This window comes from Salminus brasiliensis, chromosome 13 (assembly GCF_030463535.1).
Source record: "Salminus brasiliensis chromosome 13, fSalBra1.hap2, whole genome shotgun sequence".
Lineage (NCBI taxonomy): Eukaryota > Metazoa > Chordata > Actinopteri > Characiformes > Bryconidae > Salminus > Salminus brasiliensis.
Window position 1 is genome coordinate 33,186,163 of NC_132890.1, and position 71,943 is coordinate 33,258,105.

General features: G+C 43.0%; 2 protein-coding genes across 3 annotated transcripts; one reads left to right on the top strand and one right to left on the bottom strand.

Moving 5' to 3' along the window:
* The first annotated feature begins 4,998 nt into the window (after positions 1–4,998).
* Positions 4,999–54,315, top strand: kcnab1a (potassium voltage-gated channel subfamily A regulatory beta subunit 1a). 2 transcript variants are annotated; one of them, XM_072695512.1, is made up of 13 exons: positions 4,999–5,038; positions 17,311–17,348; positions 22,417–22,496; positions 22,874–22,918; positions 27,707–27,751; positions 32,753–32,796; positions 38,222–38,308; positions 45,620–45,705; positions 48,220–48,340; positions 48,796–48,890; positions 48,982–49,102; positions 50,807–50,895; positions 51,484–54,315. In XM_072695512.1, exons 3-13 carry the CDS (start codon positions 22,432–22,434, stop codon positions 51,571–51,573), a joined length of 888 nt encoding a protein of 295 aa, XP_072551613.1. In that variant the 5' UTR covers positions 4,999–5,038; positions 17,311–17,348; positions 22,417–22,431; the 3' UTR covers positions 51,574–54,315. The 2 variants fall into 2 exon arrangements, with proteins under 2 accessions (XP_072551613.1, XP_072551614.1); XM_072695513.1 differs by lacking the exon at positions 4,999–5,038 and adding an exon at positions 16,134–16,196.
* Positions 54,316–55,511: 1,196 nt separating this feature from the next.
* ssr3 (signal sequence receptor, gamma) lies at positions 55,512–60,094 on the bottom strand. Its single transcript, XM_072695551.1, has 5 exons — positions 59,848–60,094; positions 57,676–57,802; positions 57,458–57,556; positions 56,492–56,623; positions 55,512–55,802 (listed from the first exon to the last, which is right to left on the bottom strand). The coding sequence occupies exons 1-5, from the start codon at positions 59,981–59,983 to the stop codon at positions 55,736–55,738; spliced, it is 561 nt and encodes a 186-aa protein (XP_072551652.1). The 5' UTR covers positions 59,984–60,094; the 3' UTR covers positions 55,512–55,735.
* Between the last annotated feature and the right edge of the window lie 11,849 nt (positions 60,095–71,943).

Consider the following 71,943-nt stretch of genomic DNA (forward strand, 5'->3'; position numbering starts at 1 on the left):
TCCACCACACAGGGAATTAGCAAGGACTATGTTTGGAACAAGTGGGGGAAAATATGGGTTTTTGAAATTTATTTATAGGTGGTTCTACCTGATTGGAATTTATTCAGTAGCCTCCACATCACACTCCGCCTCATCCTCATTCTCCACGTGTAGTTTTCTGTGCGTCCTTGTCTGTACCGAGGCGCTCCCCACTCCATCCTTATCTGCTTCTTGATTTGATCTGTTTCATTTCTCCTCTCTCTCTCTCTACAGAGATTTTCTCTCCAAATTAAGTCAAATGGGCTACAGAAGTGCAAACGAAGGCACACACACTCACTTACTCACACACTGCTGACTATTTACAGCAGAAATGTCAAAGACAGCGGAGATAAATTTGCTTTCCTGTCAGATCTCACGCTCCCTCCTCATTTCACCATTCTCGCTCCTTTCATCTCACCCGTGGCAGTGGTAGGTTTGTGGTTCACAGGCTTCTATATAGTGGAGGCCAGTGTGGTCTATGGTCACAAAGTAAGTATTTGATTGCTTTGATTGCTACCAAACAAGGTAGGTAAAAAAGGCAAAAAAAAAATAGGCAGGTAAACCCTGGATCGGCCCATATGCTGTTTTTTAAATGGTCCTCAGCAAACATGGACAGTCAGGTCAGGTCAGTCAGCTTCTAATTTGACCAAAGGTGTGTTTATAAGTGTAGTTTGGTCCTCATTCGCCGGACCAAGCTTAAAAATGATACACTGTTAGATTTAAGTCCTGGTTTGCTTTGCGTTCATACTGACAAATCTGCAATTGAACTGAATTAGGGGAAGAATGATGCTTATATGACAGAAGACTGCAAGTAGACGTCTGCACAAAGCAAGTGTGTCCGCTGGTCCTGCATGATCCACGCAAAAACGGGAAGAAAAGTAAAAAAAATAGCATTTTAATCGAACCCCTATACCCTTAAACCCAGTTTATTAAATCACATTGTCTTTGTATCAGTATTAAACCACATTTCTGACAATGTACACATGCTCATTTATAACTTTTTCGTTAAAAAATGTTTTGTTATTGTGGCTCACACACGTCTTTACTCTACTGAGGCAGATACTCCACTGAATGCAATGCTAATGGTGGCTAGTCTGAGACACTGGGCCCTATCTACACCCTGCACAATGCGCTTGGCAATGCTTGTTATTGTCTTCCACCCCGTCAGCAGTCTATTTTCAATAGTGTGGTTCAAATAGCAATGCTGCTTATGAATATATCTACACCGATGGGCGCGGTGGTCTCGAAATGAGGGGTGTTCAGGTCAATTTCTGTCGTATTTCTGTGTATGTTAGCAAGGGAAAACACAGGAGGTGCTCCACTGACAGCCTAGGCAGACGTTTGTCCACAGTCAGACGTTCGTTGCTATCTTGGCAGTGAATTGTCAACACAGGCGCGTGCAGCCCGACGCTCGTACACCCCCCTACGCTCTACACCACTGAAATAGCAACCCGCCAAGGTCAGTCAGACCGCACCCGGCTCTTAAAGGGAACGGCGAGAGACGTGCTGATTGGTTTATTACTGCACATTATGCCAAAAAAACACTCCCATGACTAATTAAGAGACTCAGTACATGACTTTTGCGTGTTTCGCCTAAAGACCGCTAAAATAGGGCCGCTAGTGTTGTGTGATGGTGTGTGGTTTGGGACACAGCCCTGCTAAACTAAAGCATCAGGCAGAAGAAGCTGAAGCACAGAAACCTGGGCAGCTAGTCTCTAGCTGCAAAAACGCCTATAACACTATCAGCCTGGGACAACATGTCCTGCGTTTGGGTCGTTTGGATGCCTTTGGTCCAGATTGTGTTCATTCATAAGGAACCGCACCAGAGTTGATTGGTGTGCCCCTGAGTTCGAAAGACAGCGTTCACACTCAAATAAACCTGACCAAAAAAAACAGGGTTCATTTTAATCCGACCACAGCGGACAAGTATGAACACACCCTCAGTTTGGCCAAGCTGCTAAAAAGATCTATTGTAGGAGAATTTACTCAATATCAGGCAACATTGTGGTGCTAATGTTATGGCTGATCGGTGTTTAAAGTTGCAGGTTTCTATAAAGCTAGGCTGTAGGTCCTCTAAACTGTGACCTCGATATAGAAGAATTGGTGTGAGTTGGTAGTAGCAATGAGGTCTAAACCTTTACTGCAGACCTACCTCTCTCTCTCTCTCTCTCTCTCTCTCTCTCTCTCTCCGGTCCTGTAACTCTGTTTCTCTCCCGGTCAGCAGTTTCTTGCAGTCAGCTCTTCCTGCAGGCTCCTCTGGCTGCTACAGAAACCGCTCCACTTTTACCACTAATACATCAGCGCTAAATAAATCTCAGTGACATGTTACAAGTTTGCTGTTTCTGCTAATAACTCAGGATTGCTGGAAAATGTGCTGCAGCGCTGTGTAAGAAACAATAAAGAGTAGAGATGTCAACTGTGTTTACTGCACCACACTAACCGCGGACAGCTTTCAGTAAACGGATCATGCCTCTTGTGCTGGGAAGGTTTTTCAGGGACGGGGCAGAGTCAGATCTCTCTGTATATTTTTCTCAATCCAGTTTGGTTTAGCTCAGGCTCAGCTGAACTTTAGGTGTCTAGTAATATTAGGTAATATACAGTATTCATTCTAAAGCACACTGTAAAATCTCAAATCGCACTGGCCATTTATCCCACCCACCCTTCTGGCACTAACCCCCGGAATTTGAGTTTTTGGTGATCGGATTGCGCTCAGATTTCGATTGACCGCATGAAAAAAGCCAGGTGTAAACACCTCCAAAAGGCATCGTGATCAGATTATGATTTTCTTTCATTTGCATGCGCAGTGATTCATAAACCACTTTATCATGCAAACAAATCCAGCATGGATGAGTCTGGCGGTGAATATCTGAAATATCCAACTGTGGTCTTTTCTATACGTTTATAAACACGAATGGGCCCACAGGCGAGCCTTGATGCACGCACACACTCACCCACTTCTTTAAAGAGGTGGTCAGAGACGAATCTCGTCCACTTTTAATGCGTAAATTGAAAATGCAGTGTTTTTTTACAGACCTGAATACGGCCAGGCAAGCTGAAAACATTATTACTAAAAGTCTTGGCTTCTCTCTCTCTCTCTCTCTTATTCTTTCTATATCTCTCGCTCGCTCTCTCGCGTTACAGGAATGTGGGAAGCTTCTATTGTTCTACCGCATTGTGGAACCACCACCGTTTCTTTAAACTGCGTCCGGATTTTAATGATGAGTGTAAAAAGTCTGCCAGCCTAGGCATTAGTCGCAAGCCATGGTGATGAGGTCCTGGGCCCTTCACATCCAAAAACTAGCCAATATGTGGTCAACATCTTAAGGCTTTGAGAGTGAGGCTTGAGTCCTTTAATTGAAATGCTTGAAATGCTTAGGGTGAGGCTCAGATAATCACTCTACAGAAAGGCAGCATAATATATATATATTATATATATATTATATATATATATATATATATATATAATATATATATATATACTATATATATATAGTAAAAACAAAAATAAACAAAATAACAAAATAAAATGTGTAAAAATAAAATAAAATAATTTATATATACATATTCTACAAAATTCTGAAATATGATACCATATAGGAATATACACACAATATACAGGAGGGACTTATTGTTTGGTATAGGCAGGTTCATCTAAGTATATATATATATATAATGTGACTGAGTCAGAATCAGACTTTATTGGCCAAGTATGCTTACACATACAAGGAATTTGTTTTTGGTTACAGTAGCTCACAGTGCACGATAACTGACATTACAGAAGTATCAAACACACCCATCCTGCACACACACACTCACACACACACACTCACACACAATGACATACACGCACAGACACACCTGTAAACTTAACGTGCAGAGTTGTATATTTAAAGTAAAGTGCTAAGTGCAGCAGTAAAGAACAGTGCAGACTGAATTAAATAGATATAAAAATGGAGAACAGAGGAGTCACTGGTTGAGACGGTAGTACAGATTGTTCTGAGACACTATCAGAAAACAAAAGTACAGAGAAAGAAGAGTGAGAGAACATCTGGATAGGATGTATGTATGTAATAGACTGTATTCAGAATGTAGTGTTGTAATGTTCAGCTGTTCATGAGTGTGATGGCGTGTGGGAAGAAGCTTCTCTGTAGTCTGGAGCTCTTGATCCTCAACTGGCTGAAACGAAGATACTGGAACAGGTGATGTCCAGGGTGTGACGGATCACGGACAATGTTCTCTACACACTTCCTGGTTCTGGCCATGTGCAGGTCCGGTAGGGAGGGTAACTTCACACCGATGGTTCTCTCTGCAGACCTGATTATGCACTGCAGTCTGTGGGTGTCATGTTTGGTGGCTGAGCTGCCCCACACTGTGATGGATGCGGTGAGGAAAGATTCTATGGTGATATTAACCGTAGCAGTGATATATAAATAAATAATATTATTGGAAAGTGGCCGAGTGAAATGGTATTGGGGTCTTTCAGCTTCACAGTTTTTTCCTCTGGCAGCAGGACTGATAGATGTCCTGTAAGGCCGGTAGTTTGTTGTCTACGATGTTTTCTGCTGTCCTCACCACCCTTTAAGGGCCTTGCAGGGTCACATGAAATGGTACGTAAAACATAAAAGAGGTCATTTAAGACTCCCTGTTGTTGAAATGCCGTTGACCATTCTCTGCAGTCACTGGCGGTCCAGCAAAGCTAGGCTTGCTTGGTTTTTCTGATTAAACTCAATTTGATTCTTTTCCCATCCTTTTAGGTTGTAAACACTCAGCTACAGTGGAAATAAGGGTCTCCTCAGTGTATTTCTGTGTAAAGAATAAATAATGATTATTAATTCTCTCTCTCTCTTTCTCTCTGTCTCTTTTTCTCTCGCTCAGTCTAGTTAAGGTTGTCTGATCAGTCTGTTTTGTAGGTGTGGCAGAAATATTGAACCATATATATTATAACCATATGTATTTTGTTTTCTCTCTTCCTTCAGGAATCTTGGGAAGTCTGGGTTGAGAGTATCTTGTCTAGGACTTGGTGAGTCAGTTTCTTCTCCCTCATTTCTCATTTCAGCTCTCGTTCAGCCTCGACAAATCAATCCATACAAGCAGTCCTTTGTTGTTTTGTGTAGTATTGTGACTAAAGTAGTGAAAGACTCTCTCTCCCTCTCTCTCTCTCAACCTCTCTCTCTCTCTCGTTTCTTGTTGACTGTGTGTTTACCCCGGTGCAGGCTTTTGTGAAGCTTGTTTTATTCAGTCTCTGTGTAATAACCTGCCTAGAAGTTCCATCACATAAAGCCTCCAGCCTGCAGGCTTACACATCCACACACACACACACACTAAGCCAGGGGCTGTGATTGTAACGGATCAGTTGTTTCCTTTTTTTTTGTCATTTTTCAAATGTTAGGAAACCAGGGAACACACATGCACACACACCTGGTCTTTCACAGATAATTAATGGGAGGAGGGAGCACAGGAGTACACTAGAGCTGGCTGCAGAGACTGCACAGGTATTGCAGCAATAGTGTTGGGAGTATGTGTCTGTGTGTGTGTGTGTGTGTGTGTGTGTGTGTGTGTGTGTGTGTGTGTGTGATCATATCTGGATTAAACTTGCTGTAAAAACTTTTTTTGAAAGAACTGCTGTGCCCACAGTAGCTTGGACAGTCCAGAGCTGTGTCCAGAACTGGGCCCTATTCACTATATAGTGCACTAGTTTGGGGTTCAACTATTTTGTACACAGTAACAATCCCACAATGCACTATCCTATAAATGGATATGGAATACCCACAATTCATTGCATCTTTGGTTTAAAGTTTCACACACAGATTCTCTGAGGGAGGTCACACACACATAACAAGGTGTCTGAAGTCATTCACTACCTTCTGGAATTCTGTTCCCTGTGACGGTGCTCTATACAGTGGTCTGGATTTGCACATGATGGTGGGGGGGATGGTGAAGAGATGGTGAAGGGATGGTGAAGAGAGGCACAGCTAAGATCTTTTCTGGTTTGGTGTATCATGCTGAAAGCAGCATTAATGTAAGTATTGGTATTTCCCACTACTGGGCTCCCCCTACAGTCGGGAAGTGGAATTTGCGCTTTACGCCATCACTGAACGACACGCTTTTCACACACATTTTTCGGCAAGCTGCTCGAGTTAAGCAGCTTTACACCGTTTTTTTTTTTTAATATTCCCTTTTTCAATTAACCCGGTCGTTCATAGCTCCCCGTAACACTAGCAATTCTCCCGACACTAGGAGAGAAAGCATTTCCACAGGTTTGATACATGCAAAGCCAGACACCGCCTCTTTTCGAACTGTCGCTGAGGAAAGCAATGGGTTCCCAGCATGAGCTAACAAATGCCTGTGCTGGCCAACATCACTTAAAAGTGACAAGGCGAGAGAGTGCCATCTACCCACCGGGACACATCAGGCCAGTTGTGCTCTCTCAGACTCCAGTCACTGATGGCAAAGCAGCCTTGCTTGGGATTTGAACTTGTGACCCATAGGCTATAGTAGTAATGCATTAGACTGCTGAGCCTCTCAGATGCACCCTTGTCCTGCCCTCTTCACCAGGCTTACGTAGTGCAATTAGCAGTGTTCCTAGCCGGGAGTAGCAACGATAGTGGCGCTACGCTCCTTTATACAGGTCAGCGGAGAATCACAGTTATTTTGAAGCTGCTGTTTTAAGGTGAAAATGCTACATAGTGTTGCTTTAAATCAATCAGATGTCATTAAAATAATTGGAATATCGTTATGCAGTGGATTTGTCCTGTGTGAGTGAGTGTGTTGTGTTTGCGTGACCTGAGCTGACTGAGCTTTTGTTCCTTTTGGCTGTAATGAGTGCATTTACCTCAGAGAGTGTGGGACAGTGATGGAGGAGGGGGGGGGTCTGTCTGATAAACTGCCATAACATCAGCACAACACAAGCACCACTTATTTAACCCCTAAACCCACAGAACCGCCCCAGAAAGATGGATACGGATAGAGAGCGAGAAAAACGATGAGCGAGAGAGAGTTAATTGCACCAATCAGCCATAACATTAAAACCGGTGACAGGTGAAGTGAAAAACATTGATTATCTTCAGCTGCAGTGGCTTCATCTGTCAAGGAGTGGGTATATTAGGCAGCAAGTGAACAGTCAGTTCACCCACAAGAAATGGGTGAGCGTAAGAATCTGAGACACTTTGACAAGAACCAGATTGTGAGGTTCTAGACGACGGTCAGGTAGTTCTTGTAGGGTTTTTCAGGTATACAGTGCGGAAACTGGTGAGCAAGCGACAGGATCATGGGCAATTAAGACTCATTGATGTGATCCATGGAGGCCTCACCTACCTCACAACTTACAGGACTCCCAACTTACAGTGATAATCAATGATCGCTTAATTATCCTTTATCATTTTACAGACTACTGAAAGCTAAAGAGAAAGGAAGCTAATGGATTGCTGCAATTTGCAGAAACAACTGGAATCCAGGCACTGAAACGTGTGGGAGCTCACTGTAGCTCAGTGTGGTCGCGAATTTAGCGACATGCTAAGTTCAAGTAAGTGGGAAACCTAGCAAACCTGGATGAGCCAGTCTACTAGTAGTGCCTGAGGACAGTGGAAAACCCTCTTAAGACCATTCCCTCGACTTTGTGCTCTCAGATATATGGTTTTATCCTCTAAACAGGTGTGGTTTGAGCCTCAGTTGGCTAGACGTTCCTAGCTACTCATCGCTGACCATGGACCACTGGTTCATTGGTAATGTGGATGGATTGCTGTCGAGTCCAACTGCCTTTAACTCGAGCAGATACTCTCCATTCATAATGTTATGCCATTCAGTCCGACTGAAAGGGGCGTGTTCTAGCGGGACCGTGATGTCAATGCATACCCTCTATTAAAAATAATGTTGTCAGCATGTATACATAGTTTTTCTTTCCTCAGATCCAAACCGTGGTCTGTTAATCACAGCTTAGTATCTGCACTGGCTCGGACAGATGAGCTAAAATGATGGAACAGTCAATAAAAGGCCTTGCAGTGTGAGCTGATGGGTGGGGTTTCGGCTTTGTTAGTTGAAACCTTGCTATTGATATTGATTTCTGACTTGAAGAAACCGCAAGTGAAACTTCAGAGAATTCCCAGAGAGGATTTATTAGCATTCCGAGCGAGCTGAGAAGTCCATCACTTGCTTGCGGCCCGAGGCAGCTGTAAAGATAGCATCATTACTGATGATTTGATCCATGAGGCTGTTATCAGTGGGAACAGCTGTGCCAGGTGGCAGAGGGGCAGTGCAGTTTAGCTGAGGAAACGAGTAGGGGTGTGTGTGTGTGACAGAGAGAGAAAGAAAAAGTTTGAGTCCCGGAGCAGAGAGACTTGTGAGAGTTTGTGGGATTGTGCCACACTGCTGTAGAAGGGGGATATCAATGATTATCGAATGTCTAATATCCAATAATAGCCCCAATAGTTTTAAAGGGTCACTCCAACCATTTTCAAAATGTCAGCAAAATGAAATGGTAACAATGTAAACAAACTCATCCACATCTGAAGACATCTGAAGCCTCCAAAAGCTACGACACAGGAAGTTCGTACACCAAATGGCTCTGAAAACACTGCCTGGCTCATGTAGGTTCACTGGTGGTTCTGGATACTAAATAGAAAGGTTATATGTGTATTGTAGTCAAGGTAACACCTTTCACCACTACTGTAAAGAAATCTAAAGCCCTACTGGGACAGGATTAGTTCTACATGGGGAGGTGGGGTAAAGCAGGTATTACCAGAGTGCCTCTGTGATTTTAGTCCCGTCTGAATGCACCATGACATTCACTTGTATTGACTGGGTGGGTAAAAAGACTGGATACTGGATAATACTTTATCAGTGGTTATAGGACGGGACAGTTTTTGTCCCAGCCTTGCTCTCTCTGGCTGGGAAGATGGCTCTCTCTCTGTCTCCCCCTATCACTTTAGTGTCATGCTGGCCGGCACGGGCGTCTGCGAGCCGGTGCATCAGCGCTCGGTAGACACTGCTTTCCTCAGAGCGCGTTGGTTGCCTGATGGCTTTGCATTGGCAGCAATACAAAAAGAGGAAGTGGCTGGTTAAGTATGTGTGAGAGGACACATGTTCCAGTCCTCACCCTCCCAGTGTAAGAAGTACCTGTGATTTCTGCCGATTTTCATTTTTTGACATAATGCAAATCTGGCATCTGTTCTTTACATCCTGTCAGGACAGCATGATGAACTGACCAATAGAAATGCTCCAAAATGACTAGGAGTCAAATGCTTTTCACACTGCTGTTTGTTTTGATGTTCAGGCCGAGCTGACCTTTATGTTGAAGTGGGCATGTCTGAGTTTACCTCCAGTCCAGCCTGGCTGCAGCAGTAGGGAATCGCACACATTCACTGTCCCTCTCTCTCTTTCCCCGAGTCTCTGTCCCTCTCTTTCTGTCTAGCTCGCACAAACACACACACAGAGCCTCTGGGGCATGTGTACAAAGCAGCACGATGGAGGGTTTAGTTGCGGAGATCCCACTGCGCCCTGAGTCGGGCATCATTGTCCTCATTGTCCTGCTGCTGGGCCCCACATTCAGTGGCCTACTGGAGTAGCCGTAGGATCCTGTAGTACAGGTGGGCAAAATAAGGCCAAATATGTGTCACAGTATTTTCCAGTTTCCAGACAATAACAATGTGACACCATGGTATATTTACTTACTAGCTAATTAATTAATTAATTGATTAATTAATCAATACATAAATTCAACTAAACATGGTACTGGTTCTGATTCTTCAGGGTTGTGGTCCTATATGAAACCATAAGAAGAGGAACCACTCACTCTATTTGAGCTGCACACATATAAATATGTCCTCTGCATGTAACCCACTCAGGCAGTGAACACACACATACACACAGTGAGCACAGAAACAGTGAGCATGTGCCCAGAGTGGTGGGCAGCACTAGCTAAGGTGCCCAGGGAGCAGTCGGGGGTTAGGTGCCTTACTCAAGGGCACTGGCAGTCCTGTCAGATCAAAGGCTCACACCTTCCGGGCGCAAGGCCACTTCTCTAACCTTCAGGCCGCGGCTGCCCACTGCCCCTTAAAGAACCACCTGGATGCATTAATAGTTGTTCGCTCAGTTAAATGGCTCTTTGCATTGATGTGTGTGTGTGGGGGGGGGGGGACATTTGCAGATGGTTCTTTAAAGAACCTTTTAAAAAAAAGTGGTCCTATGAAGCACAGCACGAGTGACTTCAGCCTCCCCTGCTGATATCAGCCAGACTCCAATACCTCTTGATATGGATATGCCATCTCTAATATGAATCATTTCTCACTTTAGCTCGCTGAAACCAGCTGAGACATTGCTAAAAGTGTGGATTTTCAATCCAAGTAGAGGAGGAGATATCACAAAGTCAGTTATACCAGCATTTCTTCCACTATTTTTTTTTTAATTATGGTAAATAAGGGTAAACAAGCGGAGTAAATGATGGTATAAATGACTTTATTCAAATATTGTATATAATATATAATAATATAAGGTTTTTTTATAATTAATAATTTAACTCATTGAGTTGGTTCTCCACACAAACTGTATTCTAAATGGAAATTCTCCATTGAAGTGAATATGTAGCCCAGAACTAGGCTTATTCACTGTCCAGGAAACCGACCCATAATGGGTAGGGTCGCAAAACAAATGTACACAACTCTGGACTTCAAAGGGTTCAATCGCAATGAACCCTGTCATGCTAGGGCTGCATGTAGGGCTGAGCAATATGACGATATTTTATTGTATTGTGATAAATTTTGTTAGCGTAAAACACATTATGCATTTCTAAGCATATTGAGGATAAGTAACTCTGATCAACTGCATATTTCATTACCAACAGTGTAATTAGACTGGTTTAACTGGATGAAATTCAGCATATGTTGAATATAAATCACTGTATGCAGCACAGGAGAGTCTCTGAATAGTAGTTTTTAAGACTTCTGATGTATTTAGATTTGTATTATGATTACATATAAATATTGTTTATAGTGAAGATATCTTAGGTAAGTATTGTAGTGTAGTATGTTTACCATATCGCCCAGCCCTACTAGCATGTAAAACTATTCAAGGCTCATGAATCAGCCCACATACTTCTATGTCTCCTTTACATCAGCATGGATATAAAGCAATCCATCCACTAGAGAGCAGTTCAGAGTCAAAATCTTCTAACAACAAACAAGGCTATGTCGGATGAGGTCATGATCATGTAGTATCTGTAAACAGTTTAAAAACGTTCTGCCATGAGTTTGTTTTCGGCCGGAGTTCCTTCTTCGCCATGTCCATGCGGCAGTGGTCATGTTTTGCCACCCCCCCCCCCCCCCCCCCCCCAAGCTTTCAGAGAACATGCACAAATACGGAGAAAATGAATGCAGAATACGGAAAGAAGGCTTCATCCATATCTGTATTTAACGTTGAGCATAAATCAACCTCTCAAGCCGTTTGTTGATTAGTGGGAAAATATAAGTGAATGATGCCCTGGGGGTGGATAGAGGGATGAAACACATAAGACAGTATAGGCAGACTTGCACCATGTGTGTTCATTTCTTGATTCCCCAAGAGAGAAGCTTTTGCCATTTCTTTGATGTTCTTTGAAGGCTCTCCAATGTGGAGAAGGAGAAGCCCCAGGAGAAGCCTCTCTTGCTGGCTCGGACTGGACTAAACTGGAGAGCTGTGCTCAACAAAACTTTGGGGACACGATGTCTACTGTAATGCATTCTTTTCAGATCTTCTGAGTAACTTTCAACTCAGCTTCATCATCAACTCAGCTTCGTCTTCCTTGATACAAAGAGCAGGTTTTGCCTAAATATTGATTTGGGACTCTAGGTGTTCTCAAAGGTGTTCAGACAGGCTGTTTAGGTAGGGTTTAGTGCTCCCTGACTCCGGCAGAGTGGATTGCAGGATGCCATTGATTGGGTTTGTACGTAGGGGCTGTACATAAGCCTATTTTACCTGACACTACAGAATACTCTACTGGCTACGGTAGCAACTCCCCACTGCTCTCAGCGGTACAGCCAAATCGATGCCGATGACATATGACCGTAGGAGGAGAGTATATCCCTATAATTCACCCTATCTACTCCCTCCTATTCCCTTGTTTCTCTCTTTCCCATTGCTCTTTCCTTCAGGGTCACTCCCTCTCTCAATTGCTTTCTCCTCAACTCACTTGTGGGTGTGACAATTAGCACTAATTCAGCTCAGTTAGGAAATCATTCAGTGCATCATAGAATGTCAGATTGGACAACAATCCGGGGGGGGGGGGGGGGGGGGGTGTCGCTTCAGTCGGTGTAGCACGTAGGTTACAACATTGCCCTTTCCATTATAAATTAGGGTGTATTTCTTGGCTGGACAACCACACCAACCAGGGTCCCTGGGGAAGACACCTGACGCTACATTTGCCTACCTGTGATTCAAATGTCAGTCGATCTGGATTAAAGCTCCTTTCTTCTCCCTTTGGGTAAGAAAATCGATATGGCTTCAGACGATATCGCTGCCACTGACCACATACCGTTATGCCTCCTATATGTTGACATGGATGTTAAGCAATATATCCACTAGAGGGCAGTTCAGAGTGAACCGTTTCTGACAACAACAAACATGGCAATGGTGGAGGAGGTCATGATAATCTACTTACCATAAATAAGACATATGAGAGGTGTAAAAGTTTCTTCTCCATCATGTCCATATGGCAGTGGGCGTGTTTCACATTGACTATTGGCTACACTGCCCCCACAGTTTCCAGGGGTACTGCTCCATTAAGCTTTCACAGATTGTGCTCATATCTGGATGAAATGAACGAAAAGTATGGACAGAAGGCTCCATCCACATCCGTATCCATATTTAACTCTGAGCACTAATGAGCCTTGATGAGCAATGGCCACAAACTGTCCACAAAAGTGACCATCATTTTTTACATTGTTGTGTAACGCTAGAATTACAGGCCAGGCGCCGGCGAATGAAAAAAGCAAGAACAGGTTTCGTAACAAGGAGCTTGTGATAGTAAACAGGGCAAGATACAAGTGAGAGCATAAATTTGAGGGCAACCAAAGCAGACATGGGCAGGACTAGAGGCAGAAACGAGAAACAGTAGAAGTAGTCAAAACCATGAAATGAGCAAATAACCAAGGAGCCAAAAGAAAAGGACAAACAACTAGGAGAAACCCAAACAACAAGCCAAGATCAGATTCACAATGAGAGCAACTACAAACACAGGTGAAGAACATTAGTACCCTGGAGATGATGAACAGGAAAACCTGATGATTGGATAAGGGCTGACATGTGAGTCAGCAAGTTGATGGGAGTTGTAGTTGTTAGACTCTGAGGCAGGAGGAATTGTGTGGCTAAATCATCACACTTACATCAAACTGCGGCAATCTGGTAACAAAACTTTTTCCAGCAAAGTTTTTGAGTTTTTACTGAAGGTTTTTGAGTTTTTACAGAACGTTTTTGAGTTTTACTGAAAGTTTTTGAGTTTTACTGAAAGTTTTTGAGTTTTTACTGAACGTTTTTGAGTTTTACTGAAAGTTTTTGAGTTTTTACTGAACGTTTTTGAGTTTTTACTGAAGGTTTTTGAGTTTTACTGAAATTTTTTGAGTTTTACTGAAAGTTTTTGAGTTTTTACTGAACGTTTTTGAGTTTTACTGAAAGTTTTTGAGTTTTACTGAAAGTTTTTGAGTTTTTACTGAACGTTTTTGAGTTTTTACTGAACGTTTTTGAGTTTTTACTGAAGGTTTTTGAGTTTTTACAGAACGTTTTTGAGTTTTACTGAAAGTTTTTGAGTTTTACTGAAAGTTTTTGAGTTTTTACTGAACGTTTTTGAGTTTTACTGAAAGTTTTTGAGTTTTACTGAAAGTTTTCAAGTTTTTACTGAAAGTTTTTGATTTTTTACTGAACGTTTTTGAGTTTTTACTGAACGTTTTCAAGTTTTTACTGAAAGTTTCGAGTTTTACTGAAAGTTTTCAAGTTTTAACTGAAAGTTCCCTGCGTTTCGACTCACAGTGGGTCAGAGTCATTGTGCTCTGGCTCAGTTTCAGTCGCTGTAATTGGCTCTCAGAGAACACCGACAGGTCTGCAGAATCAGGAAGACAACCAGATCAATATGTTTAATTTTTGCAATCAGCATTTTTTTAACAAAATGCATTAATCTGTTGACCTGAACTGACCAGAAGAACTGAAAGGATGGGGAATAAGGGGTAAAACTGAGACGTTCAGCTCCAGTGGGCCTGAAAACGACTGTTCTGTCTTCTGCAGTGATGTGTTAATCAGAAATACTGCTGTTAGCTTAGTAGCTTCACGCTCAAAAGCCAGTACACTACTGCTAATGTTCAAGCTTTCTGTCATTCACACCTTCATTCAATACACTTTATGTCAGAAAGTATGTGGACACCTGTATGAGCTTCTGGGACACCTGTATGAGCTTCTGGGATATCCTTCTCCATCAATACAGGACTGCTCCTTCAGCAATATGTGCCTGTGTGTCTTAAGTACTGTCATGCTATTGCCCACCATGCTATTGTGCCTACTGGTCTTACTTGTACTTTCCTCCCCTTGTCTACATGACCTCCCCCCGGCTGACTTCTTCCTTGTTCTTTTGCTCTTTGTGTAATTACTTTAGAGTCAGCTGAGGCCGCTATAGCAGAAACTAACATTACGCTTGTAGCAGTGCTTTTTACTCCTAGTCAGGCAGGCAGGTCAACTGCAGTTCGGTGTTTCCTACTCTGGAACCTTTATGGTGTTTGGATGGTGTTTTTTGTGCAGTGTAATGTAGCCTGGACTGCCAGCCGACATGTGTTTACCTACATTTTACACCAATTATTGACTTTTTTCAATTGTGCATCATTTCAAATAGCTATTCATTATTCATGCCACTGATTCGGCCAATGCTGTTACACACGGACCACACTATATTAGATATTATTGGTTCCGAGAATTCTTATTGTATAACCTAACATTGAGGACACATGAACAGAAATGCAATTATGCAGTGTGCTGCAGAATTGGGCATCATCTCCTACAGTGTAGCCTGCAGAAAAACTAAGACTGCCGTTATCGGCCACTTTGCAGAAGGCTTTCGCCAAAGAAAGGTTCAGGGACTGACCGTTTTAACAGTCTTAAATCCTTCAACTAAGACTTTGAAAAGAGAAAAAAAGCTTATTTGCTGAGTCCAGCGGTTCTCGAAGGTCTTGTTGTGATGTAACCCATTTTTCAGTGCTTTATGCCACCTCACAGCAGCAGTGAACTGCAGTACGGGGAGGATTATGGTAATAAGCGCTACCAGCGCTAGGCTATGCACATCCCTCAAGGCGTTTCTGCAGTAACCCCCACCGCAAGAGCCAGTTTGGCAGAAAAACTCTCCCCTGTCCCCACCACTTAATGAGTACTGAGCGGTAAATTCAGGCCCTTGTGTGTCAGGACGAATCTGCAATCGAGGCTCGGTGTCAAACAGTTGCCGCTATTTATAAACTCTTTCCCTCCAGCCGGGCAGGTTGAGTAGATTTAAGGCAGACGCATGTCATTCCTCAGGCTCTCTTTCCCTCTCTTGTCCATCCGCGGGCACTACAAGGCACCTGAGGTAAACGCTAAGTGCTTCTGCAGTGTGGTTTTCCATTTGGGACTCTGTCAGCTATAGATTTGTATTGCTTACATGGTTACTAGTGTAAGTTGTTTTGTTGCTTCTAATTTGAGTCATCCGTTTTCCCACTCATACACATCCATCCACATTATTTCACAGTCTTGTTTTGGTGTACCAGTGGTCCATAAGTGAGTTGCATGAGGAATAGCTTCCCTGTGGTGCCATCACCTCCATCTCTTGGCCTGTCCAGCCATTCTGAACCGATGCATTATTTAGCCGAGATGGCAGGATTATCACAACAGGCACTTCTGTATGCAGTGTCCATCACCGGCATCTTTTATTTTGGAGGGAAGGGGGCTCTCTGGGGAGCCATTCATGGGAAACGAGCCAGGGCGATTCTTCAGTGCAGATGACAGGCAGAGGCGAGAAGTTGCGAATTCGTAAATACCCAAAGATGGCTATGACTAGCCGTTAAAAAGATCACTGATATCACCAGTATTAGGAAAAGCATATTAATGTTCCACTGAATATTGAAACATACTCCTTAAAGAATGATGCCACAAAAGGTTCTTGGGGTGATGCCGTAGGACGGATAACTGCAAGTTCCCTTGGAAAGGTCAGTGTTGATGCACTGTTACAGAGATGTGCTTGCATGTTGTGGGAAAGCCGGTCAGCAGCTGGATTTGATGAACCAGCAGAATTAAAGATGGTTGTTGCATCACATTCAAAGCTCTCTATTGATCATTCGAATCCACTGGTGGCAGTGTCAGCATTTTTCTTTTAACCTCCTGTTTTTCCACTGAATTTACATCCAAATTTACATCAATTTACATGGACAAAACCAGCTTTTGGCCACTGCTATGCACCATATTCAGTCTCAGAGCATATATATCCGAGATCCTCCAGTAGATTAACCTCTTAAATGGCCAATGGCCTATTGGTTACACACTTCTATTACCAAAGAATAGCCCTACTGCCTAATACTGAGTAACACACCTTAGAGTGTGATAAACCTTGAAGTGTTAAGGGGTTAAATACTTTCCGAAGTGAAAACTTTCTAAAAGGAGAGACGACAATGCAATCAAACTGCTGTTGGTACTTTGCTTTGTCCCAAACTGAGATACACAAGAAACAGTATCTCTGCAATTGTTTGGACACAACTGTTGTGAATGTGATCATGTGACAATGTGATGCAAAGGCCTTAAAAAGTTTGGCCTATGGTTATATTATTGCCCCTGCTAAACTAATGCAATCTAAGCAGGGCATTTACATCATCAAATTGACCCTGTAGAAAAAGCTCCTGTCCATAGATCTCTTTCACCCTTGAGGAAATGAGTGCCCTAATGTCGCAAATACAAGTGCAATAGAATTGTATCATTTTTAGGTTTATTATTTTTTTAGAAATCCATACCAACAGGGGTTTGGCTGAACGATGCAGAGAATAACAACAAGGCGATTATCATAACCTCCTGATCCTCAGAAATGTGTCAGAGCTATTGTACTAGGCCGAGTGCAGTAACACAAGATGTGTTAGATGGGGCAATCCAGAGGTGTCTTACTCTTCCCCTTTCCGTATGAAAGGATTTGTGTGTGTGGTTTAGTAAATGGAACAGCTGACTATTCAGACTTTTTTGAATTGTGCTGAATACTGTATCTTCTGTAAAATGCCTTTAGCAGAGAAGCCTTGGAGCTCGTATTAATGATCTTCTCCTTTCTACTTACTTCTCCAGGTACTTGGGTGACGTTTGGAGGTCAGATTTCTGATGAGGTAAGACAAAGCCCTTTTTTGGCACCACTGTTTTTCGCTGATGAATCAAAACTGGATGCATTTCCCAAGAGGTGAAATGATCCTCGCTGTTTGCGAGTCATTTTTGCTTTTCACCGGAATCGTCATCATTATGCTAAAGCGCTTTAGGGGAACCGAGGCCTGACATAGAATCTCAAGCTTTCAGAGGTGTCTCACTCACTTTGGGGAAACACAGCTGACAGCTTAGCAAAGTCCCTGAGAGGTTCCTGTAAGTGATTTGCTTGTTGTTTGTAGTCTTTGCTCACTTCCCCAGGGCTTCAGCTTTGAGTTCAGATCTTACAGTGCAGCCAGCAGGATTAGCTCAGTATGAGCGAGGAGGAGAAATTGAAGGAGAAAAAAAAATCTTTTTTAATCTTGCTGTGGGAGTATGAGGGAGCTCGACCCATAAAACACTATTGTCTGCCATTTCTCAAATGATGTACTGCAATTAAATACTAAAAAAACCTCGGAAGAGGGCTAAATTGCCCCCCAGTTGTGGAATCACCCTTCAAGACCTTTATCAAGGGTTTGACTTCTGAGCTCCACCATAGCAGTGCTTAGAATAATCAAATACCCAAATAAGTGGTCAGAGTCTGAGCGGTTCCTGTGCTACACAGCTCCAGAGGCTTGGGGTTGTAGGTTTGACCTTTGCCCGTCTCCCAAAAACACATGGTGGGTGAATTGGCAAGGCTTAATTTCTCCTACGTGTGAATGAGTGTGTGTGGTACCCCTGGATAGTCGCCCCCCTGTTCAGGGGGTATTTCTGCCTTGCGTCCAATAATTCCAAGAAGGCACTGGATCCACTGAGACTCTGACAAGGAAGAAGCAGATAAGAAGATGGATGGATGGATGTTATCCACCATAGCACACAGGGCCACCACAAAGCTGGAGATCATAAACTGGCCATTGAGTGCATCTCTAATAAGGTGCTCGATGATTGTAAATACACAAGATTGACGTCCTTAATTTGGACACGTGATGTGGGATGCCAGTCTTGTCTGTCCTCGAAGGACAAACATGTCCTAGCAACAGCGCTAATGTTTATTTATCTGTGCGGGCGTATGAGGTAGCTGGTTAACAGCCTCTTTGCTGGCAGTGTCCTGCTCTTTCTCCCTGGGGAGGTCATGGAAGCCAAGGCCTTGAGGTCAAAGCCCTCTCTTTCTCTGCCGGAGAGGCCAGTCCCCTGGTTGGTTGAGTGCTTGGGAAAGACATGCTGTCATGGTCGTCATCCTCTACATCCTCTACACACACACCCGGGGGAGGTGGTGGATGACTCAGCGCTCTGTTCCGGGGCGAGACAGACTTCGGGCCGCTTTGTTTACAAAGTGACAGTGTAGTTTGTGCCGCGGCTGTCATCATGAGTTTACTAACTGTAGGGAGGGACGCGAGACGTCAGGAGGCAAGGGACAGTGGCAAGGGCCGCAGTTAATGCTGGCAGGCGGATTAACATGTATGAGAATGCGTGAGTGCATTTGTATGAGCCTGAGTGTGTGTGTGTGTGTGTGTGTGTGTGTGGCAGCAGAGTTGTCAGCTCTGTGAGACTAACTGGGCTTGACTCTGGATGAAATTTAGGAATTAGCCATTATTGGTCAGTTAATCTCGAGACCACGCTGCCTGAGAAGGACGGGACATCTGCCATCGCTTGTATCTCGGATTTCCAGTCAATTCCACTGCCATTAAGAGTAAGTTTGCTAACTAGGACCATGCCTTCAGCTTATGATGATTTGAGAGAAGACTGTAAGACATGGGGGAGAACCTCTCTCTGATCTGTGGAACCAGGAATGATAGATGACAGGGTTAAAAGCTGGGGTGACGGGGTGGTGGAGGGTTGCCCAAACTTGTCATAGATGGAATTTATAGGATCTTAGATTAGGGAGGAGGAGCTTTAGGCATGTTCCTCCTCTCAAAAATGGAGTAGTTTCATAACTCCACTTGTCCAAACCTCCAATGTACAGTTCTAGAAGTAGAAGAACATTTTCTGCTTCTCACCATCCAAGGCATCCCAAACACACTCAACAGTGTTGAGGTCTGGACTCTCAGGTGGTCAGTCCAATGCTCTGAGAACAGCAGCAAAGAAGGCAGCAGGTCTTTAAAGGAGTAATCTATCTTATTAACATCACCAAAATACTAATAAGAATCAGGCAATTCTGTGTGTAATTAGGTTTTAGTTCCATAAATTAGAACTTTCTTCGACGGACGCTGAAGCACTCCAGAGCAGCCTTCTTTATATTTCGGTCCCTGCCAGGGACGGGAACTTCTCAGCGCTGGTAAATCAGCTCTGCAGTCTATATATCCTGTGGATGACTAGACATTTATGAGGTACCAAACACACAGGATTATCAGTCAGAAGTAAACCAAACCACTTTACACACATCTAGCACTGCCCGCCAACTGCACCAGACACATCATTCATTTGGGAGATTTCATGGAAAAGGACACACCACCACCACCATCAGAGCGACCACAACACCCCTACTGCACTGCACCCCTTCACCAGCTGCTCCTCACCTTCTAGAAGGACTTCCACATACAGTATGAGTACCCTCAGAGTGGGGCTGCTGTTCAGCCCCCATTTATCCATTAATCATGTTCGTCAGTGTCGCAGAGGCCCCACCTGACTGAGCCTTCCTTAGAGCTCATCCTACTTATGCTGAATCTTTCTTTTTGCCTTCATCTCCCATATTACTGTCTCCTAACTTTATCTCCTCAGCACCCCTTTGACAGTTTTTGGCTCTTTTCCAGCACCCTCTCTCTCTCTCTCTCACGCTCTCTCTCTCTCTTGCATGGTTGCTCTCGCTCTCTCTGGCTGGAAGGGTCACCTTCGTTTTGCTGAGTCGCTCTTTGCGTGACGCTAGAAACCGTGTTCAGGCTAACAAGTGATGACAGGAAAGTTTTTTGGCCTCAGCTGCAGAGAGGGGGGAGGAGCTTCGGGTTTAAATGGCCAATGAGGTCAGACAAGCCAGACAAGCTGGACACGTCCAGCACCTTTAAAGGCTTTTATGGCAGGGGTCTCAGCCAGAGGGGGTCGCATTACCTTAAACAGCTAATGTTTTAATAGCGCTCTCTCTCTCTCCCTCTCACGCTCTCTCGCTCTCTCTCGCTTACTCACACACACTCACTCTCTCTTAAACTCTTTCTCCTTCAGTCCATTTTCTTTATTTCTCTCTTTTAATCCATTTATTTCGTCTCTGTCTTTTTCTATCCTTCCTTTTTTCTTTTCATTGCTGCCTTTCACTGTTTCAGCCCTTTTATCTGTTTTTCTTTGAGTTTTTTATTTTCTGTCTTTCTTTTAATCTTTTTTCTTTATTATTTCTTTTTTTGTCTTTTCTTTCTCTTCTTTTTGACTTTTTTCTTTATTTTTCTTTGCTTTCTTATTTCCTTTTTTCTGTTTATTTTCTATTTTTCTTTTTTCTTTTCTTCTTTTTTCTTTTCTTTTTTTCTTTAATTCTTTTGTTTCTTTTCTTTTTGGTTTATTTTCTTCTTTTCTTCTTGTTTCTTTCTTTACTTTTTTCTATTCTTCTATTATTTATTTTCTTTTTTCTTTTCTTCTTTTTTCTTTTTTTTTTTTTTCAATTCTTCTTTTATTTCTTTTATTATTTTATTATTTTTTTATATATTTTTCCTTATTCCTTTATTTCTACTTTTATTTTTTTTTCATTTCTTTAAAGTTGTTTGTTTCTTTTTCTGCTCTCCTCTCTCTTACATTTCTTCTTCTTGTCTTCTCTCCTGTCTTTTTCTTTCCATCTCTCTTTTCAGTCTCTTATTTCTCTCATTTTAGTTTCTTTTCACTCTTTATTCTCTCTCTCTTTCTCTCTCTCTCTCTCTCTCTCTCCTCCCTCTCCCCCCCCCCCCCCCCCCCCCCCCACACTGTCAGTCTCTCTCACTCTTTCTCTTCCTCTGACTCTCTCTTCCTGTTCTGCGTGTCACTTGACTGTGGGATGTGTCGGCTGGTGTGACGGTTGAATATTTGGGCAGAGCTGTTTATCCTCAGAGCCCTGGAGAAGAAGAGTTATATTAGATTAGTCGTCTGTGGTTTGAGAGGTGCCTCCAAAGCAATCTTTGTCATAGAATAGAATGAGCACACACACACACACACACACACACACACACACACACTGTGCTGCTGGCAGAAACTGTGGCTGATTCACTTAGTGCCCACTCCTCAGCGTCAGCAGGTGATTTATTCCCCTCAGTCTGTGAGTGATGGAGGGATGCACTGCTTTGACCTTTCTGTCTGTCCTAAAGGGGAGACCCTCAAACACACAGAGGCATGCCTCACACACCTCAGCAAATGAGCCATACACAGCTCTGAGCAAGAAACTGCTGACCAAAAATGCAGTGAGGGTCTGTAGGACTCACTGGAGTTTGGGGGGGTGCTCTTGTAGGGGTGCCTTTAAAAAGCTATTACTGAATAAAAACATCAAAGCATATCTGTGACCATTTATAGCTACTTTATACAATATATGTCCAAATGTTTGTGGACACCCCTTCTAATGAATGCATTCAGCTAATTTAGCTGCACCCATTACTGCTAATGTGCAAATGCACACCAGCACACACACAGCTAGTGACTAGGTCCTGTAGAGACGTACTGCCAATAGAATAGGACTCTCTGAATTAAATAAACATGAACCTAATGCCAGGCGTGGGCTAGAGGGGTATAAAGCCCCTCAGCATTGAGCTGTGGGAGAACTGTGTTCTCTGGAATGATGGATGGTGGTGGCTCCATCCTGTACTTTTGTGATCATCCAATGTCCTGATTTCAATTCTCAACAACAGAGCTCCAGGATCTACTATAAAGGCAGTGACAATAAAGGCAGAGACAGTTACTCCAACAAAAGCAGGATAAAACCCTTTTATTAACACACTTGATTTCAGACAAAGCAATGACTGAGCAGGTGTCCCAATACTTTTGTCCACATAGCCATATAACGGTTCTGCTTGTCCTAAAGGCCTGAATACTTCAATTCTGTCAAATACTGATGTTGGATATAGTTATAAGTGATTTCCAAAAGAATATGACTAACAGCTCTCTGTCTGTGTGTCCCAGGTGGCTGAGCAGCTGATGACCATCGCCTACGAGAGTGGCGTGAACCTGTTCGACACAGCGGAGGTGTACGCTGCGGGAAAGTAAGTGAAACTTGCCTTAAAACAATAGAAAATTGCCCAGGCAGGGCGGAAATATGGGGGGAATGTGAAAACTAATCACACTGGAGACGCATTTTAATAACCGTGTAAAGAGAATCCGGTTAAAGTAGATCCAGAGACTGATCCGGATAAGAAAATGCTTGTTAATGGCAGGTGTAAACAGGTTCACAGTGCCAGAAACCCCCACATAAGCAAGCAGGTCAAATAGAGGCTAGTCCACCAAATGCCACAGTTTGAAGGACACAGTGGGAGGAGTGAGGAGGCAGTTTGTAGGAAGTTTGGATGGAGTTTAAGTTAAAGTTTGACATTAAGCATCTGCAAGAACCTGACTAATCCCAACTGTCCTCGGTTTCTCACAGAGCTGAGATCATCCTGGGGAACATCATCAAGAAGAAATGCTGGAGGTATGGGTCATGTATGGCTCACTTTAGAAAATGAAGGAGCTACAAATGGTACAAATGGCTACAATTACTCTTTTCTTTTTTCTTTATTTTTCTTTACTTTCTTATTTCATTTTCTTTTCTTTATTTTCTCTCTTTCTTATCTTCTTTTTCTTTCTTAAATTCTTTTGTTTCTTTTCTTTTTTTATTTTTTTCCTTATTTTATTTTATTTCTATTTTTATTTTTTATTCATTTTATTTTATTTATTTTCTTCTTTTCTTCTTGTTTCTTTCTTTACTTCTTTCTTTTCTTCTTTTGTTTATTTTCCCCTCTTTCTTTTCTTCTTTTTCTTCTTACTTTTTTCTTTTTATCTCTCTTTTCTTCTTTTTTTTCTTTTCTTCCTTTTTTTTCTTCCTTTTTTTCTTTTCTTCTTTTTCCTTATTTTTTTTCTTTATTTTTGTTTTATTTCTATTTTCCTTTCTATTTTTATTTTTTATTTTTTATTTATTATTATTCTTTTCTTTTTTCTTTTTTTCCTTCTTCCTTTATTTCTACATTAATTTCTTTAAAGCTGTTCTTTTTTTTCTGCTCTCCTCTCTCTTACATTTCTTCTTCTTGTCTTCTCTCCTGTCTTTTTCTTTCCATCTCTCTTTTTAGTTTCTTTTCACTCGTCATATTCTCTCTCTTTATCTCTCTCTCTCTCTCTCTCTCTCTCTCTCTCTCTCTCTCTCTCTATCTCTCTCTTGTCTTGTGGAGTCCATGCCTTGAATGGTCAGATATGTTGGGCCAGCACAAGGGGGACCTGCTCACTATTAGGCAGGTGGTGCTAATGTTATGGCTGGTCATTGTACATCTCAGAGCAGTAGGGGCATGTAGATGTGGGGTTGTGTATTCGGGTTTGTGCTGTTGCTCTGTTGTGGGGTCTTTGTCTCACACATCCTCTTTATCTGTCCACAGAGGATTACAGTGTCAGCAGCCAGAGTTACTAAAGACACTACAGCTCTCTCTCTCTCTCTCTAGTTCCCTCTGTCTCTCGCTCTCTCATTCTCTCTCTCAGTCGCTCTCTCGCAGTCACAATTCTCTCTCTCTCTTGTCTCACACACACTTACAGAACTCTCATATGCATGTATACATGTATTCCTGCATGCGCACACACTCACACACTCACACACTCACACACAAGGCATGCATCTATGCATCTACACCTACACACAAAGACAGCCTACACACAACTGTGTGTTCTCTCTCTCTCTCTCTCTCTCTCTCTCTCTCTCTCTCTCTCTGTCTCTCTCTCTCTCTCTCTCTTTATCTGTGTGTGTTGCCAATGGCAGTAAATCAAAGTGCATATTAGAGGCATTTGGTGTGTTACATGTTTGATGTGTGTGTGTGTGGTGTGTGTGTATGTGTGTTAGCATGTACTTGAAACTGAGTGTGAGTGAGTGGGGAGTGTTTCTGCCGGGAATGACGTACAAATGACATATCACAACCGGGGGGGGGGGGCTTCTGTCAGGCTTTTCATCTTTTCATCCTCTCTCTCTCTCTCTCTCTCTCTCTCTCTCCCTCTCTCTCTCTCTCTCCCTCTCCCTCTCTCTCTCTCATCTTTATTTCTATCTCTAATCTATAAGTTAACTCGCTCTCTGTTCTCTTCCCAGTAGCCCACTTCTCTCTCTCTCTCTCTCTCTCTCTCTCTCTCTCTCTCTCCCTCTCTCTCTCTCTCTCTCCCTCTCCCTCTCTCTCTCTCATCTTTATTTCTATCTCTAATCTATACGTTAACTCGCTCTCTGTTCTCTTCCCAGTAGCCCACTTCTCTCTCTCTCTCTCTCTCTCTCTCTCGCCTCTCTCTCTCTCTGTAAACAGAATTAGATGTGGTCTAAATACAGTATTATTTGTTAGCAGATCTTCAAAAATTAACAAAACCTCCTATCTATAAGTACTACTTCCATAAGTATTTAGACAAGCACTTTGTAGAACTATGCAATAGGTCCATATGTTTGTGGACACCCCCTTCTGATGAATGCATTTAGCTACTGTATGCTTCACCCATTGATGACACAGATATGTAAATGCACACATACAGCTTGTCAAGTCCCTGTAGAGAAGTACTGCCAATAGAATAGGACTCTCTGGAGCAGATAAGCATGAACCTATTGTCACTGAGCTGCTGCCTAATGCCGGGCATGGGCTAGTAGAGGGGTATAAAGCCCCCAGAATTGAGCTGAGGAGCAGTAGAAGAACTGTTATCTGGAATGATAGATGGAGCTCCATCCAATACTTCTGGGATGAGTTATGGATGAGGTGAGGTGGTGATCCAACACCAATATCTTGACCTCACTAATGCTCTTGTCACTGAATGCAATCAAATCCTCAACAGCAATGCTCCAGAATCTAGTAGAAAGCCTATGCATAGAGAGCTGATATCATTGACTTGTGTATTTCTTCAGTTCAATCTTAGCCACTGAACTCTGTAGCTCCTTCAAAGTGATTGTTGGCCTCCTGGAGCCCATTAGAGTCTGTCTGGTAAGGTGCGTTTTTGGTGATCGGGTCACGATCGGACTTCACTTGTTCGCATGGAGAGTGTAACAAGTGTAAACAGAATTCGGTCAAAGTAGATCTAGATCCTAATCCAGATACAAACCACATGTTAGTGTCAGGTGTAAACAGGCCCTTTGTGTATTCTCCTACTGGCCCTCTTCTTGTTCTGTCACCAAATTTGAGATATGGCCTTGTCTCTTCCTGTCTCTTTCTCTATCACCACTTTCTGTTTGTGTGTGTGTGTGTGTGTGTGTGTGTGTTCACGAATCTACAGCTGGCTGTTCTTTTGCATACCAAAAGAGACTGTGCTGCTCAGCCGCTGTCACTGAGTCACTCACAGTCCATTACTCTACTGCCTCCATCTGTTACTGTGCAAACCGTGTGTGTGTGTGTGTGTGTGTGTGTGTGTGTGTGTGCACATTGATGTAAGCCTGACTGTGTGTTTTTTTGCACATACTCCATAAGTCAGTGATAGAGAGTGTATCAGTAAACAGTGCTCCACATGCCCTGCTTCTCTTCAGAATGGGTGTCTGAGTGGATGGTTGTGTTGTTGTGTGATTGTGTATCACTGTGAATCAGTAATATCTGTCCTAGTAGTGTGTATGCGCATATATCAGAAAATGAGAGTTAATGAGTGTGTGTGTGTGTGTGTGTGTGTGTGTGTTTGAGAGAGAGAGAGAGATCTCTGCAGATTTGAATATGCTCTAATCACTGTTGCGTGGACTGAAAGAGAATCAGCAGCAGCTCTAATTTTCTGCAGTTTCCTGCCAAAACAGCTACACAAGACAGTTTAGCACAGATTAGTCCACTGCAGCTCCCGCATCTGCTTCCCCAGTTACACCGCAGCAGCCGATTCGAGAGATTTAACCACCATTTAACCCAGTTTAACCACTGCCGTGTAGTATCTGTCCTACTGATTAAAGGTAATCATTCTGTGAAACACTCAAGTGTATCAAACAGTTTACACACACGCCTGTAGCAGGCAGGAGCCTGGGGCACTAAAGTGTGGTCAGGTTTCTTTTGCCATTTCCAGAAATCATAACCACAGTGCATGGCAGAGGCTAAGGTACAGTCCGTTTGTACAGAAGGTTTGTAACACATAGTAAATATATAAAGAGAAAAAAATAGTGTAGTTTCTGCAGAGTGTGACTGCAGTTCAGCAGTGTTGCTGTGACATAAGTGTCGCTAGGATGAGGTAGACATGTGTCCACAAAGTTTTGGCTAAAAAGTTGGGTGCCAAAATATTTGCCCAAAAGAAATTTGGGGCAAAAGCACATCCAATACATTTGGCTAATAAAGCGGTATCCACAAACTTTTGGCTAAAATGTAGGGTACCTAAACCAAGCAGCTAACTTTCCTAAGTTATATGTCTTAGCATTACAGGAACATTAGCTTCTAAAAGACATGAAAAAACAGCTGACAGATGTTTGCTAGGTCATGTTTGGTTTATTTATGGACGTTAGGGTATGTTAGGGTGTGTTAGGGTGTGTTAGGGTGCGTAAGGGTATGTTAGGGTATGTTAGGGTGCATTAAGGTGCGTCCTATAGGGTATGTTAGCGTGTGTTAGGGTGCGTAAGGGTATGTTAGGGTATGTTAGGGTGCATTAGGGTGCGTCCTATAGGGTATGTTAGGGTGTGTTAGGGTGCGTCCTATAGGGTGTGTTAGGGTGCGTAAGGGTATGTTAGGGTGTGTTAGGATGCATTAGGGTGCATTAGGGTGCGTTAGGGTGCGTCCTATAGGGCATGTTAGGGTGTGTTAGGGTGCATTAGGGTGTGTTAGGGTGCGTCCTATAGGGTGTGTTAGGGTGCGTAAGGGTATGTTAGGGTGTGTTAGGGTGCATTAGGGTGCATTAGGGTGCGTTAGGGTGCGTCCTATAGGGCATGTTAGGGTGTGTTAGGGTGCATTAGGGTGTGTTAGGGTGCATCGTATAGGGTGTGTTAGGGTGCGTAAGGGTATGTTAGGGTGTGTTAGGGTGTGTTAGGGTGCGTTAGGGTGCGTCCTATCGGGCATGTTAGGGTGTGTTAGGGTGCGTATGTCAGCCTTGTGCTATTTTACTGGCTAGCAGTTTAGCTTGTGTTTACAGCAGGCCGCCAGTCCAGCAGGGCTATGAAGGTCATTTTTGCTGGTGCACCATAAAATGCAAGATAAAGGAGGTTGCAGCCAAAATAGTCTGAATGTAAGGAACTAGTCCTTACCTGAAGACAGGAATACAGTGACATTTTATCATTTTAATGCTGTTATACAACGTTCATATTCTCTCATTCTCTCTGTTTTTCCAGGAGATCCAGTTTAGTGATTACCACCAAGCTCTACTGGGGAGGAAAGTAAGTGAAATCCGTACCATCCTGAGCCAGTAAAATGAGATCTGCTGCAGGTGTGTCCTGACCAAGCCTGGCTGTATAATGAATGATAGTGTTGTCTTATGCCACAAACCGCTCATTTATTTCCTTCCCTTCCTGATCGAGGTTTAAATCAGAGCGCTTCTGGCTCTCTGATGCCTCTGAGGAATGGTTGAGGAAAACATCAGCCTCCCAGTCCCTGTCTCTCCTGCAGCAACCTGATCAGCTTGCAAATCACATGCAGCATTATTATGCAGTCCAATTTGGCCAGCATTCAGATATTCAAACACAGTGATCATTTAAACTAACCCATGGCTGCCTGTGAAGGCTTTCAGCCCATCCAGGTCATTAAATTGTGTAGTAGTACGGTGAGGTCAATGCAACTGGATAATGACCATCTATCAGCTACTTAGAATGCCATTAGATCATCCTTACGTCAGCAGTTCTGCAGCAATCTAAACACCCATGCCTCAGAAACCGCCATGTGAACCTGAGGAGACGTGCTGTGTAAAAGAGCGAGTGTGAGTTCTATGACATCATCATAGGCGGACGAATTATGACATCACGTTCGAGAGGATTAGGGTGACACATGTGATTTAACACCTCACAAGTGTGAGGTTTCATGACATTGTGACATCACAACATTGCATGACATTATGACATCACAGGTGTGACATTTCACGACATCACATGTGTGGCTTTTATGACATCACATGTGAGGTTTATGACCTCTCATTTATATGTTTGAAAACAATATGCGTGAGATTCATTATATTGAAGTTGTGGAGTGTTTTACGACATCACAGGTATGAGGTTTATGACATCACACATTTGCCTCACAACAGCACTTGGGAGTTTTATGACATCGCATTTGAGGTTGGCAATGTAACACCTTAGATTTATGACATCACCTGAGCTTCTGAGGTCACAGGTGTGAGGTTTGTAACACCACTAATGAGTTCTATGGCATCACAGATTTAGGTCTTACAACACCCCTTGTGAGATTTATGGCATCACACATTTGTCTCACAACAGCACTTGGGAGTTTTATGACATCACATTTGAGGTTTACAGTGTCACGCCTTAGGTTTATGACATCTCCTGACCTTCTAGGGTCACAGGGGTTAAGTTTCTAAGACCACTTATAAGTTCTATGACATCACAGATTTGCGTCTCACAACACCACTTGTGAGATTTATGACATCACCTGAGCTAATGAGATCACAGATGTCTTTAAGGACAGAGACTTATGCAGTCACGTGAGGTTTACAATGTCACACATGAGATTTGACATTGAGCGTCTGACATCACAGGTGTGTTTTAAGTTGATAAGACGAATGTGAGGCTTATAGTATGACATATGTATTTCATGAAATCACAGTATGATTTTTATGACATCATAGGTGTGAGCTTTTTGACATCACAAAAAAAAAGATTTGAACTGCAGTTGATTAAATGCTGGAGTTTTTTTCCCGGAGAAGTCTTTTGAAAGCATGGCAAAACACCTTCATATAAGCCCAGTCGCCTGAATGACCACTACTAGATAACTCATGATAGGTTGAGGATTAGTCTCAAGTTGAGCAGGTTTGAGTTAAACATTCATTAAATTTGAGAGCGTCTGGAATGCCGGGATGATGAATGGTCAGAGGCAATGATGCACAGTGTTTATATGATAATAAGGCCCTTGCCTGGTTTCAATTTTGATTTATCTTCTTTATTCTTAAGTAAATTGCTTTGGGTGCCTGCAGGTAAAAAGCGAACCTCAGCCCACACATCACCACTGCTTTACCCAACGCCAATGAAACGTTTTCAACCCCCATCACTGAGTAATCACAGAACACCGCTCACGGCAGTGTTTGAAGCTCTGTCTTTGTAAACTCTGTTGGAGGTACTCCTCAAATTCCCCAACACCATACTTTAAAGGGCCCGTATCCTAACTTTTACTTGTATTTTATGAAAATTGGTTGGTTTTATGCACCAAATACAATCATAAATTTTTTTACATGCCCATATTTCAACTTATTTTTATCCTTTATCCTAGAATTACTCTAACTGCCCAGTCCGATTCCTTCCTCCCATAAACAGTATTGTCATTCTACATCTAGGCCTGTCATGATAATATTGTTTTTGGAAGATATACTGTCCCAGAAGTAACTGTGTTAAATGATAATATGAGCAATTTTAACACCAATTTATACCGCTAAAATGATACTAATATAATAGCATAATGATTCAATGTTTGTACCCTTTTAAAAAGCAGTGAACGTTTAATAGTTACAATATTTAAACACTGAAATTAAAATATATTAAATATCAGATATTGTATATTGTAAATAAATAAAACATGAATACAATAAAAAAAACAAGGTAGACACAGCGGCTTGTTCACTTTAATGGGCTCTCCTTGTCCATTCAGATCAAAGCTAAATTGCTCCCACACCGGAGCTGCAGAATGCAGCTTTGAAACTAAGCCCATTTGGCCTAATTTTTCCAAACTTTCTGGCTGGATTTCTGCAGTTATTAACTGTAAAATACATTACATTACCTGTCGCAGTCCACTCTGTGTGTATTGAGGCTGTTATTGACACATTGGTAAGAAGCGTTCCTAGTTGAGCTACTCATACAGGCCCCACATGGGCGTGATACCTGGGTATTAGTGAGATAATTTTCTTTAATAAAAGTAGAGGTTTACTGTAAAATGGTACCTTTTAGTATTGAAAACCTGCATCATCCCACACTCAAACCATGTTCAGTTGCTATGCAGTGTGTAGTAAACTTGCTTATCGTCGCTGTCACAGAAAAACCTTGTACATTGTGTCAATCTCATAATGTAAATCTTACTGTTGTTCTTTACATTGTGTCCAAATTTCGTGATAGGCCAATAGAAATGCTCTAAAATGACTGGGATTTGGATTGACCTTTGACTTTTTTGTGACTTTGCATTTTACAAAATGCTTAAACTTATGGACGATATTCAGGCTTTAAGATCTCGCTTCTTGTTGTGACAACATTTGGATTTAGGGCAAATTTGACATCAAAGATAAATTATTTTTTAATTTCAGATTTGTATCCATTTTCTCCCTAATTTGGATCACCAGTTACCCAACCCATGCATACTCTCCATCTGTCGCATGCAATGCTCCCTACACTGGGAGGGTGAATGTCGACACACGCCTCCTTCCACACATGCAGTCAGCCACCGCCTCCTTTTTCCGAAATGCCAGCCATCGCCTCTTTTTTGCCGAACTGTGTACCCGGCTGTGATGCCCTGGCCAGTAGACACCAGTGCTGGTCAGCACCGCACTGAAGTGATGTGGGAAGAAAGTGCCATCTACCCACCCTGCATAAAGCAAGGCTAATGGTGCTCTCTCGGGACCCCGGCCGCCAATGGCTAGCAGCATGACAAGGATAGCGAACCAGCGGCACGGCCATAGTGGCGGTGCTTTGCTGAGACATCATTTCCAGCAGTGGAATTCACCAGAAGGGCTTAGAGTCTCGGTCACTAAGACATGCCCGGGCAGACTTTACGGCCGTCGTCTATTGTACGGGTTGAATGCAAGCAATCAGACACGCTCCACTCAGAGCCTAAGTGAGATTTTACTGAATCCAAACATCAAGGCAAACTCTGGACTGCTCAGGGTTCACTGAGACCCAATCCCCCATCACACACCCCAATGATGACTCAGCGCAGCGGTTTCTATCAGCACGGCCTGTGGAGGGCTTGAGATAGTCCCCCAGCTCGTTGTGGAGAAAGGGAGCGCTGATAAGGTTAAAGAAAGAGGAGGCTTTTTTTTTTTCATTTCTCTCAGAATCCTGTCTCATGAATAATAATCAGAGTGTTGGTATGCAGTCATGCAGTCAGTGGGGATTTGGGTAATAGGAAAGGACTGAGTGATCTGCAGCCTGAGGGAGGAATCCTCAAGGGCAGACACGCAGACAGATAAATGGACGGACAGATAAATGTGTGTGGGCACCCCTTCTGATGAATGCATTCAGCTCCTTTAGGTTGCTCCTATTGCTGACACAGATGTGCAAATGCGCACACACACATACACAGCTGGTCTAGTACCTGTACAGAAATACTGCCAATAGAATAGGTCAATTTGGAGCAGATAAACATTATATTTCTTATGCCAGTCATCGGCTTGGGGGGCATAAAGACCCCCAGCATTGAGCTTTGGAGCAGTGGAAGAACTCTGGAATGATGGTGGTGGAGCTCCATCCAGTACTTTTGAGATGAGTTGGGGAGTTGGGGTTGATGAGGTGTGGTAGTGATCATCCAACATCCTGACCTCACTAACGCTCTTGTTGCTGAATGCAATCAAATTCTCACAGCAATGCTCCTCCAAAATATAGTAGAAAGCCTTCTGCTCTGGACAGTAGGGACAGTTTTTCCACCAAAGCAGGATCAACTCTTTTTAATACGCTTGATTTCAGAAGAAACAATGAATGAGCAGGTGTCCCAATACTTTTGTCAATATAGTGTATATATGCACGTACACATGCAGAGGGAGAGGAATGCAGAGAAACAGATAATAAACTGTCTGCATGTTTATTATGAACACAGATGGGAAGACAGACAGATAATTCAGACATGGAGACAGACATATAGACAGACCGACAGACAGACAGACAGACAGGTAAATGGATGGTCCTGCAGATAAATACATACACAGACAGACCGACAGACCAACAGACAGACAGACAGACAGACATGTAAATGGATGGTCCTGCAGATAAATACATACACAGATAGACAGACAGACAGACAGACAGACAGACTGACAGACAGACAGGTAAATGGATAGTCCTGCAGATAAACAGACAGACAGACAGACAGACTGATAAACAGTCAGACAGGCAGATTGGAGTTGTGGGGCGCAGATGCTGAAGCTGAATGAGTTTGCCTCAAGCTTATTTTGTGTGTGTGTGTTGTGTGTGTGTGTGTGTGTGTGTGTGTGTGTGTGTGTGTGTGTGTCTCCACAGAGCTGAAACAGAGAGAGGCCTTTCCAGAAAACATATAATAGAAGGTAAAGTATGTCTAAATTAAATACTCACACACACATACACACACACTTTTGCTCAATGCTGTGCAAGTATCAGAGTTAGTGTATGTGTGTGTGTGTGTGTGTGTGTGTGTGTGTGTGTGATAGCAGTGCTTCACTGCAGGAAAATCAGTGAGTGAGTGTCACTTTTCTCAGCAGAACAAACGCACTAACACACCCCGTACACCCTGTCTCTTGAGTATTTCTCTGAATTGGCAAAAACAAATCATACACATACACACACACACACACACACACACACACAACTGCACAAACACATACACAGCCTGAACCAGGTCTGTTCCTCTGTGCTTGCTGAATGCACACTCACTTACTACTGTTCAAAAGTTTGGAATCAATCAAAGAAATCCCATTAGGATGCATCTAAACTATACATTAATCTTTAGTAAATCTTAGGGACCAGGGGGAGGGGGGGGGGCATGGGGGGCAATTCAGTGGATCAGGATCAGGGCCTATCCAGGCATATTCAAATGGATCGGGTATTGGATATTTTAATCCCAATACAGTTCAGAGTAATTATTTTAACCACAGTGTTTCGAGCGCCATCTGGTGTCCTCAAGGCATCAGTAACGGACATTATCCCCAGCTGGCTGCAGCAGCAGTGCGGACGTTCTCAGAAGCTAAATACAAGAATTGAGAGTCAGTCAGAGCAGTGAGGAGCTACTTTACAGTGGAACCTGAAAACAGACCATAATATCTGGTCCTTTATTAAACTCGCTTATGAAACGCTCTGTTTTTCATCTTATCTAAGCTGTAGGGCTGTATTTATGTGTACTTGTGCAGCGAAGATGGCAAACAAGGCTAACGATGCACTATGGTGTTGCTGAGTGGTTGCCAAGTGGTTGCATAGTGGTTGCTAGATGGCTGCTATAGTGTTGCTAAGTGGTTTCCATGGTATACCAGGTTGATTCTGTGGTATTGCAAAGTGGTTGTTGGGTGGTTGCTATGATCTTGATAGGTGATTACTATGGTATTCCAACAATGATGTTGCTGAATGGTTGCTATGCCAATGCTAAGTGCTTTCTAGATGAGTGTTTTGCAATGTGCAATGTTGCTATGTTATTCCAGGTGGTTGCTCAGATGCTTGCTATGGTACCCCATGTGATTGGTTGGGTGTTAATTGTTCATTTGTATCATTGTGTCATTTAAAGGGTGCACAAGCTTTTGCATCCCATTCATTTCTATAGGAACTTTTTATTGCAAAAATATTGCTACATAAAAACCATATGTCCGATCAAAACGCTGTGTACAAGCTCCAATCACATAATCAGGCCGAACAATCTGGAGTTGAAACCCTGTCGATATCTCAAAAACTGCAGGCTGAGAAGCGCAGCATAATATATATATATATATATATATATATATATATATATATATTTAAAAAAATAAGGTGCACAGCCATAATTAATATTTAATATTTAATAATTAATATCCAGAATCTGGAAAGTGGTGATAAAATAAAGAGCTAGAGAAAATGACTTGACCTGAAGTGATTATGAATTGATTATAAATTATAAACTCATGATTATATCATTTCTAATTGTTTACTTTATGCCGAGGTTATTATTGAGCACATTATTACGCTAGCAATTAATTCCAAACTTGGGCTGAGTCACTTTCTCAAACTTTCATTATGCAGAACGAGAACACAGAAAAGAGGGCATGAAGTTGGACACACACACACACACACACACACACACACACACTGCTCTCTCCCTGTGCAGTGTTTGAAAGCCTGATTACTCATCACCATTATGATGAGAAGGCACAGCCTTTAGTACAGTAGATGGTCATTTGGGACCGCCCACCACACCTGCATGCTCATTAAACGGATAGCCTGCACCCTCGGAGCGGTGGAGCTTGAGGGAACACATGGCGGATGAGCACAGTTCAGTATGTGTGCTGCTTAGGGACAGAGGGCTGGTCTCAGTGCAGCGCTAACACATACACACACACACACACACACACACACACACACACACAGCTCTGGCCTAGATATCAGAGAGAGAGAGAGAGAGAGAGAGAGAGAGAGAGAGAATAAATGAGCACATGTGTTTGCCGGTCTTGCCTCTGGCCTGCAGTTTGTTCTGTGTCAGAGAGAGTTAGACCTGGAAGAGCTGCTAAGCTTTCTCTCTTTCAGTGTTTCTCACTCTCTCTCTCTCTCTCTCTCTCTCTCTCTCTCTCTCTCTCACTCACTCACTCACTCCTTCACCCTCGCTCTTTTACCATCTCTCTCTCTTTCTCACACATGTGACTCCTCTCTCCATCTGGTTCATGTCAGAGGCGGCTTGTTATGTCTTCACCGCTGAGCTGGGATCAAATGTTTGTCTGGTCAGGGCTTGAGGCACATACACACACACACACACACACATACACACACACATACATACACACACACACACACACACACACACACACTGCATTGTGTAGCTAGAGATTCATTAGCTCCAACATTCTGTGTTTGAGTAGCACAGATTCCCTCGTCCTCCAGGATTCTCCAGAAATGCTGCATGCCCATATGCTGTGCCGACTGTGGTGTCTGCACAAACTCCCAGTGCATAACTGCCAGCAGCAGAGAAGGGGCTATCGCACCAGGGGGGGGTCCGTAGAGTAGCGTTCCTGCCGGACCCTTTTTATCTCACTGCTTATGGACTTTTACGCTCACGACCTGCAGAATACTTAACAGTTGTAGTCCAGACTAAGACCTGGACACAATGAGTGTAAATGTAGGCCGAGACTCTGTACTTGTCAAGTCCAAGTGAAGACCAAGACTTTATGTTAGTCAAGTCCAAGTCCAGACCAAAACTTTATATTAGTCAAGTCCAAGTCAAGACCAAGACTTTATACTAGTCAAGTCCAAGTCAAGACCAAGACCTTATATTTGTCAAGTCCAAGTCCAAGTCCAGACTGAGACTTCATATTGGTCCAGTCCAAGTCTAGACCAAGACTTTATACTAGTCAAGTCCAAGTCAAGACCAAGACCTTATATTTATCAAGTCCAAGTCCAGGCCGAGACTTTATATTAGTCAATTCCAAGTCAAGTCTGGGTCTTTATACTAGTCAAGTCTAAATCCAGTTTGAGACCTTATATTAGTCAAGTTCAAGTCAAGACCAAGACCTTATATTTGTCAAGTCCAAGTCCAGTTTGAGACCTTATATTAGTCAAGTCCAAGTGAAGACCAAGACTTTATATTAGTCAAGTCCAAGTCCAGACCAAAACTTTATATTAGTCAAGTCCAAGTCCAGACCAACACTTTATATTAGTCCACTCCAAGTCAAGACCAAGACTTTATACTAGTCAAGTCCAAGTCAAGACCAAGACCTTATATTTGTCAAGTCCAAGTCCAGACTGAGACTTCATATTGGTCCAGTCCAAGTCTAGACCAAGACTTTATACTAGTCAAGTCCAAGTCAAGACCAAGACCTTATATTTATCAAGTCCAAGTCCAGGCCGAGACTTTATATTAGTCAATTCCAAGTCAAGTCTGGGTCTTTATACTAGTCAAGTCTAAATCCAGTTTGAGACCTTATATTAGTCAAGTTCAAGTCAAGACCAAGACTTTATATTTGTCAAGTCCAAGTCCAGACCAAAACTTTATATAAGTCCACTCCAAGTCAAGACCAAGACTTTATATTAGTCAAGTCCAAGTCAAGACCAAGACCTTATATTTGTCAAGTCCAAGTCCAGGCCGAGACTTTATATTAGTCAAGTCCAAGTCAAGTCTGGGTCTTTATACTAGTCAAGTCTAAATCCAGTTTGAGACCTTATATTAGTCAAGTCCAAGTCAAGACCAAGACTTTACATTAGTCAAGTCCAAGTTAAGTCTGAGTTTTTATACTAATCAAGTCCAAGTCAAGACCAAGACTTTACATTAGTCAAGTCCAAGTTAAGTCTGAGTTTTTATACCAATCAAGTCCAAGTCAAGACTGGGTGTTTATACTAGTCAAGTCCAAGTCCAGACTGAGGCTTAATATAAGTCAAGTACAAGTTAAGCCCAAGACTTTACATTAGTCAAATCCAAATCCAGGCTGAGATTTTATATTAGTCGAGTCCAAGTCAAGACCAAGACTTTATACTAGTCAAGCCCACATCCAGATTGAGATTTTATATTCAAGATAGAGACTTTCTGTTAGTTGAGAACAGGTCAAAACTGAGGCTTAATATTAGTCAAGTACAAGTCAGACCAAGACTTAATACTAGTGAAGTTCAAGTAAAAAGTGTCTTTATTTTAGCCAAGTCCAAGTCAAGACTGAGACCTAATCTTTATCTTAATCTAAATCTAAATCTAAATAGATGACAGATTAAAATAAAAGAATTATACTGGCCTAAAATAAAAAACATAGAAAACAAATATGTGACATTAGTGTTTAGTGTCAAACGTATAAATATATGACACTAATTAAACCATAGAATTTAGTGCTGAACTACTGGAAGATATCAGCAGATAGTGGAGCTCTGTGGAGGGCAAAGTGCCTGAGGAGTACCTGATGATGCCCAAGTACCACAGTACTACTGAAAGCTCACAGGAGTGTATTTCCTGTAGTGAGCCAGAAAAAGAGAAACACTGAAGGATACTGGGAGCAAGCGAGGAAATCGGTATTACAGAGTGCCAAGTAATTGCTCACTCTTGAGGTGTGTAGCACTGCATGCAGGTCAGTGGCTAGGGCTAATGACCACGGGCTATAGTGAATTCCAGCCGGGCACCACAGGAAATTATAGAGCTGCGGATTGAAAGGTGTGTTCACAGTGGTCCTGGAAGCCTCTTGCCCTCACTGCTGCTGTATCCATGAGTAAAGCTCTTAAAGTCAATCACCAGGGGAGCTGCTTATGTTGCTAATAATTAATGAAATCTTGGGGGCAATTAGAAGCTGATGTAGACATGATAACTGATTCCTGCTGGCTTCTGTTTATTTTTAGCAGCATTAGCCCTTTTATGGAAAGCATATCTCTCCTCCCTCTCAATCAGTGAGATATATTAGCTTGTTTACACACTGTGTCCAAATGTTTGTGGACACCCATTCTGATTAATGCATTCAATTGCTTTAAGCTGCACCATCTGCTGACACAGATATGCTAATTTACAAACACCGCTTCTCTAGGCCCTGTAGAAAAGTACTGCCAAAAGAATAGGACTCTCTGGATCAGATTAACATGAACCTATTTGCCCCATGCCTAATGCCAGGCATGGGCTAGAGGGGTATAAAGAGCAGTGGAAGAACTGTGTTCTCTGGAATGATGGTTGGGGCTCAATCCAATACTTTTGGGATGAGTTGCCAATGCTAACATGCTAACAGTGAATAAAGCTAATAAGCTCAGTTGTGCCATGCTAACCATTCTTACTGGGGTTGCTAAGCATTCCTTGTTGTTTAAACACTCTCTTCTTTCCAGGTCTCAAGGGCTCGCTCCAGAGGTTGCAGCTGGAATACGTGGATGTGGTCTTTGCCAACCGGCCAGATAGCAACACACCAATGGAAGGTGAGGAAATTGGGGGATTTGAATGAGCATGAATGGGGACAGATGTGCAAATGCACACGCACAGCTTGTCTAGTCCCTGTAGAGACATACTGCCAATAGAATAGGACTCTCTGAGGCAAATTATGCTGAACGTATTGGCACCAGGCCTGATAGCATAGGAGTAGAGGGGTATAAATCCCACCAGCTTTGAGCTGTTGGGGAGTTGGGAATGAGGTGAAATGGTGATCAACCAACATCCTGACCTCACTTAGTCTGTGGCTGAATGCAATCACATCCTTACAGCAATGCTCCACAATCTAGTAAGCCTTCATCCCTGGACAGTAGGGACAGTAAGTTTCTATACCTTGATTTATGAAGAAACAATAAATGGGCAGGTGTCCCAATACTTCTGTCCATATAGTGTATGTGAGAGGTAAAAGAGGTACTATTGATCAATATTATTTTGTCCCACCCACTGTATTGCATCAGTGAGCCTAACAGGGGTTAACAGGGGGTTCCTTTCTTGAACCACGTTTGGTAGGTACTGACCACTGCATCCCAGATGTTCTGACCCAGTTGTCTAGAACATCACAGTTTGGTTCTTGTCAAAGTGTCTCAGATCCTTTTGATTGCCCATTACTACTGTTTCAACACATTCAGCACCTTCAAGAACTGACTGTTCATTTGCTGCCTAATATATCCACCCCTTAAAAGATGCTAGTCTTTTTCACTTCCCCCATCTTAGTGGTACTAATGTTTTGGCTATTTGGTATATATGTTAAATCCATTTTGCAGGATTTATCCTTCACACTTGTTGCTCTGCTGGTGAATTAACTGACATTACATTCGTACAGAATGTACGCCAGATCAAGTTGTGTACAACTAAAAGGGTTGACGTAGGTGTACATCAATCTGGCTGCTGCTTGTGGTGAGTGAGGTAGTCATGGAAACCTGGCCGGTTGGTACAGAGCGGTCCCCAGGGTGCAGTCACTCTAATGGCTTGACCCTTCACTCCACTCTCATAAAAGGGCTTGTCAGCCAGCCACAGTCCATCCAAGCCTTTGAAATGCTACATGGTCCTATTATCCTCACCACTGTGGCATAGAGCGGAGAACACACCAACACTGCAGAAATGAGCTTTGACACGTTACATGTGGCAAAGTTATGAGACGATGGAGACAGGATGGAGACAGAGATCAAGAAAAAGAGGGAGACCCAGAGTCTGGGTCTTGACTGGTGTACTAGGGTCATTATATTCTGTGCTGTCCTCTACGAATGACTTGGTTGGTTGGTTGATTAGTTTGGGCTTAACTTAGGCAGATTGCCAGAATGCCTCGCTATGACCAAACAGGCACCAGGTGATTGCCGGCCCACAATTATCCTAAAACCTGCCCATCAACAGCTAAAATTAACCCATATATATTGTCGCTATCATGCAAAAACTTGTAACTTTACAGGAGAAGCAAACAACATTGTAACTTTCAATGGAAGTCAATGCAAAAAAAAATATTCCAAGTACACAATATAAAGAACCAGGGTCAGATTCACATTATGTCAAAAAGTGAAAAATGGCAAAAATGGCGATAGAAAAACATTCAGGGCCTTTTGAGGATTTCTAGATAATATGTCTAACAAACCTTCTGTCAAATCATATTAATCTCATAAAATAATTTAACCTTGCAAAAAAAGTGTCAGATTGCCAGATATTCAGCACTAGAATAAATATTCATTATTTGTTTGCATTTTTCACAGTCAGGAATTAAAGTATTAACGCTTTTTTGGGACTGTAGTACATTTAGACAGTGCCTCAAAAAGTAACCCATGTTCACAGAAGACTTCAGTCAGGAGAATGTTACCTTCCTGACTGCACTGTGCCAACTGTAAAGTTTGGTGGAGGAGGGATAATGCTGTGGGGTCGTTTTTCAGGCTCTTAGTTCCCCTTAGTTCCAATGAAGGGAAATCCTAAGCCTTTGGCATACCAAGACATTCTGGACAATTGTACTCTTCCAACATTGTGGGGAAAACCCTTTTCTGTCCCAACATGACTAACTGTGCACCAGTGCACAAAGCACTGTCCACAAAGTCCATAAAGGCTTAGTTGGAGTCCTGACCTTAACCCCACTGAACACTTTCGGGGTTAACTAGATCGGAGATTGCAAGACAGGCCCTCTCGTCCAACATCAGTTGTCTGACCTCACCCCTTTAGTGTGGGATGTCATAAAAGCTGCTGTAGGTGTAAGATGTAGGCGTCCCAAAACTTTTGTCTAAATAGTTTGCTCACTTTGGCATTAAGAGTGAATGAGAGAGTGAATGAGAGAGAGAGAGAGAGAGAGAGAGAGAGAGAGAGAGAGAGAGAGAAGATGCACAAACTGACAGAAGATGAGTTTTGGCTCAGGCTGGAATGAAGCCTGTGTTCTGTGCCTGAGGTAAGAGGGATAGAGAAACAGGGAGTATCTCAGCCAGCTCACTCTGGCCTTCATGGTGTTTAATTAAAACAACCATCTGACATAATGTACCATCCAGCCTCTCTCTCTTTTCCTCCCTCATGCTTTCCCTCACTCTCTCATTCATTCTTCTTCTAGCTGCCTTCTGTGCTTCTAGCACTTTATACACTCTGCACCTTTGTGTGATAGCCTTTTTCATGGCGTTTTTTATTATTCCTCAGTCCACAAACGCACATGCACGTGCTGCTAGAGTGCATGTGGAGGAGAGCGCTGCTCTTTTCTGTTGGCATGTTCTCATCTCTTTTACATTTCAAACAGGCCAGTGTTGTTTGCCAAGGTCGCTAAGACTTAGCGTGCCTCCTGAAACCTCTCGTTCTCATTCAGATGCTTCTCGATTTCTCGCTTTGCAGGCCAAACAAACAGGAAAGAGGCTGTCCTGCTGCCTGATGCAGCACTGTTTAACCCATCTATCTTCATGTGCCCTATATCCCGAGAGACCGCATGGCTCTCGGGATATTGGCATGGCTTAGTGTGGTTAAAGCGCTAAGCAGCCTTATTACGTTTCTGTCTGTGCTAGTTCCACTTCACAGTGACTGTAGATGTTTGTTTTATAGAATTGTCTTAAAAACAAATGGTTCTAGATAAAACCAAGAAGGGTTCCACTATTGTCAAAGTCAAAGAACCGTTATGTCTCAGACCACCTTCATTGAGCTTACAGTGCAGAAACAGAGCAGATTTTCCTGTGTCTGTGTCTGGTAAGCAGACGCTCCAACAGTAAACGTGCAGTTTATTAAGTCCCACTACAGAAAGGGCCCCATGCAGAAAGGGCCCCTGCAGGCCTCTCTTTCTGCCAAGGCTGTCAATCACTTAATTCCTACATGTAGCCCCGTCTTTCTCCAATAGAGCAGAGAAAGGGTGTTGGAATTTGGAGAGACTGGAGATGGAAAGAGTTTGGAGCTGTAAAAATGGGTGGGGTTTTGTCACTGAAACATATGGGGATGGGCGGAGCTACACATCATACTGCAACCAGCCAGCCAGCAGAAGCGCTAGGCGGGTGGTTGCTTCCCTTTCAAGAGATGATGCGCTGTCCATATTTTCTACAGTCATTAGTGAGACCATTCCAGTAGGACCATGCCATTGCATACCAGGGACCAGCCATGAAAAGGACATCCCACCGATGGGACCATACTTGCAAAAAAGGTTAAGCCGGACTAATTCTGGACTACGGTGCTGCCGCTTTGATCTGAAGATCGCTGCTTTGAATCTTGGATAATCAATAGTCGGAGTCAGAGAGAGCACAATTGGTCTTGCTTTCTCAGGGGTGGGTTGATGGCATTTCCTCCTCACATCACTCCTACTGTGGTGTTGGTCAACACAGGCGTCTGTTAGCTGGTGTATCAGCGCTGGGGAGATGTGCTTTCCTCTGAGCAGGGTGCTGCATCAGCGGCAGTTGGAAAAGAGGTGGTCGCTGGCTTCACATGTGTCAGTGGAGGCATGTGCGAGTCTTCACCCTCCTAGTGTTGGGGGCATTACTAGTGATAGGGGGAGCTCATTGGGTATTTGGTCTTCCAAATTAGGTAAAAAAAAGTTTTTAATAAATAATAAAAAAATATGAAAAACATTGCATTCAGCATTGTGTAGTGAATCTGAAGTCCAGCCTAAACACATCAGCCTAATTACCAGCATAGCTAAGGTGTTGTTCCTCTGTTGCTGTTTCACTAATATATATGATCTGACTTATATGTTTGATTACTGCTGTATCTGATCTGAGTGTGGTTTGGGAACACTATCCACACAGCCGAAAAGGAGGCAGAGGTGTTTGAGTTTAATTGGCTCATTAATGTTTCACTTGTGTTAACTGATCAGAGTGTCGCGCTGTTCTTCATCATTAGAGAGGCTGTTAGTGGCAGATGAAGCACTCGTCGGTGCTAATGCGCCTGAAATGCCAGGTTGCTTTCAAAGCTCATTAGGTTGTGCGTAAGGCTGGAAGCAGGTTCTTATCTCCGAATCGGAAGACCAGCTTTTAAAATAATAAATGACTGTAATTTCACTTCAGTTTTATTAAGGATATAATTTTGCTTATTTTTAAAACTTGAGCATGTTTCACATTTTACGCAGACTGGACTAGAACCAAGATCATTTCACAGGCTAGCCTTACACAGCTTCACAGCAGTTGCAATTTGCAGTTTTATTAAACTGCACTGACCTTTTCTACTCAGGCTTTGAGAAGAGTTTAACTCCTACACCATGGAATAGCCTTCAGGGACACAGTGGACTCAGATCCAGTGGTGATCAAAGCACAAAGATTGTGTCAAATGACAATTTGTAGGGTCTATTGTTAACTTAATTAAACCTATTCATGATAAAAAATAAAAAATAAACATTAACAATAATGGCATCATTCCTTTTTGTGCACTATGTCCTAATGTTTGTGAACACCACTTCTAAGGAATGCATTCAGCTTCTTTAAGCTGCACCTATTGCTGCTGACACAGATGTGCAAATACATGCACATCTACACAGCTTGCCTAGCCTATGTACAGAAGTACCACCAATAGAATATGACTCTCTGGAGCAGATAAGCATAAACCTCACGGCACCATGCTGCTGCCTAATGCCAGGTGTGGGCTAGAGAGGTATAAAGCCCCCCAGCATTGAGCTGTGGAGCAGTGGAAGAACTGTGTTCTCTCGAATAATGGATGGTGGAGCTCCATCCAGTACTTTTGCGATGAGTTGGAACATTGGGGACAAGGTTGGGTGGTGATCATCATCCAACATCCTGACCTCACTTACACTCCTGTCGCTTAATGCAGTCCACAGAAGATCCTCACAGCAATGCTACTCCAAAATCTAGTAGAAAGCCTTCTACCCTGGACAGTAGAGACAGTTACTCCAACAAAACCTGCAGGATAAACTCTACAGCTATTTGTGCAACATGACAAGAGACAAGAGCCAGACAGGTTAGTGTCCTACACTAAAATGTTTGGAAGTCCTCAGTTGGGAATAGTTTTTAGAAGGTGGTGGGGACATGTCCTTGTAGTACCCTGTGAATATTCCACTTGCAACTATTCTCAAGCCAGAAGACAAGACTCTTCTCTGGGGTTGATTTAAGTGTAACTTGGGGCAAGGAAGCATTTTACTTAGTCTGCATCTCTCTGTCTCTTTCACTCACTTCCCCTCCCTGCCGCTCAGCCACCACCCTCCCATCTGTCTCTCTGGTATGCACAGGCAGGAAGCAGTGCAGTGGTTTTTGTGCTGCATCAATTGTCCAGGAGCTGCAGTCCTGACTCTACAGTGTGTGTGATGCATATTAAGGCTCCCGAAAGAGCTCATCCCACAATCATTACAGCACTACAGGAGTCTGCATTGCCCTCACACACCTCCTCTGAGCATGGCCAGATGCTATGCGGTGCAGAAGCACCTACAGTCCTGTCAGAGTTAACACAAGTGTCTGTGGACACTGTCCAACGCTGCACTGGGGACCGGCCGCGGCTACGCTCATAAAACTGTCTTTAAAATGTTCAGAGGAACATGTTCAGTCTCTAGTGTCAAATCCAAGCTTTCATAACAGTTCTGTGTTTTTTTCCCAGGGACTGCTCGAAAAAACACACTCCTTCTCTCACCCCATTCTGTTCCCTTTCATCTTTCCCTTTCTCTCTCTCCCCCGAGTGAGAGAGCATGGAGAGCGATGCAGTTTTACATCTCTCTTAGATCGTTTTGTACATGATTCATCCATTGTGGCTTCGGCTGTTTCGACTGATGTATTTTTGCACTGGTTGACTGAAACCAACGGTTCAATATTTGATAGAATTCTGTACGGTCTGAGAGGGTGGATGTCATATGCTTGACACCTACTTTGTACCCTTTTGCTGCTGTGACCTGCTGCAAACGTAGGGCACCACCAAACACCAGCTTCTGGCAGCGTAAGATTCCTGAGGAATCTTAGCTCATATCTTAGCACATTCTGCCTGGGCAGTGGCCTCCAGTTCACTGATGTTCATGGGTTTGCTGCTGCAAACACCTTCTTCAGATCTTACCAAAGGGGGTTCCATGGGGTTCTTGTCCATGGGGTTCAAGTCAGGCCACTGTGACAACCACTCACTCCAGAATCTTCCAGGACCATTTCTGAAACCAAGCCTTGGTGGTTCATCCATAGACCTGAAATCGCTCCACAGAACAGAATCTCAAAACTTCTGTGGAGCAATAAAACTAAAACTGGAACTTTCCAGGCATATAGATCAGCAGTATGTCTGAAGGGTAAAGAATTTTTAGGTATACGCTGAAAAGAACACCCTGCCTACAGTGAAGCATTGCGGTGTCCTGGATTCAGTCAAGTATCATGTGTAGTACCTCTGAGAAACCCTCATGCCCTCTGTGAGGAAGCTAAAGCTTGTTTGTCATTGGGCCTTCCAACAGGACAATGATCCCAAGGATACCTCAAAGTCCACCGAGGCTTGGTTTCAGAAGAAGTCCTGGAAGATTCTGAAGTGGCCTTCACAGCCACCTAACATGAACCCCTTTTAAATTCTTTGGTGGGATTTTAAGGAGGTGTTTGCAGCAGCAAACCCTACAATACTAGATGAATGGAGGCCACTGCCCTTGAGGGATAGGCTAAGATTCCTCAGATACGCTGGCAGAAGGGGTTGAGTAACTCTGAGACTGCAGTCATCATTATAGGTGGTAATCTATGATGATTTTGGTGAAAGCACTTGTTCTGTTAGTTGTGTTGAGATATTTAAATTGGTCTTGTTTGATTGGTCTATAGCAAACAGCTGAAAGTTTTGCTCATTCTAGCTATACACCAGCAAGCTGAAGCTACATAGGTTTCTAATAAAGTGGCCAGTGAGTCTATTTTTACATGTGCATTTGCTTTGTTTTCTCTCTCTAGAGATTGTGAGGGCGATGACCTATGTGATCAACCAGGGGATGGCCATGTACTGGGGGACATCGCGATGGACAGCCATGGAAATTATGGTGAGCTCTAAAAATTTCACAAACCTACCCATCACCCTCCTTCACTTTAATTCACTTGAGTACCGTGAGTGAGGACTGCAGCTGTACATTATCTGGATTAGCCAAAAGGTGTTTCAGTAGAGATAGCGGCAAACCCCAATATGTCTCAGTGTCCGCTCTGCCCTTCACCATGACTGCCATCCTCTCTTCCCCAGAAAAAGTAACGAAAGGATCACACTCGGATACAGGGTTTGACAAGTGAAATCATCTTAGATTTAGTCTGAATATCTATAATTTAGATTAACTATGCAACTTGTTTTTATCAAGAATCATGCAAATAATTTAGCATTTTTAAAAGAAATAATTCAGATTATTTTACATTGTTCAGGAAATAATGCTGAAATGTCTTTAAGAAATAATGCATAATCCCTTTTTCAAAGAAATAATGAATAGTTTTTTTGTTCAGGAAATAATGCATGTAATTTGACCTGTTTTGAAAAAATAATACAGAATGCAAATATTTTTACTTTTGCAAGTAATAATGCAGATTATTTTAGAGTTTCTTTTTAAAGAAATGCAGATAAATTAGCTTTGCTGAAGAAATAACACTTATGTATACTAATAATAATATGGGGGTGTAATAATACAATGTTAATGTTAATAATTAACATGTACTGATAACTAATAATAAATAATACTGATAATTTAACACTTGGTTCAAGACAATAGAGACATTTTGTTCAAGTAATAATGCAAGAAATTTGACATTTTATTTAAGAGATATTTCAGATAATTGAGTTTTTTCTTTCAAGAAATAATACAGATGAATTAGCTTCCTTAAAGGAATAAGGCAAATAATTTGGGGGTGTTTTTTAAATAATGCAGATAATCTTTCTTCTTTAAAGAAATAATGCAGATAATATATATCTATATATATATATATATTATAGATCATTTTGCTTTTTCAATAAATAATTGCAAATATGACAAATAATTTCACTAAATATTTTTTATAGTCAAAAAAAGTTATTTTACAGTCAAAGATTAAAAAGAAATTACAAACAAAAAAATCTAATGTTTACATTAACCTTAAAATATAAAATATAAATAATTGTAGTAGATTTGAGATTATTTCGCTTGCCAAATATTTTTTTTTTTTTGCAATGAAGGCACAGAGAGCAGTAAGTGATGTGATTAAGGGGACACTGAAGCATCTTCCTCCATCTTCCTAGCAGGCTCACAAAACGGCCCACACCGCAGCTCTGACCTCCAGCTGAACGCTGAGTAGACTGTTGCTCAGACTGCGGACAGACTTCTCTTTCTTTAAAGCTAAATAAAGTTGTTTTGAAGGAGTGTCAGAGGGCACCAGGGTTTCTTTCGGCAGACCTGTGATTCAGTGGCTGTTTTTATCAGCTGTAATCTCAGTGTATGTTCATGCCATGTGTGCTAATGGCAGAGCAACAGTGTGTTTCAGGCGTGGACGGAGCCATTGGACAAGAGAGTGCTGTAATTTAGCTGGCATCATTAATTCATGAGTTAATAAATGGCCATTCCAGTGAGGCGGATTTTGCAGTTGGCACTGCCAGGCGAGGCAGAGGCAGTAATGACCTGTAATTTGTGCTACACTGATCACGATGCCTGGCTTTCTGGTGTCACGCCAACCAGCGTCCCTCCTACACAACCGTACGCCCCCTGTCAGTTCCCAGCAGGCGAGGTTTAAATGATACTGTTGATTGTGTTACATTTTCCAGGACATGCGAAAGCTGAGTGTGTGTGTGTGTGTGTGTGTGTGTGTGTGTGTGTGTGTGTGTGTTATACCCAGAGCTTCTTAGGCTTCTGTGTGCAACAACAAAGCGTATATCCAACAGTCCCAAGACTGAATACACTGTAAAACCACAGGCCAGATGTCCTGTATGCCACATAATAGTGTGCTAGTGAACTGATGCTGGACTTGCTCGTCATGCTGGTGACGATTCTGCAGAGCTTAATTGCAGTTCTAATGAGATTCTCACTTTCAGATGCTCATGAAAACCTGATTAAACTCAATCAGTTGTGTGAAACCGTGCCAGGATTTAACAAAACATTACAAAATATGCAATATCTTCAGTACATCCAATTGTTTTTATAGCAATTACAGTAATGAATTCTTCCACCAAGAACCCACATAGTAGACGTGCACATAGGTAGAGCTTGTAGTGGCAAGTAGTAGTGGTGCAACGATGGTCAGTGTATTTATTAGTGGAAAGTAATTGATAAGTAATTAGAAAGTAATTAGTGGAACCCACTCTAAACTACAAAACAATGATCAAATCTAAATGTGTCTCAAATCTAGAATCAAAATATCTGATATTTCTCATTTTTACACTGTAAAATATTATATGATTACACTTATTGACAATTTATTTTTATTTATTTATTTATTTATTTATTTATAAGTAATTGTCTGCGCTAAAGGTGTCACAAGCTTGTTTCAAGCTTTATTTCTTGACTCTCTTGATTTTCTCTCTCTCTCCATCCCGCTCTCTCACATTCCAGGAGGCGTACTCCGTGGCCAGGCAGTTTAACCTCATCCCGCCAGTGTGTGAACAGGCCGAGTATCACCTCTTCCAGAGAGAGAAAGTGGAGGTGCAGCTGCCTGAACTGTACCACAAGATAGGCAAGTGTCAATCATCAGCACCTTCCTCCACCCTCCCCCTCCATCTGCGATATACAATGCGCTCCATCTGCCTAGTGTCAGAACTGCAAATTCATTCAGCCTTCTGTCCTCAGTGTGTAAACGCTTGATTGGCTCTGGCGTGGGTCTTCTACATTTCTCTCCTCCTCCCTCCTCGTTTCCATCTCTCTCTCCCTCTTTCTCTCTCTCTCTCTCTCTCTCTCTCTCTCTTCGTGCATTTCTGTCAGGCTTTATGGCGAGCATGATGAATATTGGTGTCATGTCTGCAGATTGACAGCCTCATCCGTCCATGTGTCTCCTATGTCTCCTGTCACACAGCACATATCCTGTCTCCTGTCTCTCGTGGGCTAGCCATCCATTCATCCATAGGAACAAATATTCAGCTGTGTGTGTATATGTGTGTGTGTGTGTGTGTGTGTGTGTGTGTGTGTGTGTAGGTGTGGGCGCCATGACCTGGTCTCCACTAGCCTGTGGCATCATCACTGGAAAATATGAAAACGGCATCCCAGAGTCGTCTAGAGCCTCGATGAAGGTACGCAACGCTGTGGTGTGTTAAGGCGGTGTGTTCTCTTTGGTGTGTGTCTCCTCTGACTGACGTTGTTCTTCTCCACCACCCGATGCAGTCGTACCAGTGGCTGAAGGATAAGATCATGAGTGACGACGGGAGGAAGCAGCAGGCTAAGCTGAAGGAGTTGGCTCACATTGCTGAGAAGCTGGGCTGCACTTTGCCTCAGCTGGCTGTAGGTGAGTAGTACTCCTATCCTGAACTAGGCCTGGCCTTCCCCCAGCCTGGGGAGACTACGGGTCTCGCTGCTCCAACACACCTGGGTGGAAGGTGATGCTCGTTTACAGCAGCCAAAACACTGCATAGGGGGCCAGGATGGGACCCATGTGAGATTAAGGTGGGCTGTGACAATGGGTCCCAGTATCAACGCATGTACAAAGCCACTCAGAGCCCATGACCACCTGGGGGTTCCTTGGTCACGTTCCATCCATGTGAGCTCCAAATGAGCATGTTGGCTGAGTTGGGGAAATCCCCCAATCGTTTTAAGCCAAACAGTGTCTCAAGCTTGAGACGGGTTACAATAACAGCCATCTGTAGCTTCAGAAAACATGAAATGTCTAAGATGTCCGGTGATGTCCTAAGATGTCCAGGCACCTCCACTGTGAACAATTACGACCTTTAAATGACTTTTATCATTTTAGCAATGCAGACAAAGTGGACCTCCCCTTTAAGGAATCTGAAATTGCTTATGTTAACTGTGGGACATCCTTTGGTCCATTTTGAACAGTCCATTTACACCAATCAGCCATAACATTAAAACCACTGACAGTTAAAGTGGATTACAGTGGCACCAGTCAAGGGTGGGATCCAAATACTAGACTGTGAGTGAACAGTCAGTTCTTGAAGTTGGTGTTTTGGCCTGTTTGACAAGCCCCTCTTTGACAACTGGGTCAGAGCACCTCCAAAACATCAGGCAGATCTTGTCGGGTGTTCCCGGTACGCAGTGGTCAGTACCTACCAAAAGTGTGCCCAGTAATGACGATCAATGAACTTGCAACAGGGTCATGAGGGGCAAAGACTAGCCAGTCTAGACTGATCCCACAGCTGCAGTAAAGCTTAAAAAAAATGTCTGTGTCTGTTTTGGTGACACAAGGTGGTCCGGCACAGTGTTAGGCAGGTAGTTTTAATGTTATGGCTGGTCGGAGTACAGCAGTGTGTCCTTCGACCTATCGACCACATGCATGGGAACAGGCTCCACAGTAAGAAGGTCTACCGCTCATAGGGAATTTGAGTCACGGCCTCCTCAGAGCACCTTCTCCTCCTCCTCTTCTTCTTCCTCCTGGGTTTGGCCTCTTGCAGGAGCCTGAGAGAGTGGTCCAGCACAATCATTGGCAGGTTTTAATATTATGGCTGGTCAGAGTATGGTCGGTTTGTGAATTCCTACCCTGAATATTGGAAAAATTTGATCTCATGTCTCACTTTGAAGGACTTAAGACCCCTCTTCTGTCAGACTGACTGATGAACGTCATTTGAGGTGAGGGGGAGAGAAGAGGTGAAAGTGATATTTGGCCAATCAGCCACTTCAGGCTTGTCCTAAATTGTCTCAGGTGTGTCCTGAGAGTGTGCAGCTGTGTTCCCTGCAGCGGTTTGATACTTCTGAGGCTGTTTGTGAGCTTTTCAGGGGAATCTGTCTACTTTTTCTCCTTCCTGCTGGACCAGATGCGCACTCTCCTTTTCGGGGCATGTTTAGCTCTATGGCACCCCCTATTGTTTACATGCAGAAGAGCAGGCTTGAGTGCACTGTAGCCGTTTGTCCCAGTGCTGCTGCTTGTTACACTGTTACACTGTTGCTGTGTAATTCTTACTCCCTGAATATGGTTAAACTCACAAAGTGTGTGCATGTGTGTGTGTGTGTGTGTGTGTGTGTGTGTGTGTGTATCCAGCCTGGTGTCTGAGGAACGAAGGAGTGAGTTCTGTTCTGTTAGGAACCTCCAATCCAGAGCAGCTAACAGAAAACCTGGGAGCCATTCAGGTGAGCCCAGACACACACATCTGAATATATGGACAAAAGTATTGGGACACTTGCTGCTTCATTGTTTCTTCTGAAATCAAGGCTATTAAAAAGAGTTTATTCTGCCTTTGTTGGAGTAACTGTCTCAACTGTCAAGGGAAGAAGAAGGCTTTCTACTAGATTTTGGAGGAGCACTGCTGTGAGGATTTGATTGATTGCATTCTGTGACAAGAGCGTCAGTGAAGTCAGGATGTTGAATGATCATAAACCCAAAAGTATTGGATGAAGAACTGCCATCATTCCAGAGAACACAGTTTCTCCACTGCTCCTCAGCTTAATTCTGGGGGCTTTATACCCCTCTAGCCCACGCCTGGCATTAGGCAGCATAGTGCCAATAGGCTCCAGAGGGTCCTATTCTATTGGCAATACTTCTATACAGGGACTAGACAAGCTGTATGTATGTGTGCATTTGCACATCTGTGTCAGAAATTGGTGCAACTTAAAGTAGCTGAATGCATTCGTTACAAGGGGTGTCCAGAAATATTTGGACATGTAGTGTGTACATATTAACAAGCTGTCGTTCTGTACCGTGTCCCTCTGCTCACTCAGGTCCTTCCCAAGATGACCTCGCACATAGTGTCTGAAATCGACCACATACTTGGGAACAGGCCCTACAGTAAGAAGGACTACCGCTCATAGGAAAATTGAGTCACGGCCTCCTCAGAGCACCTCCTCCTCCTCTTCTTCCTCCTGGGTTTGGCCTCTCGCAGGAGCCCGAGAGAGCTGAGCCGTGTCTGCATGCCCCCTCTACCTGCTCCCAGTAAGTCTGCTGGGGCGTCCCAACCCTCCACTACCATGCAGCCAAGCATGGCTGGCGATGACCAGAACCACCGGCCGAACGAACGAAAAACACTCCGCACTCAGTTGTCATGTAGCAAGAGCAAGAGTTGTGCACCTACACCCTCTGACCCCTGCACCCCTTTCCCCCCAACATGACCCCTTTTTTTCCCAGTGAACTGTGAACCACGGGAGCCCACTGGAGACTCGCAGATGGTTGCAGCAGGGACCGGAGGTGTGGAGCATGTCGCCCTCTGCTGTTCATATATGGGAGCCTTGTCGCCATAAACTTGAGCAGAGGTGAATTCTGTGGCGCAAGGGTGTCCCGTTACGCACACATTCATATCCGCCGGCTCCCGTGCCAGCTTTTGCCTGTTTCCAGACGGCCTGCATTATCGATCGCATCACAGATTATTGAAATTAGTCACATGACTGACCACATTTTGCGCTTCTGGCTTCTGAAACTTAGCGTAGAGAGTGCATCCGAAGGATATCTGCAGCTGGCACACCATGTAAATACAAGCGAAACGACCTCAGCCTACCTTATTATAGTAGATATATAGATAGTGTATGAAATGATCTTCAAATATGTAAATAATAGCGCATCTGGATCAACCAGCACAATACATGTATAGCTGTGACCTCCCTGACTCCAGTCTGTTTATTAGGGGTGCCTGACTGGATTCATCTGTATCTCTGTGTCGTGTGGTCTGTACATGATAAGCCAGTTTCGGGTGAAGTGCTTGGCAGCTGGTGGGTCACACCTTCCCTGTGTGTTTCTCCTGTACTATTCAAAAGCCATATTCCACAGCCCTGTGGATTCTCTTTGAGTGATTAACCATGTTAGAGGCCGCTCGCCCTTAAAGGGGTACCTTAACAATGAAAGACACTTACCCAATTTCCACCCTAACTCAAAGGTAGTCGTTCAGCCAAGACATGTTTGACGGCGTCTGAAGTTCGCTTCTTCAGTTTTGCACTGGAGCTACGAGGCTGATGTAGCTGACAAGTAATGGAAGCCTATGGTCACCATGTTTATCGTCATCGAACTGCATGCCTAAACCATCTCACCTGCTCCAAACTGCTCCGAGCTGGATTTGCGTATGTGGTTTCTGACACTGTGGTACGACTTGGGAAAACTTTGGGGAATTCCAATGATTTTTCAGAAATGCACAGATGTGAAGTTATTCTGAGAGTTTATTTGAAATGCACCATCCTACAGAACCTTCGCCGCCACGGCCTCTGGAAGCAGGGGGCAAGTGGGTACTGATTGAGTTTTGGCCACTTACACTGTGTGGACAAAAGTTTTGGGACACCTGACACCGCATTCATTGTTTCTCAGATCAATAGTCTCAAAGCATCTGTGACTGCTCTCTAGGGAAGGCGCTCTACTAGATTTTTGGGGGCAGTGCTGTGAGGATTTGATTGCATTTAGGAACAAGAGCATTAGTGATGTCAGGATGTTGGATGATCATCATCCCCAACTCAAAAGTACTGGATGGGAGCACCATCCATCATTCCATAGAACACACTTTATAGCCCTCTAGCCCAGACATGGCATTAGGCAGCATGGTGCCAATAGGTTCATGTTTATCTGCTCCAGAGAGTCTGTATGCGCATCTGTGTGGAACTTAAAAGTAGTTGAATGCATTCGTTTGAAGGGGTGTCCACAAACATATGGACAAATAGTGAACTCTTCTCTAAACGCCCACAGCGAACTGTCGATTTCACTATCGCAAGAATTCCTGCCAATGTAACCAGTACTGTGCACACTGGTGCCGCCTGCTGGTCATGTAGATTCATGTATGTGCATCACAGGTATCGATTCTGTGGTTGTTGATGCCAAATTTCATTGTAATACATAAAAAAATCCCTTGTCTGAGGCAGGTGTTATATTTTTCTGGTAGTTTGCAGGTATTGGAGACTTTCTTTGCTTTTTAGAGAAATACATTATTACTACTTTCCAGGATTAAAGGAAGATCCTGGACAAGTGATTAGACACTATTAGATTACAGGACTCGCTTGTGGGCTTTTTACGGCGCTTTGCAGTCATTTTTCGCTAAACATCGGGGACATAGGAAGTGGCCAGGCTCTCCGTGAACCAGCTCTGGCGTGACATCACACAATTGGCTAAAGTAACAGGCAGTGGTGGCTCAGTGGTATTGATGACAGGGTTGTGGGTTCAATACCTGGGCTCAGCAAGCTGCCACTGTTTTGCCCTTGAGCATAGCCCTTTACCCTCTCTGCTCCCCGGGTGCTGGAGTTGGCTGCCCACCGCTCTGGGTGTGTGTGTACTCACTGCCCCTAGCGCACTAGTGTGTGTGTGTGTTCATACATGGGTTAAATGCAGAGGGCACATTTCGCTGTGTCCTTTATCTTATATCCAAAGCATTTAAGCTAAAGCTGCACGTATCTGTCACTGTACTACGTACAGCAAAATGTGTCCTCCGCATTTGACCCATCTGTGGTAGTGAACACACACACACACACACACACACACTAGTGAACTAGTGGCAGTGAGCACACACACACACACACACACACACAAGTGAACTAGTGGCTGTGAGCACACACACACACACACACACACACACGTGAACTAGTGGCAGTGAGCACACACACACCCAGAGTGGTGGGCAGCCAACTCCAGCACCCAGAGAGCAAAGAGGGTAAAGGGCCTTGATTAAGAGCCCAACAGTGGCAGCTTGCTGAGCCCGGGTATCGAACCCACAACCCTGTCATCAATAGCCCGGCGCTCTAACCGCTGAGACACCACTGCCCTAAAAGCTACGTCACTGAAATCAGTTAATAACACAAATGGTTCCTGAGATGTTGTTGAAGAATGTTTTTGGTTTTAAATTTTGGCCTAAAACAGGTTTCTTAAACCGTTCTTAGTGGAGAAGCGATTTTTTTGCCAGTATCTGTTAAACTGTTGGATTGGATTGCAAATAAAATAGCTGTATTTGTGCTGTAGACAGTGTGACCCCCTGGCTCCTCTGTAATTTTCTCTACAGTGAACCATTTCACTTCAGAACTCTCAGAATAACTTCACATCTCATCTTTTGAATTCTGCATCAAGTCTGAAAAATCAATGATTCCTCATGAATTTTTCCTTTAACAGAGGTTTTAACTTTGTGTGACTTGCATTCGTTTGACTTTCGCTTATTGAATCGACCTGTTCCTTCACTCCTGAAAACACTTCCTTTCTGTAGTCAGTGGTGATTTTAAAAATTGCAGTGTAAATGTTTATTTTCCACTGAAATTAATTATTCATGAAGATTCTCCATTAGTGTGGGTGCATTTTCTAGTGTTACTGTAACTCACTTCTGTACCGAGTGCCTTGATACTAACCTGCTTGTGAAACATAGGGCTTCTGCATTCTCCCATGACTATAAAAAAAATAGTGTATATGAGAGCAACGAGAGCGCGCCAGAGTGACCGAGCGATGCCGAGGGTGTAAATTGGGTGTTTTGCAAACACGGAAATCCTTTGGTGAGGTGATAAATGTGTTTTTTAAAGGTTTGTAATACTGTGTGGTGGACAGACTGTGCGACTGTACAGGCTGTTAAGAATCTCTGCTTCAAGGTGACGGTCCAGATCATGCATTTGTCTCCTTGGACGGACGCAGTGACTTCTGTAAATATATACAGTACATAGATCTAGATTATATGCTTGAAATAAAAATGCAGAATGACAGTTACCCTCCCTGTGAGAGTGTGTGTGTGTATAACTTTCCTGACTTCAAAAGCAGTCAGTTCCACTGAAACATCACAAAGAGTCACAAAGGAGAGGGAAGCCATTAGTTTGGGTTAACGGTCATTTATTGGTATAAAAAGAGAAGGGCGGAGGTCAGAAACGACCCCTTGGCGTCCACTGATCATGAATTTCATGAAAGTCCACAGATGAAATGTTTGTCTTGCCACCCACAAAAACTGTAACCACAATCCTTCCCGCCCCCCAACCCACTGAGCTCATCTGTCCCCTCATTGGCCCCTAAAGTATCACTTTGTTCGTTCCTCTTCTTTTTTTACTTTGATCCTGTGGACAGCAGGGCGATGAGACCAGAGGAGGCGCTGATGGACAGAATGTAGTTCCTGTATTTCAGAAAAGACAGAAAATAAAATAAGCTACATAATCTCTCACACTGTTTAACACTGCTGGCTATAAAATATGTATAGAAAGTACTAGTGTTTATGTGTGGAATCAGTAGTCCTTAATGCAGCAATAACAATATAATAATAATAAATAAAGAAATAAACAAACAATAAAAAATAATAAATATATATTTTAATATTCACCAAAGCATTTTTAGATGTTCTACTAGATTAGTTTATTTCAAGATCCTTGTGAACAAGAAGTGAATAAAATATAATATTACATTAGAATAATACTGTATTTTTCAACATATTCATAGTTTTTCTGCCCTTTAAAATATAATGAATGTTACGTATTAACTTCATTCTCAGTCTTATTTCGCTTTTTTTAAATCCTCAAGTCTTTTTCTGCGATGAAATTTTCTAGAAGCTTACATTTCTTAATTTTTCTTGCCAACTTCCTAGTGTCATAACTATTTAAACTAGTACAGAAGAAGCACACTTCTGCAGTTGTTTAGAACACTGATTACAAATCTTGAGACGCTCCTGAATACAATGAAGAAAAAATGCTAAAATAAAGACACTACATCATTAGAAAGAGAAGGAAAGGGAGAGATGGCGAGGTGAGAAAATTAGTGAGCAACACAGAGCGAGTGGGATAAGCTTCAAGCCCAGTAAAATGCTCTTACACTGTGGGGTTGAAGTTCTTCAGCAGGAAGAAGGAGGCGACGATCACAAGCACGAGGAACAGCGTGTTGTTGTAGAAGATGGAGAATGTTGTGGCCTCATAATCGGCCACTTCGTTCTTTTTCCACAAGATCCTGTTAATAAAAATAAAAAAAATACAATAAAATAAATAAAAATAAAAAAAACTTAACTTACAGCAGTTACAACAAAAAAATCTTATACTTAATTATTATTATAATATTCATTGTGTCCGATTGTAAAAAAAAGAGTTCAGAATTCAGAAATATCATTAATAGTAACTTTTTCTCCATCAATTCTGGAGGTTTAGGACCCCCCCTGTTGGCAGTACTAGGAACTGACCATCCAAAGCATTTAAAAGCCTCTAAAAGCTACATTACACAAAATGGTTGTGAATAAACTGCCTGCTATTTTTAAACATAAGGTATTGAATATAAAAAGTACTAATTGTTGGTCTCAGTAATAATAATAATAATAATGTCCCAATAGAAATGGGGGACATGTTTATTTGACCAATATTAAGTCATTTTATCATAAGACAGCTGCAAATACTGCACAACCACATAGACGTTTTAACCCAAAACTAGGCTTAAAACTATGTGAGAAGCTGAGAAGTTTATTTACACATTGAACTGAGCAGACAAACGGGACACAGTAGACATTACATTAATCTTTATATTATTAATCTAATCTAATATATTATATTATTAAGTGATAACCTGTGAATAACCTTTAACAATACCTGTACTGCAACGTAAACAACATGATCATATCAACTAAGTGCAAACTAGGATTTCTGTTATCAGGACCCAGCAGTCATCAAACGCCTCTTCAAGTGGACTTTCAGCTCAGTTTATCCTGAATCATGACATACCCCTCCTCGAGGGTCTTCACCGTATCCTCACTGTCAGAACTAACCCTCGTCAATCAATCAATGTGTCTGACTCTACCTCTCATCCTTCTCTTTGCGGGACATCTTGCGGTTGTCCGCCTCGGACAGTTTGCGGGTCACCTCCTTGGAAACAGCATCTTCACGTTTCTGAGCAACCCTGAAACGGACAGCACACGCTTTAAGCACACAGCTAAGCGTTTTGGAACAAAGCCCCAAGCAACCGTGAGTGATTCTGAGGAGAACCTCAACCTCAAAGCTGAAGTAGGGAGAGCTTACTTGTGCTTGAGGACAAACTTGACATTCTTGTAAGCAAAGGCCACCAGGTACGTGCTGACCAGCGTCATGACAGCATACAGAACCGCAGACTGCACCAGGTCCATATGCCAGATCCTCCAGAACAACCCTGTCAAAGCAAAACGGAGGTTATTAGCTGTGCTGGCGAGTCTTCGGTCATGGCAGTCACTTAAACACAGGCACAACACACAACAGATTTTTACTGATACTGATACCTGTAGTCTTTCAGTGCTTGATATTAAATGATACTTTGGAGGAAAAATTTAAAAACGCTGGATGTCTGGACAACATTTTTATTAAATCAAGCAAAGAAAGTGTGTGGTCGGTGTGGCACAACAGATTTACATTTACGGCATTTAGCAGACGCTCTTATCCAGAGCGACTTACAAAGTGCTTTGCTATTTACCCAAGAAAAACCTCAGCTAGTTAGAATAGACTAATAATACAAAAGATACCACCAAGCTTAGACATTACTAAACACAATACAATAAGGCGACCATAGAACTATTCGTCCAAGTACTCTCTGAAGAGGTGGGTCTTCAGTCTGCGTTTGAAGACAGCGAGCGACTCGGCCGTTCGGACACCCAGGGGCAGCTCGTTCCACCACTTTGGTGCCAGGACAGAAAAAAGCCTGGACGCTCGTCTTCCGCGGATTTTGAGGGATGGTGGGTCGAAGCTCGAAGGGCTCTTGGTGCGGATCGGCTTTTGACCATTGCCATCAGATATCAGATGGTCCGTCAGATGCCATCAGATGGTCCGTTCTTGGCTTTGTAGGCCAGCGTCAGGGTTTTAACAGATAACACAATGCTTGGGAGACTGGGGTTCGATTCCCGGTCTGGGTGACTGTGCTGCGCTGGGGTTCGATTCCCGGTCTGGGTGACTGTGCTGCGCTGGGGTTCGATTCCCGGTCTGGGTGACTGTGCTGCGCTGGGGTTCGATTCCCGGTCTGGGTGACTGTGCTGCGCTTCACAGATAAGCGCCCTTGGGCAAGACTCCCAACACTACACTGACCCACACTAGAAATGTAACGTCAGAGCTTATTTATATTTACACTCTCACCAACACAAAGCTATGAAGTATATAAAGCATTAAGGCAGAAAAATAATTCCCTCAACTGAACTGAAGTGTCCCGTCTAACCCGGGGGAACGATGCATTAAACTGGGGGCAGATTGGGAACAGATGGTTTAGGTCTCTAGTTAATTTGATAGCTACTTTCTAGGCTCTGTATAAAAGGGCTTTTATAAATGCAGACAAAACACAATGCCAGTCTGATGCTGCCCTGTGAAAATGAAGTATGCATAGTTAAAATTACAGTATTTAAAGTTAAAAACTTTATGAAACCCAGACTGTAGGTGCATCTTAAGAGGAACTGCATACTGTAAAAGTACAACTTCCCAGTTTACAATTTAGGATAATGAATGGGCAAAGTTTCTGAATGCACTGGAGATTATTAGGTGTTTGTTAAAAAGCCCTGACTTCTATTATTTAGCCAAACTTTGGCCACCATACAAGCCTAGACCGATTTCAGAGGTAAGGTTGAGAGGGGGCTGCATTTCTACCAGCCAGCCAGCCAGCTATCTATCTATCTATCTCTAGCACAAATATTAATAACTGCTTTAGCTAGCTAATTAAATTAGATTTACGTTCCCTTTTAATAACAAATTCACTCACTTTTGCTTTACGTTAATGATAAACAGGCTTTATTACACATCTAGCTAACTTCTCTAGGCAGCGCTAGCGCTAACTTGGCTAGCTAACGTTAGCTAGCTTAGGTTACGTTAACGTGGCCGGCTAAACCAAGCGCTACAACTTTAAGTAAAGCACATTTTGCTTATTTAATGTTAGTGAAAATATGAATACACTCCTTACTTATTTTTTAAACGTGTCGTTGAATATAACACTAGCTAGTTTTGGGAGAATACAGACAGACAGCGGCGGCGGCGGCGGCGGCAGCAGCAGCATGGAGACACCGGGGCATAGCTAGCTAACCGAGCAGCGCAGAGAGCTCAAACCCAGCCCAAATGAAGGATTTACCCCCCCTGCAACATCTAGTGAGCATTAGTTTAGATAGAAGAGCTTTTAAAGATATAAAAGGCACCCCGACGACCGAGCGGAGCGGCTAGTACTGGAGGCAGCAGCCTTAGCTAACTCACAGATGGGGATGGCCGAGACGATGAGCGCGTTGCCGTAGAAGAGCGCGGTGGACTTGGCCGACAGGTTTCTGCTGAAGTCCTGGAGAAGGAGATCTTCCTCGGACTGCTGCTTATTATTGCCTCCCTTCGGTGCCATGCTCCTGCTTCTGCTCCTGCTCCTGCTTCTGCTCCGGGACTGACACGTAGCTCCGTGCTCTTCGGGACCAGAGGCACCCCAACGCCGCGTCAGCACAAGCCCACAGCCGGGTTAACCGAGCAGCCCCGGCGCCATCTGTCGGCCCGGCGTGCAAACAGCGACTCCTCCTGACTCGTGGGCGAATCGGTTCTCTGAATCGATTGAATAGATTCCAACAGCGTCAGGACCCAAATCGATTTTTTATCAATTCGATTTCTGATCCGCATTAAAATAGTGCAGCAGTCGCATTTTGGGGTCTGTACGAGGTTTTGGTTTAAATAGGTTCTTTAATAGACTGACTATTAAAGAATCACCAGATGCTGAATGAGTCACGAAGCAAAATCTCTGTATATCTCTGTATATATATTTGTATATTTGTATTCTGTACTTTTTTTTTTTGCTTATATTTCTATATTTTCATTTTTATATACTATTCTTTAACTTAAATGTAACTTATTCTATTTTTATTTTCTTCATTTTATTTTTCTTTTGCACTTTTGCACTTTACTTCATTAAGTTAAGGTTTAGTTAAGTTTAAATGTAGATTTTTATTGTATAGCTTGATGTGAGCAGACTGTCAAAAAAGCATTTCACTGCAAGTTATACTGTGTATGACTATGTATGTGACAAATTTGATTTGATTTGATTTGATTTGATTTGAAAATGTTGCTGATGTTATGAACATGGCAATAAGTGCAGTGCTGTGCACTGTGGCCTTCCCAGTCACCAGATGCAAAAAGAGCCCAGCAGATCACAGTGGGACGTGGTACCACAATCTCAAAGGGATTTCCCAACATCTTGTAGAAGCCATGCCATCCATGCCAGTGAGGCTTTTCTGACAGCAAGAGGAGGCCCTGTCCAGTCTCCGTGTAGTGTTCCTAATAAAGTGCTTAGTGGAGCTGCTGGAGACTACTGAGGATGCAGGTTAAAGCCTGGGTCCCGTTAAATTGCTTGATTGGCTAGATTAGTGAGTGGTAACAGCCAATCAGAGCAGAAGAAAGCAGAAGCTACTAGCGGACAGTCAGAAGGTCAGTCTATTAGAAGCAGTATATCCAGGGTTGTCCCAGCAGCCAGTGAGAGGGCAGCTTATTGCAATGGTCAGAATAGATTTCAGCATCATCTCCACTGTTAGAAACGTTCTCCTCTACTTCACTATCCTAATCAAGGATGTGTCCCAGAGCCTTATAGGGGCCTCCTGTCCTCTTTCTGCTCATATTGCTCATTTTTTAAACCTCTGAGAACACGCTGAGATGTGCAGTGTAAGGTTTTCAGTGTGAAATACAAGATTTCTATCTTAGGTATTCTAATATTTGACAGTTCTCACACTTTTCCCACAGAAAGTGCTGGAAGGGGTGTATTTGGGGTCTAGATAGGGGGTGCAAACACATTCAATTAGTTCCTTCTTCTGGGGCCTGGGGTTGTGGGTGCTGTCTGTGTGATGTTGTGCGTGTTCTCCCCATGTGTCCATCGGTTTCCTTTGGGTATTTCGGTTTCCTCCTGCCTTCCAAAAACACACTAGGTAGGTAAATTGGCTATGCTAAATTGCCTGTATGTGTGTGTTTGTGTAGTACCCTGTGATGGACTGGTGCCCTCCAATCCCCGGTAGCCAATGATTCCCAGTACCCACCACGATGCTGCCCAAGATAAAGCAGATAGGAAGACGGGTGGATGTTAATTACACTAATTAATCTCAGAAAGGTTTCCAGCTTCAATGATGATAAAAAAAAAAACATATTTGTGACAACCACAAGAGGGCGACCCAGGCTTATTTTGCCTGTGGATGACCGGCCATGTGGCCTGGATTTCTCCTATCTTCCCTTCAGGGACATGAGCTGCATTCCTTCACACAGGATCCTTAGGCAGTGCCCTTATGTTCCCTACACACTGAGCACTGATGGGGTGCGAGGGAAGGGAACAGCAGATGCTCTGCAACGTCATATATCACAATGTCTTCACTGGCTAAAACTCAATGTTCTCACACCCTTAAAATGGGGAATACGATGTGATATGAGTCCACTCTACAGGGAACTAATATTAGAATGCATCTATAAGGACGCCAGCGTGGCCTGATATGGCCTCAGACCACATCAGGGCATGCTTGCGTCCCTCTGGTCATTGCCTTGCCTTCCTTGACGTCTGGGCATCTCATACCAGGCTTCCTTCCCCCCCATCACCTGCTAAGAAAAACAAAACAACAGTGAGGAGCTGGCATGCTCAGGCTTTCTGGCTTAAGGATTAAAGCTGCGGTGCAGCGAAGGCAAAGCGCGCTCCTGCTGCCAAAAAGGCCTGCCAAGACAATGCAGGGATGGGTTTGCTGTTCATTCTCTCTCTCGCTCTCTCTTTCTCGCCCTCCCTCCCTCTCTCTCTTCCTCCCTCCCAATATTGTGCTGCTTAAGTGCGGCTCCAGCTACTGTAGTGTCAGTGCTTCTCTTCAGGGGGAAACCCAGAGGATTAGACTGGCAGCACGTGGCACGCAAAAGCCAGGCACTGGAAAAAAACAAGACAAGCAAGTTCAAAAGGGCAGAGCCTCTGCATCCGAGGCCTCATCTCAACCTGATGAAAACACAGTACTCGCCTGTATTTTGCTTGTACCTTATGTAATGATTAATATAGAAAATAAGCAAGATAATTAATATTTGCAACCAAAAAACCTGTCGTTTATGATTAATTCAGCTGAAGGTGGAGGAGATATCACCATGTTGTTTGAGCTAGACCTGCTTTCCAACCTAAATACATTAACATATGTGTCCATATACATGTGATTAATAAAAAGAGGCTGTGAGGTGTCAAACACTGGTACATTAATTTTGACCACAGAGTAGGTGATGTGAACTAGGCCTGTCACAATAACTATGTTTTGCTGCAGAAATAATCGTGATAAACCATAATATTGTCATTGTGAGCCCATTTATGCCACTATAATTCAATTATGCCCTTTTAAAGAGCAATGAACCTTGAATTATTAAGAATATTCAGACATTAGAATTGAAATGTTTATAAAATTAAATAAATATCCCACATAAATAAAACATAAATGACTTGGATGAGAGCAACCACACCAGAGAAACCCGGTTATATTCAAAACAATTATTGTTAAACGCTGGCGGTTAATCCATGGCTCCCAGTCTGCTCTGTTTGTAGGGGGGCGCCATTATTGGTGCGTTGCATTCACTGCACTTATTTCCTACACGGTAGATGTCGCTGTCTGCTCACAGACTCCAGCAGAGAGCAGGCGAGAGTTCAGACAGGTGTACTTGGTAGTACTGACTTGGCAAGTTGGACCCGTGAGTATGAAGACAGCAGTGTGATGCATAATGCATTCTGGGATATTTGACTGTGTCAAGTCCACACAAGTCACTTCCTGATGCGTCCTCGATAACACAGGCTTTGTATGGTGCTATCCGAAGTCGACCGGATGAGGACGGGTTCCCCTTTTGAGTCTTGGTTGCTCTCAAGGTTTCTTCCTCTCGACCCGAGGGAGTTTTTCCTTGCCACTGTCGCCACTGGCTTGCTCAAAAGAGGCTCGGACCCGGATCTCTGTAAAGCTGCTTCGTGACAACATTCGTTGGGAAAACATTCGTCTGTATAGAAATACATTTTAATTGAATTAAATCAAACACATCCGGGCATTCAGACTGTACTGGGCTAGATGTGAACATCTCTAAACATCGCTAAAATATACTCAAGTAAACACAATTGGCAAGATCAAGGTCATATATTTTACAATAAGGTCAATAGCGTAATTATCAGGACAGGCCTAGTAAGAATTTTAGGGGCTTATTTGTAACACTGTGTTGAAGGTGTTTTGTAGCTGTTCTCTGATGTATAAATATTAATTATGTGACCCTGGTTTGGGTGCAAAATCTCCAGATGCTGCTTTACCTACCTATTTACCACCCTGTTATTTTGTTATCTCGCTAATTTACCTTTTACGGAGGGCTTCTGGGAAAAAAAGCACACAAGCTCTGCTGTAACCAGTCTCTTTACCTGTAATTGCACATATCAGTGACTGTAGAAAGCATGGACAGCGTAAGGTCTGCAGGTCTAGCGCCTCTGCTGGTTGATTGTGGTATGACGCGTAACTCCGGCCATCCCCATATGTTATTTGTTTTCCCACCAGAGCCAAAAACACAGAGCTTGATAAATGATTTAGCAGGATCAGGTAGACGTGTGCATTCATGTGGAGGAAAGCATGGAAAAATGCAGAGAAACGGTAGTGTGTGTGAGTGAGTGTGTGTGTGGGGGTGGTGGTGGTTGGGGTGAAGGTGGAGTTCACTGTTAGGTAAATGAAGCCGCCTGGGATTTCCAAGAAGACGTGCTTTAACCTGAGTGTTAAGACTGGGTTCTTGGGAGTTTCAGTCCCTGGCGCTGCTCCGTCCTGTTTGATCACCCTGGCTCACACAATAACAGCATGGGTGGGTCCGTGTTCAAGCTAGTTCTGTTACTGCAAGTGTGGGAACGCGTGGATTCCTCTGCCAGTAAAATCATTTGATTAGCTGATGATTCTCTTGCATATTGTTATTGTTATTAATTATGATGATGGTAATTGGAGTATAATTTACTGTAATGGTTGCTACAGAAATGTCATTTTGCCAGTTCTCAGTAGAGTGAACTACTTCAAAGGTTCCTGTGTTTCCTGAAGACCCCTTATGACTTTTTTGTGTCTTTAATAATTTTTTATCTTAATTATAATTATCAAACAGGAGTGAGTGTCTCAGAAGCCTTGCAACACTAAGTACCTCATTAACTACTTAATTTGCATGAACAAGCATTTCCCAAAACCTTAGTCACTAATGTGTAAGTATTTGACGCTGTACAATGTACAGTGAAATGTAGTAGTGAACACACACACTAGGGGCAATGATCACACACACACACACACACACACTCGGACTGGTGGGCAGCCAACTGAAGTGCACAGGGAGCAGTTGGGGGTTAGGTGCCTTACTCAAGGGAACTTTAGCCATGGATTGAGGGAGGAAACAGCCTTCATTCCCCCCCACCCCCAATTCTTACCTGCCGGTAAGATTCGAACCAGTGACCTCAAGCCACTTCTCTAACCATTAGGCCACGACTGCCCTTAAACTTACGGCAACCTAACAAGTAAATCAAACTACCCATTATTCATAAAATATATTAAGGTGGGTTTTGCCTGCAGTTAATCACCTTAAAGGCAGGGGGTGCTAATTCTAGGGGGGGGGGGGGGGGGTCTGCATGAAAAGGGTGGAATTATAATAAATAAATGTAGAATTATAAAACAAATCTAAAATTATATGTCAAAAATGTTCATTTTTATCATTATTATTATTATTTCATTATATCATTTTTCATTTTGGTATAATTCTGTTATTTGTTGTTTTATAATAATAAAAATAATAATAATAATAATAATAATAATAATAATAATAATAATAATAATTGTATGATGTGTTGTTGATTTTGTAAATAAGTCACGTCCTCTACAGCATCTTCACAGTGTAAAGTATAAATAGTTTCTGTACAGAATTTAAAATACTGGGGGAAAGCATGAGATGTGATGTATGTAAAAGTAATTATGCATAATATTAAAGATGTTCTATATTTATATATTATCTATTTTCTATATTTTAAAGTATGCATTCTAGTTTCTAAAACTGCCAATAGAATAGGACTCTCTGGAGCAGATAAACATGAACCTATTGGCACCACGCTGCTGCCTAATGCCAGGCGTGGGTTAGAGGGGTATAAAGCCCCCCAGCATTGATCTGTGGAGCAGTGGGGGAACTGTGTTCTCTGGTGCTCCATCCAATCCATTTAGGATGAGTTGTGGAGTAGGCGATGAAGTGGGGTGTTGATCATCATCCAACTTTACTGACACTCTTGTTGCTGAATACAATCAAATCCTCACAGCTGTGCTCCTCTAAAGCCTAGTAGAAAGTCTTTTTAACACCCTTGATTTCAGAAGAAACTGAATGTATGGACGCCTGAGCTGAGACTTTAGCATGTGTGAGTGTGTGTGGGTGTGAGTGTGTGGGGGTGTGTGTGGGCGGGGGTGTGAGTGTGTGGGGGTGTGTGTGGGCGGGGGTATGGTGAGCATGTTTGAAGTGTGTTTTTTTTATTTTTTTATGTGAAGAAACAAATGAAGTGATTGCGGAAGGGAGGGAGAGCGCTTCTGTTTTTGGAGGATGACAGCTGTGTTTTGCGTATTCTGTGGGGTAGATATCTGAAAATAGTACGGGAATATCTGCTGGGGAGTGCATGTGTGCCTGTGAGGAAGGTCACACCAAACAGGCGGACTGTATTTTCACCAGCGTTATCTGTCTGCTTTCAGCGAGCTTCCTCCGTCTCTCTCACGCTTTCATTTGAAGTGAGGAGGAAGGAAGACAGGCCCAGCCTGCCGGACTCTTCCACTCACATGAGCTCATGTTTAACCAAGTCTATGTAACAGAGAGAGAGAGAGTGTGTGTGATGTAGCTGTCCATCATTTATCCATCAGAACCCTCAGCAGCTGCTGTTACTGCAATAATAAAAAGTATGCAGTTCATTAAAACATGCAGAAGAATTTGTAAACAGTTGTAACCTTTTAAATGCTGCAGCAAACACATACAGTCCCACTCAGGGATCTGACCCAGCTCAGGGATCTGACCATTCAGCTTTGAACATGAAGCAAACATCAGCCTTACTTCTACTGATTCATGGGCTTTGAATGGCTCAGCAGCCTAATGTGCTACCACTATGGCCTAGGGGGACGCTGAGCTAGCCGAGGAAGTCTGAGAGAGCACAGTTGGCAATGCTCTCTAAAGGGTTAATTGGCAGTACCAAAAGGGGGAAAATTGACAAATAAATAAAATAAAAAAAACACAGACATTTTATATCTGTTTCAAAATCACATTCAGGTTCTCCAGAGTGGCACAACTGTCTAAGTATTTGCTCTATCATGGTTTAATGGTTTAATCGGTGATGCCACAGCTATTCGTGATTAGAGTAAGGGTTCAGTTTATGTTTAGATTAGGGTAAGGGTTTAGGTTAGGGTTCGATTACGGTAAGAGTTAGGATTAGGGTTTAGGTTAGGGTTAGATTAGGGTATAAATTAGGGTAAGGGTTTAGTTAGGGTAAGAGTTAGGGTAAGGGTTTAGGTTAGAGTTCGATTACGGTAAGAGTTAGGATTAGGGCTTAGGTTAGGGTTAGATTAGGGTATAAATTAGGGTAAGGGTTTAGTTAGGGTAAGAGTTAGGGTAAGGGTTTAGGTTAGAGTTCGATTACGGTAAGAGTTAGGATTAGGGCTTAGGTTAGGGTTAGATTAGGGTATAAATTAGGGTAAGGGTTTAGTTAGGGTAAGAGTTAGGGTAAGGGTTTAGGTTAGAGTTAGATTAGGGTAAGGGTTTAGTTAGGGTAAGAGTTAGGGTAAGGGTTTAGTTTAGGGTTAGGTTAGGGTAAGGGTTTCGTTAGGGTTAGATTAGGGTAAGGGTTTAGTTAGGGTTAGATTAGGGTAAGAGTTAGGGTTTAGTTGGGGTAAGATTAGGGTAAGAGTTAGGGTCAGGCTTTCATTAGGGTAAGAATTAGGGTAAGGGTTTAGTTTAGGGTTAGGTTACGGTAAGGGTTTAGTTTAGGGTTAGGTTAGAGTAAGGGTTTAGTTTAGGGTCAGATTATTGTAAGAGTTAGGGTTTAGTTGGGGTAAGATTAGGGTAAGAGTTAGGGTCAGGGTTTCATTAGGGTAAGAATTAGGGTAAGGGTTTAGTTTAGGGTTAGGTTACGGTAAGGGTTTAGTTTAGGGTCAGATTATGGTAAGAGTTAGGGTTTAGTTGGGGTAAGATTAGGGTAAGAGTTAGGGTCAGGGTTTCATTAGGGTAAGAATTAGGGTAAGGGTTTAGTTTAGGGTTAGGTTACGGTAAGGGTTTAGTTTAGGGTCAGATTATGGTAAGAGTTAGGGTTTAGTTGGGGTAAGATTAGAGTAAGAATTAGGGTTAGATTAAGGTTAGGTTAGAGTAAGGGTTTAGTTTAGGGTAAGAGTGAGGTTAAGGGTTTAGTTTAGGGTTAGGTTACGGTAGGAATTAGGGTAAGGATTAGATTAGGGTTAGATTAGGAAAAGAGTTAGATCAAGGTTTTAGTTTAGGGTTAGGTTAGGGTAAATATTAGGTTAGGGTATTGATTTAGGTTAGGGTTAGATTAGGGAAAGAGTTAGGGTAAGGATTGGGGTTGGTAGTCATCCCCCCAATCCTACTGATTATGTTGACTTTTATTACTTGTCATTATTCTTGGCCCCCCACTGTTGTTTTTATGGGGAAAAAGCATGCGGTCAACCTGGCCTGGCAGAGCTGCTCTGGAAAACAAATAAGAAAAAACATGCGAGTAAAAACACAAGGTGTTGACATTTTTGGCAGCGGAGGAAGGCCTGCTTGTCTGTGTTCCCCTGAAAGGTCACCGTGTTTCGCTGCAGCGGCAGCTCCACGTGTGAGGAACGCAGGAGATGGAAAAACAAACTCGATGTGGCCGCTTGAGAAGCAAAAACAACCCAGTGGGGAAACTTACAAAACAGAGAGCTTGGGGAGGGCACTGGCTGGGACCTTTTCATCCTGACTTGCTGAAAAGCAGGGTTGGAGAGTTGCATTATGTTGTGGTTATCTGATAGAGAGTCCGCTTCAATGGCTGCAGGGGCGGGTATGGGGTAAGGTGCGTGTGAGGCTTGTATTCCAGTGTCTAATCCCTCAAAGCAAAGGCAATCACAGGTCCTGCAATTACATCAGGAAAGTTGTGGCTGTAAACATCTTCCAGCGGACTGATTGATAGACTGTGATTTTTGGCCACTGGGGTGGCTTTTCCAGTGAACTGGGAAAAATAGGATCTGTCAGAAAGGTGATTCCCCCTTTGCGGTGCCATTTAGCGCCAATATTAGCATGGACGCTAGTTAACTATGCTAATGTAAAAGGGTATTAAGGGCATTCTAATTCATTAATTCATATTTTTGGGGCCTGGGAACACTGGGTGAAGGACAAGAATACCTCCTTGTCCACTGCAGCACAGGGACAACACACCAAACTCCTCACAGACAGAGACTGGAGCAAGGATCGAGCCCATTAACCCAGGCCCTGAAGCCACTATGCCAACCAGATGTTCTAATGATATGCTTAAATTTTCATAATTTCATAAGTTCATAATTTAGGTAACAGAGTTGTACTTTCAAAGTTACAGATAACAATGTCAATATCATGTCCAGGCAATACCCAAGATGCATTCCTGCCCAATGATTCCAGGTGGGCTCAAGAGCCAGGGGTGCTTGCCAGAAATTTTGGGCCCCATGAAAATACATTACTTCCTAATCACTCGATCAATACATTTAGGGCCCCTGTCAGGCACAGCCCCTTAGAATCCTCCTACCTTCCCCAACACTCAAAGGGTGTTTGACTTCTTCCGAAATGAAGGGTATTAAAAAGAGCTAATCCTGCTTTTGTTGGAGTAACTCTCTCTACTGTCCAGGGAAGAAGGCTTTCTACTAGTTTTTGGAGGAGCATTGCTGTGAGGATTTGATTGCATTCAGTGACATGAGCGTTAGCAAGGTCAGGATGTGAGTTAATCACCACCCAACCTCATCATCCCCAACTCCCAACTCATCCCATTAAAAATGATTGGATAGAGCACCATCCATCATTCCGGAGAACACAGCTCCACTGCCCCACAGCTCAATGCCCCCCTTTAGCCCACGCCTGGCATTAGGCATCTATTCTATTAGCAGTACTTCTCTATAGGGACTGGACCAGCTGTGTGTGTGTGTGCATTTACATTTACAGCATTTAGCTGATGCTCTTATCCAGAGCCACTTACAAGGTTACTCGTATTACAGAGGTGGGCCAATGTAGTGTTAGGAGTCTTGCCCAAGGAATCTTATTGGTGTAGCACGGGATAGTCACCCAGACCCAGAATCGAACCCCAGTCTCCCACATGGTGTGGTAGTTCACTGGCAGGTAGTGGTGTTTTCTGTTGCGTCACACCAACCACATGTGTATGCATTTGCACATTTTTGTCAACAATGGGTGCAACTTAAAGTTGCTGAATGCAATCACTAGAAGAAATATTGGGACTAGTAGTGTATGTCACTCATTTCCTTCTTACAATGTTGCTTAAAGCAAAGCAAAGAGCCTGGCCCCTGTATATACTGTAGGGTAGGGGTTTTAAAGCTAAATTGTGGTTGGCTGGCGCTCTGCCACCGGGAACATGGTCATTCCACGTTCTAAGTTACACCTCCAGGCAAGCCAAAAGCTTCTGTATAACCCGAGATTTATGGCCACTGTTAACCTTGAGCACTCCGGGCTTAACGATCTGAACACACGCACATATTCTTTCATCGTAAATATATCTGAATGTCTTTCATCACAAATACAGAGATTTAGCAGTGAGGTTTGGGTCAAAGATCAAGCCTAGTCCTGGATTTGAAGGGGTAATGAACAGTGTCACAAATTTAGAACAGCCATATCCTAAAGGAATGAGCTCAATTGTTGTGTTTTTCATGCACAGTTGTGTGCAAAAGCTTGGGCATCCAGCCAAATGACATATTTTGTTGATTTTCCATGGTAAGAAGAAGCTAAAACAACCTCTGAGTCACTAAATGCATAAATAAATGAACTAATAACTGAGGAATGTACTTGTGCACCAGGTGTGATTTGGATAAATGAATCCAAAGTTGCATTATTCGGACACAGTAACCAAAGACACAGCATTTGAGCACAAGAACCCATTGTAACTGTGAAGCATGGAGGTGGAGGTGGAATGGTCTAGGGCTGCTTTTCTGCAGTAGGGCCTGGAGAGCTCTCCAACATAGTACCCACTAGGAAGTTTTTACTGTATCAGAGGGCACTGGAGGAAAATGTGAGGCCATCTGTCTATAAACTAAAGCTGAAACCTCACACAGCTGAAAGATTTCTGCATGGAGGAGTGGGAACAACCTTCTCCCAGTTGATGTCAGAGACTAGAAGATCAACTATCAAGTTATTCCATCTATAGGGACAGCTATAGCCAGCTATAGGGACACAGGGGGACCAAACATTTTCCTAATTTCTATTAATTACATTTTATAAATTATTTGAAAAGACATTTCTTCAGTTTTATTGGATAGGGGTTAGGTTTAGGGGTTAGGTTTAGGGGTTAGGGATGGGCTACAATGGCAGACATGCAGGGTAACACAAATGTTTTCACCAACGAGCCTTTTGGCTAGTTAACATGACTTCCAGACAAGTTAACTGCCCTCCTGTTGGCTGTGCTGAAGCCCAATGAAGATTGCTGTGGGAGGTTGAGCGCTCTGTTAAACAGTGCTGGCGGAAGTTTGATAGCGCTACTATTCAGAGAGGGGTGATTCATCAAGGAGCCGCTATCAATATGCGTGAGAATCCCGCAAGTTGTGGAAGAGGTGGGACGTCTGTTGCTGTATCGCATAGCCTCTGGGTTCCAGTCCATTTTAGTGTCCTCCGGAAACCACAAGTTGGATCCATGTATAGATCAGTGCTGTAGTTTATGACACCAAGACTTCAGATATCACTCTATTTCTCAGAACCAATTCTGGCCAGGAGAATGGTTGCCAAGCTGATAACCCTGAACTGTTATATCCTCAGTCATATCTGATTTATTTATGCCAGTGGCATTGTGTGTCACGGAAGCTCTGTGATGTGGGAAGAATAAGGCAGAGCGTTTGACACGAATGTGTCGGTTTTGATCCTGAAAGCATTGCATGTTGGTCATGCCTGTTTTGGACCTGAACTGAATGTCTCATTGTGATAAGAGACAATGACCAGTGAGTCACGTTTCTCTATTTGAGCGTCTGAACAGACTCTGACATGCTTGTTGTTGCTGCTGGGCCCCTTTGATAGCACTGCTTGCCTGTCAGCTTCAGCTGTGATCCATATCTAGGCCTATACCTGTAGGGGCTATGTGGGCCTAGGGTTGAGCATATAAGC

Coding starts and splice junctions, on each gene's coding strand:
- kcnab1a (XM_072695512.1), top strand. CDS start 22,432: ATGACCATCGCCTACGAGAGTGGCGTGAACCTGTTCGACACAGCGGAG. Junction 22,919..27,706: donor ATCAAGAAGAAATGCTGGAG/GTATGGGTCATG, acceptor CTGTTTTTCCAG/GAGATCCAGTTTAGTGATTA. Junction 50,896..51,483: donor AAAACCTGGGAGCCATTCAG/GTGAGCCCAGAC, acceptor CTGCTCACTCAG/GTCCTTCCCAAGATGACCTC.
- ssr3 (XM_072695551.1), bottom strand. CDS start 59,983: ATGGCACCGAAGGGAGGCAATAATAAGCAGCAGTCCGAGGAAGATCTC. Junction 57,803..59,847: donor CGTCTCGGCCATCCCCATCT/GTGAGTTAGCTA, acceptor TTGCTTTGACAG/GGTTGTTCTGGAGGATCTGG. Junction 56,624..57,457: donor CGCAAAGAGAAGGATGAGAG/GTAGAGTCAGAC, acceptor TTTTATTAACAG/GATCTTGTGGAAAAAGAACG.